Raw genomic sequence first — 64,152 nt, 5'->3', positions numbered from 1 at the left:
TAAAAAATATTTAAAAAGTATTAATAAAATATATGTGAAAAAAATTAAAAAAAATATAAATAAAATGTACTAGCGGGAGCTCTCAGCGGTGGCTGACGACCCACCCTTAAAGTATATTATAGCATATAGATGAAATAGTAGTGATATTGATAGGGTACGATAGAACAAATAAGAAGCTACAAAGATGAGTGTGGCAAAAAGGATTTCCCCTGCTTGGATAATTGGACACCATGGGTAGTTGTTGTGATTAGGTTTGGTTGATAAAGTTGATAAGTACGAAATAATATGGCATAATTGCTTATACGTATAAGATTGCAAGTAATTTTTAACAGTATTATTAATTTCATATTAAAATAAAAAATAAATAAATTTTGGAACTAATTGTTTATATGCTGTCAGATGGAAAAGGTACTCGTGCTGTTCTTCTTTGAGGTGTCCAAATTTTCATCCCCTGAATTGATCCAATATCCATCAATGTTTTGAAGAGTACTTAATTTTTATTGAAAACATTCTCTTTAACGAAGGAATTTTGAGTATTCTTAAATTTGTTCTTTAAATATATTATATTTGTAAGTCCGTGGGTAAAACACACAATCCATACTATTGACATGATAAAACTTGATTTATAAAAAAAAATTAAATTTAAATTCCTTATAATCGTAGGGGTGCTACCTGCAGTATACGATACGGGATAGTCCCCTGCCATGCATGGGTAGGGGGGTGAGGTTTTCACCTCGCCCCCCACCCTGCATGCTGAGGGGCGGGGTGGACTCATAATCCGCTTTGTCTCGCACTTACTTTAATAATGGACTACAGTCTACTAGGCCTACAAATTATTTCTGATCCTAAAAGTGATAAAAAATATATTTTTAGATCCAAATTGTAAATTTAAATTTGTAAATATGATTATAATTTAAAATTATATAGTTTTTAAATTTTTTACTGTATATTTTGTGTAAATTATAATGTAGTAGAGTGACATTTTTAAAGATTATCTTTATAATACAAGTCTCACATTTAAGTAATATAAAACTCTCGTATTGCATTGGCAATCTATAAAATGATTGCCTTACTACATCACAATTTACATAAATATATTAAATAAAATTTTTACTTAATACATGTTACTATATTTACATATAATATAAATAATAAATATTTATAAATAAATATATATTATTTATATAATAAAATATATAAATACGGACGGAATTCACAGCCCTCGCATGGGTTGGGTAGGGCGGAAGGGGGCGGGGAGGCATCGTTGGGCTGCCTCCCCCTAAATTATATTGGGGTAAAAAGCATGCTCTTCACGCTAGTAGAATTACTATCTTTATTTTATTTTTCAATCTTTTAACCTTAAATTACCTAATTATTGGCAACGATTTTCGAGATAAAAAGCACTACAAAAGCAAATTTCTTGAAACTTTATTCTCAAATAAAACTTATTTTTATATTTCCAAATGGATCTATAACATTCACCCAGACAAATATATATATATATATATATATATCTCAATTAAGAAAAAAGATTATAATCCAAACATGGCTATTCTTCCTGATAGTGGCTTTAAAGAAAATTATGCTCTTCTTGTTGGAGCTTCTGTTGAGTTTTTTTATTTTTTTATTTTAATTTTTTTATTTAATAATTAAGGAATTATTTCTTAATGATCTTGTAACTTTTTTATTTTTTATTTAAATGTTAAAAAAATACATATAAAAAAAATAAAATAAAAAAATCTAAAATACACTAATGGAGGCTCCCAACGATGGCTGTGGAGCCGCCCCCTCCTCTAAAATACCTATTTTTTATTCCACAACCCACAATATCAATGTTTTGCAAAAGTTCTTTTTTTTTTTTTCCTAAATTTGCAAAAGATCGTTGAAAAGTAAGAAATGGTATGGCATTTTCCCCAAATGCCAAGCAAAGGACAAAAAGAGTATACTGAATCCTGATTGACCAATGAGGAACTAGTGAATTCCAACGCCCCTAGTGTATACGTTCGTGGAACAATCTGAACTCGCTGCGTTTGAAAAAATGGGTACTCGCCGAGTCATTCGGTGAGTTTTACTGACTTTTACACACATTTCAATACGGAAAAATGCCTTTGCTGCTTCTATTTTATATTTACTTTTTATTTTTTATTTTTTCTAACAAGACCATATATTTACTTGAATTGAGCTGAGCAAACTTCAAAAGTCACGTGATTACGCAAAAAACTTAGGCTTAGTTCGTTTTCAGAAAATTTCTCAACTTATTTTATCTCATTTTAATTAATTATTATAATTTTTTAAAATTTTTATATAAAATAAAATAAAAAATTTAATTTTTTCAAATCTCAAAATAAATATAATATTAAGAAAATATATTCTAACAAGATTTTATTCAATTTTTTAACTTTAATCTCAACTCATCTTATCTGTTAAAATAAACGTGACATTTTTCTCTCAAGTTTAATTTGCTTATATAAGGTGGATCATTTTCTAATTTCATGAAATTTTTCATCATTTTTACTAGAGATATTAAGGTCAGATTTGGATAGTTAGTTAGGATGAGATGAAAGTTGAATAAAATATTATTAAAATATTTTTTTAATATTATTATTGTTTTGAAATTTGAAAAAGTTGAATTATTTATTATATTTTGTGTGAAATTTTATGAAAGTTGTAATAATATAAACCGAACCTTTTGTTTTTTATAATTTTCTTGGTCTAAATATTTTTTATTTTTTGAAAAGAGATATACGCACTTTAAATACAATAAAATTTTATTATATGAAATATTGTATATAGATATTATTAGGGGTGTAAACCGGTGATGGACCGAATATTTTTGGTCCATCACCGGACCGGACCAAACACCCCATAGGGATTGGACCGAACCGGTAGTTATTAGTCCGGTCGGTTCATTCAGTCCGCCCTATTTTTTTTAAAATTAATTAATAAAAAAATATTTAAAATACTAAATTAAATTAAATAACTTATTAATGTGGATTATGTAACAAACTCAATAAAAAAATATTTTATATGGTCAATGATAATAAATTAAATGAAAATTATATTATTAATTTATATAATTACTATATAATTAACTAATTGATATTATATATTAGTTAATTCATAGAATATTAATAAGTGTTAATAATATATTTAAAATTTTTTATTGTTAATAGTGATAGGTTAGATGAAAATATATATAAAATATTGTTAATTTATAGAATATTAACAAGTATTAATAATATATTTAAAATTTTATATTGTTAATTGTATAATTATTATATAAATAATATATATAAATTTTTTTATTCGGTCGGTCAGAGAAATCTCCACCTCGGGACCGAACTGAAGACCAAAATTTATGTAGTGTTTGGATCGAAACCGACCATGCATTTGGTCGGTCCGATCGGTTTCTCCGATCCAGACTAACCGGTTTACACCCCTAGATATTATGAAGTTTGGAATTAAATACAATAAAATTCACCTTATATCTTTATATTTATTTCGTATTATAAAAATATTTTTAGAAAAATTATAGGAAATGTCTCTCGATTACTTATAGAGGGAACGTGACAGAGGATCCCAGCGAGTAGTCGTTGTTACTCTAGACGCGAGAGTACAGGACTCAGCCTTTATTCTAGAAATTAAAACGTCAACGGTCTTAAGAAAGGAAAAAAAAAAAAAAAAAAAAAACGAGAGAGAGAGAGAGAGAGAGAGAGAGGAATCGAGAATTCAAACGTTGCGTGCGGGTAGAGTCACTGGTCCACGGTCTGGGACAAAAAATTAAAACACAAAAAGTAAAAAGAAATTAAGAGAAAAACATTAGAAAAAGGGAGAAACTCTTTATAATAAAACCACATTTCACAGTAATGATTTTGTGGAAGCATAGAGACAAGTCGACAACACAGACCTCCATGACCAGCACCGATAAAAACAGGATATCCTTTTTTATTTTTGTTCTACAAATTCCATAACCAGGTAATACGCGCAAGTCCCGGAGCTCGTGGAACTGGTTTGTTTTTGTTGTTTTTTTTTTTCGTTCTAAAGTCTTGTTTTTGTTTTTTGTTTTCTTGTTCATGATTCGAGTGAAACCCATGAGTTTATGGATTTAATTTGATCGTTTTCGGAGACATTTGGCTTGGAAATCTCAATTGATTATTTGATTTTTTGTATATGTTGTGGGTTTGTTTTTTCTTTTGATCGGATGATGATTTTTCGATCGTTTAAATGGGTATTCTTTTGGCTTTTCTTCTCGTGCCAGATTTCACCGCATTCTTGATTTGGTTAAGTGGGAAAGATAGTTTTTGGCAAGACCCAGTTTTGCGTTTGATTGGAGTTGGTTGGATGGAATTTCGAGACAGGATTTTGCGTTGTTTTAGTATTCTTATAACTATTTTGATTTATTTTATTAATGACTTAAGTGGGAAAGTAATGATTGGCAAATAAGTTTTGAACTACGTGGAAAATTGTGTTTTGTTTTTAATTGGAATTTTTTCTGGTTTCATATCTTGACTGATTCGGTGCTTGATATAAGAGGAATTGCATTTGCCAGAATTTTGTTCGGCACTTATGCCATATTTTCTTTTTTTTGCAATTTTTGTTCTATTGGTTTGTACATAGATTTTGATTGCTTCACGGTTGATCTAAATGGAAATGGCTGTTTTCTGAAAACCCACTTCGAGTTTGTTCTGTTTATGTTGAATGTGCTCAAGTTCGTTGGAGATTTGTTTGACTGAGGTACGGTGGAGGAACTATGCGAAACTTTTTGGTCTGGGTTATATATTTGCGTTTAGCTTTGTTGTCTCCATTTTGTATAATGTTTTTAAAGCTGAATCACTCTTTATTTGGTGTTTGAAAATAATTTGTGTTTAGCTTTGTTGTTTCCATTTTGTACAATATTTTAGCCGAAACACTCTTCATGGGGTATTTTACGTTTGAAAACAAATATCGTGTGTTAATTTTCTCTTCTTGTTCTTGTTAAGGCAAATGCAATTTCCTATCAATTCTAATACTGGTGAACTGCAAAGTTAGAAATTTTTATTTATCTGCAAAGCACTGCTTCTCATTTCCTGACTACTTTCATTGTTTTTCATGGGAAGAGATTTATTAAAATTGTTTTACTGGGGAATTCAAATGAAAGGATGGGACCTACTGATGTTGTCAAAGCAAAGCTGTAGTATAGAACTTCTGAATGCCAGTTACAATCTTTAGTCATTAGAATAAACGGCTAGTTTTATGATTTGGGAAATGTTGTTAATAGACAAGTTTTATGATGTGGAAATTGTAGTAATAAACGATTAGTTTTATAATTTGGGAATTGTAGTATAGAAACACCCAGATAGCACAGAGGCCCGCTAGTTGTATAGTAGGAACCTGGCAAACTAAATTCTACAATTTATCAGTGTGATTTTTCTCCACTTTCAAAAGCCAGAAGAGTACTCTTGAAATGCAAGTTAAATAGGACTAATGTGCTGTAAGCATACATCTATGGATCTCTTGCAAGTTGGAAATATATTTGTTCTCACTTATCTGGTCCAAGATCTGTACATACTGGAAATCAACAATGGCTTGGAAATATATGGTTTTATTTAGTGTCTATGAGATTCTTTCGTAACTAAGATCCTTTATATTCCTGACGGAGCAATATCACCATAGGTGATTGAAGGAGGCACAATTAAGGAGGCAATTACAGTTCTGGATCTTAATCATTGAGCTACAAATATCATAGATATCTATCAGCCATGGCTCCTGGTAGCAGCGCTTGCAAAGAAGTTGTTGAGTCTTATTCTACAGTTTCAGATTATGAAATAGCAACAGCAGAGCTGGAGACTATTAGTAAACCTACAAGAGCTACCAATGGTTCTGGTGGACAGCAGGGGATTTATTCAACTAATGGTGTGCATGAACTGCTTGAGTGCCCCGTCTGCACATGTTTGATGTACCCTCCGATTTACCAGGCATGCTAATCCCATATGTTCCATTCCTGAACTTTTTTATGATCTGTTTCTGATAGGACTTCCATTTTTAGTTCTGGGATGTTCATATGGAACTGTAATTACTATGGTATCATTCATAGAACATCATTTGAAATTTATAGAATTTAAATTATTATGTTTAGCACGTTTGGTGATGGCTCCATTATATATGCATTCTTTCTATTTTATATTCTACTCCACTTTAAAGGTTGTATTGAAGTTTCAAATGCTGTTGTTAACCAAATTCTGGGTACAAATAACTTTCTGTCACATGTTCAAATATAACTATAATGTAGGATTGTTTCAGTTGAAATGAGACAAAAAGGCTGATATACTGAAGACACCGTTGGGTTGAAGAATAATGCTTAAATCATGGGCTCTCACATGCATAACCTTGGTATTTTTCTTGTAATCTAGCCTACAATGACGCTTGGGTTCTTACCGTTCCCCTTACATATGGAATCCAAGTTTGCAGGTACAATGGCAACTAATCGTTTAATGTAACTTGAATATATAAATAATTTATTATTATAGACCCAAAAGGAATTCACTTATGACCAAATCTTAATATAGCTATGAATTATAAAAGAATGTTTTAAGCACATGACAGTGACTGAACTATTAATTTTCTTGAACATTTTCTATTTTAATGAATCTGTGTGGTGGAAGAATATGTCGAAGGGAGGCATGTCTGTTCTGTTTATTAACACCTAATTCAGTTTTCGAAGCTGCTGGCCTCTTAGGGTAGGGTTTACTTTTAACTAATATTATCGTTCCAAATCTAATTTCGACCTATTGGATGCGGTATACACCATCTAAAAGGAAGGACACTTTTGGGTTATGAATTTATTACCTGGTGGGTAGCTTTGGAGACTTCTAGATAGCTGTATAGCTAATGCCTAAGAGATATATCTTGGCTGGTGTATGGAGTACTTTTTGTTGTAAGTGATTTAACTAACTTGTAATTTGATTGGGAAAGCTTCGCAGTGAGTTGTAACTGCTTCCTACGTTTGAGCTGGTTTGGTTATTACATTTTAAAATAGAATTAGAAAAGAGCTTATTGTCAGTTTTCTCTTAACATGCTGGTTGTGAAATTATTCTAACACATTCTAGATAAGAGTGTCCAAATTTTAAACACATTCTGAACTCCTTTCGTATTTGGATTCTCATTTTGTAGTGTCCAAATGGCCATACTCTGTGTTCAAACTGCAAGATAAGAGTGCACAATTGTTGCCCAACTTGCCGCTACGATCTTGGGAATATAAGGTGTTTGGCTCTGGAGAAGGTTGCTGAATCGTTGGAGCTCCCATGCACATACCAGACTTTAGGTTGCACTGATATTTTCCCATACTACAGCAAGCTTAAGCATGAGCAACATTGTCGATTCCGTCCATTCAGTTGCCCTTATGCTGGATCTGAGTGCTCTGTCACGGGTGACATCCCAACTCTTGTTGCACATCTCAAGGATGATCACAAGGTTGACATGCATGATGGGTGTACCTTCAACCATCGATATGTTAAATCAAACCCACATGAAGTTGAAAATGCCACATGGATGTTGACTGTAAGTATTTTATGCTATGGTCCTAATATCTAGCTAGCTGTGCTGACTTTTGTAATTTCTCTGGTCCCATTTCTATCTTCTGTGTCTCTTATTGGAACATGGAGGAGATGGCCTGAGCCCTGAGCTGTCCCTTATTCATAAATACATTACTCGTTCAAGTAAAAGAAAAATTTTGGACGGGCTGGAAGTATATTGGACTAGATATGATTATATCTTATGCCTTATTTCTTGTTAGGGCTTACAAAATCTTGCATCACTCATTATCATAAATTTTTTATGGTAGCAAGATTTGGTAATTCTTCTTGTGCCTAATTTGTTGGGATTGAGGCTTAGTTAAGTTGAGTTGAGTTTATGATTCGGTCATTTTTAGCACATAGTGGTAGTGCTGGCGAGTGGCTGTTGATCTAAATTTAGTTTTTAAATAAATGAAATGGGAAAAGTGTCTTGCACTGCTTGGGAACTGATAAATGATAATAATTTCTTAAGCGGGTTCACATGCTTTTTGTACAGGTTGTTTGTAAAACATATTTCATGGCCCTAAAGGAATTGGTCGAGTATTGTCATTTTAATCAAATTGCATTAGTTGCATTAGCAGCAATTAGTTGTATGCGAAGTGATCTTTTCCCTAGATTCACTCCCATATACCTGCTTCCTTATTCAGAAATAAAAACGTTTATATACCTACTTCATATCATGTACTTTTTCATTCTCTATGCAAACAAGTTTAATGCATTCCAATTTAATGTTTTGATCTGCCTTTTTGTGCAGGTGTTCAACTGTTTTGGAAGACAATTCTGTTTGCATTTTGAGGCTTTCCAGCTTGGCATGGCACCAGTATACATGGCCTTCTTGCGATTCATGGGCGATGACAATGAGGCAAAGAAATTCAGCTATAGTTTGGAAGTTGGTGCAAATGGTCGTAAGCTCATATGGCAAGGAATACCAAGAAGCATTCGCGACAGCCATAAGAAAGTTCGTGACAGTCAGGACGGACTCATTATTCAGAGGAATATGGCTCTATACTTTTCTGGTGGGGATAGGCAAGAGCTGAAGTTGAGGGTTACTGGCCGTATATGGAAAGAAGAATAACAGCTAGAAAGATTATGAATGTTTAGGTGAGTGTACAGTAAGACATTGGGGTTGCTTCATGTGGCAACTGGTGAAGCTTTAATTATTCTGATTAGGTTTCCCTTTGTGTTTACATGATGTCTCTGTGATTGGGGTGAAGGCTTGCTGCATTTGTTAGATTGCCTGCAGTCCACATACTCCGGTTGCAAAGTAGTGTAAAAGATCAAAGCATACCAAAAGATTCATTTGGTATTATGAATGTGTTTTATATTTTATTGATCTTCGATAATTTTGTTATTTCCATCCATCTGGAGGCTTTTAGCCCTTAAAATTAGCTTCTTCTGTAACTTCGTTCATTGTTTTCCATATCCTCGAACCTATCATCACGCGTCATTCTTACCTCTTGACTCTTGAGAATGCATGGACACAAAAATAAAGGTCCTGTAATTTTATTAACTTTAGTGCCTATACTTATGAATCATTCAAGGATCGCCAACGGGCCAAGCAAAATCAATAGATTCAATACTTTCTTCCTCCTTTTGAGTGTATTGTACGATGCTTGGGATTTTGGCCTCGACCCATATATTCATTCACTCGTTTGACCCTGCCATACAAACTGGTGTTAGATTTACAACGAATATATTTCATGTTCTCTGTCTTCTCTATGAAAAATACTTCTAATCTATAAATAGATTTTATAAAAGTAAACTTATAAATTGACATGACTTGACGTTGTATTAAAATGACTTTTACCGTAAAGAAATATGACATACCACATCAAACTACGTAAATTTGTGAATGAGTTAAGTGACGCGGCTTGCGATCTTGTGGTTAGTAAATTAGGAAGTGCAGAAGACGTGCATTATTCTTTGAGAGACATGAAATATCAAATATTCATTTGGTAAGATCAAATTTTGCACCATCAGACCATGTCTACGGCTTTAAACTTTGTTTTTGTATGGAGTTCGGACAATAAAGTTGTGGGTCAAACGGCGACAGTTGGGCCATGCATTTTTATAGCATAATCCATATCTAAACATCTGAGTTTTATTATCTGTGTTTTTATTAAACGAGGCATGAAATCTCCCCGTCTGTCTTTTTGTTTTTGGGGACGTGCATCGTGGGGGGCACTTAGACGTGTAGGGTGGGTTATTAACTTATTAGGTTTGTTTTAGCGGTTAAACCCTCCAACCGAGTTTCCCGCGGAACAGAAAAACGTCTGCCTTTGCCACGAAACAGAGACACATCCGAGGAAGTTAGAGAGGAACGACTTTCTGCTTCCCCTGTTTCCAGATATCTTCCCATTATTTCACAATTTCTTTTTCTCGGTCTCTGTCTGTATCGATTGTACTTTTGGTGTCTGTGCTCTTGTCGGATCGTTTGGATCCCAGGTACGACCCTCATTATTGTTATTCGAAAGTTCTTTCAAATGTTGTTAACATGGGAACATCTTTGAGTTTGCATGGGATACGTAAATGGGCAATTTTAACCTGTTATCAAATTTATCTTTTCTTTGTTGGATTAGGAGTGCTGCCTTGCTGTTATATTGAAATCTCGACAGTACTGGTGCTTTGAGATGATACAAAGTAGGAAGGAATCTTTGAAAATTAGAAAAAAGTTCAATTATTTTACAAGTGATGCTACAATCACACTCGCAAGTTTCTTTCATCCACTTTCTCGGGAACCAAAAGAATATTTATTAATTTGTTTGTGCGCTTTCTATATTTTCACCTGGCTTGTTTCCATCATTTCTTTTTTATTTAGTTTTGGAGGTAAAAGGGTGGGGTGGGCATTGAAGGTCACTTTCACTGTTGGCGCTCTTCATTCTTTGATTTTTATGAGTCATGGTTTGATGTATGGGTTTGGATTACTGTAATTGCAGGAGCTATTATGTTCTGAGGATTCTTCTTTCATTTGCTCTGCATGGGGTTTTGAGATCGCTGCAACCACGACTTGAACTATGTTCTGCTGTGGAGGTAAGGAGGAGGAAAACCACGGTCTCCCAGCTAACCACTATACTGCACCACCCAGAGGCGAAGATACATATGGTGGGGATAACAATCCTCAACTCCGTCTAATACTCTATTTGGTGTTATCTTGTTACACTTCACCTACTCTTTAATTATGAGAACATTTTTGAGTTAGAACAAGGAATATGTCTAAAAGTGTGATGGAGTGTGATTGCCTCTTGATTACAGGCATCGGGAGAGGAGAGCCAAGGAGTTCCAACATGGTCAAAAGTGGAGCTCCTCAGAAAGTATTACCCATTGAAACACCAGCTATATCATTGGATGAGTTGAGTAGGTTGACCGGCAACTTTGGCACAAAGGCTTTGATTGGAGAAGGTTCTTATGGCAGGGTATTCCATGCAAAGCTGAGTGATGGTCAGGCTGCTGCAATAAAGAAGTTGGATTCCAGTTCATCACAAGAGCCAGACTCAGATTTTGCAGCTCAGGTGAGGTCTTAGGTAGTCATTTTTCTGCTGAAGAAGGCAATGCGTTTGGGACTTGATTTTACTGTTTTCACGGTTGATGCAGTTATCAACAGTTTCAAGGCTTAAGCACGAGCATTTTGTTGAGTTAATCGGGTATTGTTTGGAAGCAAATAATCGAATCTTGGTACATCAGTTTGCGACTAAGGGTTCTTTACATGACATATTACACGGTATTCCAACTTATTTCACTCTTGAACTTTTTTTCTTTTTTCTTCCCCGTTCCTTGTGGAATTCATTTCATATTTTGTGCTCTAATGCAGGGAGGAAAGGTGTAGAAGGGGCTGCACCTGGTCCTGTTTTAAACTGGAACCAAAGGGTTAAGATTGCCTACGGGGCAGCCAAAGGCCTTGAGTTTCTGCATGAAAAGGTGCAGCCTTCGATAGTTCATCGTGATGTCAGATCTACCAATGTCCTACTTTTTGATGACTACCTGGCGAAAATTGCCGATTTTAACTTGTCAAATCAGTCTTCTGATACGGCAGCTCGGCTGCAATCAACTAGAGTCTTGGGAACATTTGGCTACCATGCTCCAGAGTAAGCCTTAGCTTTTCTCTATTTTTAGCTTCCATCCTTCATTTTGTTCAATCTCCTGTGGAACATGAACTATGAAGTGCCAGAGTTTCTGCAATTTCCTGAATGAACACAATTGAGCAGTTGATCCATAGACTGCAAATTACATTCCTGTCACGTCTTCAATTTTAGTATTATGATCTCTTCTTGGGGGTCTCTGATGAAAAACACTTTATTCTGCTCTCAAGATTATTGTTTCCTGATACGGAGTTTCCTTTTTCTAAACATTATTGCTTGCTGTTCAGGTATGCAATGACAGGGCAGATAACTCAGAAAAGTGATGTTTATAGTTTTGGAGTTGTTCTTCTGGAGCTCTTAACGGGAAGAAAGCCTGTAGACCATACAATGCCCAAAGGGCAGCAGAGTCTTGTTACTTGGGTATTGTTTTCTGCTGGTTTTGTCTGAGTTGCTTTGTTTTCTGCTACATTTGATTTCAGTTGCCTTGCCACCAATATATACACATCTGATCTGTATTCCAACAACCCCAGGCAACTCCAAGATTGAGCGAGGACAAAGTGAAGCAATGTGTTGATCCCAAGCTAAACAATGACTACCCACCAAAGGCGGTTGCTAAGGTATCCTTTGTTATCCTTTCCCTCAACTTTATTGTTTCACAACTTGCAGATTTTGAAGCTTTTATATGTTCTTTTGTACTAACGGAGAATACTAGTATATAAGAACAGAAAAAGAAAGAGCATGAATCTGTGTCTGATAACCTTCCTTCTAGGATATCTTGTCATGAAACCACTTGACTTTAAATTCTATAATTGCAATATCTACTATCTAGTTGATCTTGAAATGCATGCCTATAGCGTTCCATCCAGAATTGCTTTTCATGTTGCTAAATTCGTTGGAGGGGTGAGCATTATGAGGGCTTCACCACTTCACATTTGCTTTGTATTTGGACCAAATTATGTTAATGCGATATCAACTTTCCATTCCTGTCACACTCAGACTTGCATTCTTCAGTAATTGAACAATCTTTAATCGTCCATTACAGCTTTGCTAATGATATGATATATCCATTGCTTTCATGTTTCATATAAAGTTCAAACACAAACCCAACCCATGTACTTGAGGCATGTTTTAATCCAGGAGTTTGAGCAGATTTGTTTATCCCAGAAAAGCTTTCTAGTTCTTACCATGTTTTCATGTAATATTCTCAGTTGGGAGCAGTTGCAGCGCTGTGTGTTCAATATGAGGCAGACTTCCGGCCAAACATGACAATCGTTGTCAAGGCTCTCCAGCCACTTCTTAACTCAAAACCAGCAGGCCCTGATTCTCATGCCTAATATAATTACCTCAGAATCAGACAAACATGTGTTCTGCATTATGTAACTTTTTCCTTGTTCCTCGGGATCCTTTTTTTTTTTTTTTTTTTATGTTATTCTGAAATGGATGAAGAACAGTAACAACCATATATGTTCTGTCTGACCTCCTGTGAATTTCCAATCATATATCGTGTGGATGAGAATTGTAGTTCTATAGTCTTGAATTACTCAAATATTCAAGGGAGAAAGCAGGTTCCAGGGGCCTAAGTTTTTTGAAATTGTTTTATCACAAAAAATTATTTATATTTTCACTGTTTTTATAACAACAAGAGTAACGCTAGATATAGTCTTAAGATGTGCAAATCCCACGTACTCTATTTAAAAAAAATAGATAAATATAAAACCCACAAAATCAACTACAAATATCATTTCTCTAAATACAAAACAGTTATAAGGCAAAGGTCAAGACAGAATTGAGTTCCACATTTGTGAACATCATGCTTAGAGATATCTAATTATGGTTGACTAACACCCCCACAAGAAAACAAACACTCATGTTTTTACTCTATTTTCAAGTAATCATGATTTTCACCACGAAATTTGCTATAATCTCCAAAAATACATATTAACTTCAGGAAATTGTCTTTTTCTACTTTTGCCGTCGTGATTATCACATCAACTTGTCATTTTTTTTTTTGTGAAAAAAAAAAAGGGAAAAGACTATCACACCATTGAGAAGAACATAAAACTCAAGGCAGATTAAAGATATTAAATACCAAATATGAAGTATTTTGGACATTTAAATAGAGTTTCGTCCAATCCTTAGCACCTCATCTTTCAACAGCGTGACAGCACCACAAGCTCTTCCACCAAAGGACAAATTAAAAGGAAAACTTTATCACCACAATGGAAAAGGCTAATTGCATACATTGTATAATTCCGGATCAAGCTCAACATCTACTATTTTTATACCAAGTTTAGGACTACATGGAAATGAGAGAAATTCACGAGGTTTGGATTTTATAATATTTGTCGATGTTTCTATAAATATTTACCATGCCAAAAAATAGTTGAGAAGATCTTACAAAATAAGAATTTAGGCTTTATTTTTATTTTATTTTTTATGATGAGAACATTAGATGTTATTGGAAATTCTAATAGATAATTATCTAATATCTTGAGATGCCAAAAAAAAAAAAAAAAAAAAATTTCTAGAGTAACGTTACGGTCAACAATTGACTACCATCTCATGACATGTTATTTAATAATTAAAAATTATTTATTATATTTTACTTGTAAAATAATCATTTAATGTCATGTTAAGAGATACTAGATAATAATAATAAAAAACATGATAAATATAAGAGTGGCGCTACTCCTATCGAAAGTTCGGTACCAAATGGGTACCGAGCAATGTAAATATTTTTTTTTCTTTCAAATATTTTTTAAACCACTTGAAACATGTTAAAAAAATAAAATTTATAAACTTATTAAAAAATATTTCCTTAGCCATTAATTAAAAAAAAAAAACTAAAAATACAATTCGGTTAAAAAATTTGGTATCTAAATTCGGTGGGAGTAGTGCTTCTCTAAATATAAATATTATATAAATGAGTATCTAATTAGAGTCGAACATAGGATTTCGTATTTTGTTTTTGCCATTTATGGAAATAATGAGAATATCGGACCCAAATCAAATTTAACCCACACGTTAAATTGTAATGTAACAGTAATTTTAACCGAGCCCTCCCTACCAACGCCAGTCCACACTCTCTCCAAATATATTTACAGAGACAATACCAAATCTCCATTTTCTTTTCGACCAAAAACCCCTACCTCCTCCTCCATCACTCTATCTAAATCTCTTCCAGTTCACGCCAATCCAATCCGTAGATTCATCTCCAAGCAGCACCGTTTCGATCGGTGGACTCGTCGATTTGTAATTTACGAATTAATTTTTTTTTTCCTGATCAATTTGCGCATTCCGCAATCCGATTCGATTGAATTTTAGGTTAATCGATCGGATTCGGTCCTTACCGGGCCGGGAACGTGGGCGGTAATCAAGGGACAGGAATGGAAGCATCGGTGAACGAATTTACGCGCGCCTGAAAAAGAAAAAATGCCAGGTCTAGCGCACAGGAATGGCCAATTTATTAATGGTTCAACCGCGTCTTACACGCTCTCGGCCAACGGGTTTTGGTCCAAGCATGGCGACGATGTTAACTATAACCAGCTCCAGAAGGTACTAGATTATTTTTTTTTAAATTTTTTTCTTCTCTTTTTCGAAGTAATATAAAAATTGATTTAGATCATTGTTTGGTATTGGATTTTATGTGAATTTTGATGGCCGGGTTAAGATTGGATTGGATCTTGGAGTGCTAATTATTTAGACAATGTGTTTTTGTGGGGTTCAGATTGATGATTATTAGCTAGAGGCTTTGTTTTGATTGGATTATTCGTGTTTGGTTTATCGGGTCCATTCTAGATAGTTTAACTCATGGTTTATTTATTTACAAACGTTGCACTTGATATGTTATTTGTTTTCATAGCTTTAACTGGGAATCAGGTTTGTATTTCCAATTGATGATAACACATTGGCGCCTATCCGGTGGCAAAGAATCCTGTGGCCAGAGAATAAGATATTATATTTCTTATTATTTGGTCTGTCATTGTCAAGAATTCTTAGAATTTGGAATAGAAAGTTGTTATTTGTGGCGGGATTTTACACGTGCTCTCTATTTTATCTGCTAAAAGGAAACCATAATACATAAACAGAAACATTTGCATGAAAACTGGCGATAGAAGAATTTTCTGTTTCATCTTGGAGTATGTGCCATTTTTCAAATCATTGATGAAAGGAGTTTTTGGGTTTTCTTGATTTTATCAATGATTGCAGTTAAGCTAGCAAGTTTCTGGTAACAATTATAAATTGTGATAAACTATATATGGTGTTGCATGGGAATGTGGTTGCTAAGTTTGCATGAACTTACGAGATGTTGTGATCAGTCATTATAAAGTGCCTTTTACTTTTGACTTAGTTCTGGAGTGAGTTGTCACTGCAAGCTCAGCAGGAGCTTCTGAGGATCGACAAGCAAACCTTCTTTGAGCAAGCTCGTAAAAATATGTACTGCTCTAGATGCAATGGGTTACTGCTTGAAGGTTTTTTGCAGATTGTCATGTATGGAAAGTCTTTGCAGCAGGAAGGATCAGTTGGGCACCTTCCCTACAACAGACAGGGGGACTCAAAAACTCAAAATGAGAGTATTGATAACGGTTGCCAAGATGAGATTCAAGATCCATCTGTACATCCTTGGGGAGGTCTAACCACAACACGTGATGGATCACTGACACTTATGGATTGCTATCTGTATGCAAAGTCTCTCAAGGGTCTCCAAAATGTAATTTCCAATGAAACTTATTGTTCAATTAGAATTTATAGCTATTCTTTAATGACTTAGCAGTTGACTTTTTGCTTGAACTAGGTATTTGACAATGCACGTGCGAGGGAACGGGAACGCGAGTTGCTTTATCCCGATGCCTGTGGTGGGAGTGGTCGTGGTTGGATAAGTCAAGGAATTGCGAATTATGGCAGAGGGCATGGAACAAGGGAAACATGTGCACTGCACACTGCCAGGCTTTCTTGTGATACTTTGGTGGATTTCTGGTCAGCTCTTGGAGAAGAAACCCGGCAGTCTCTTCTAAGGATGAAGGAAGAGGATTTTATTGAGAGGCTTATGTACAGGTGTTTTACCTATATGCTTATTCCTGATATGTAACATTCAGTTTATATTGTAGAGAAAATGCATGATAATTAATGGTAATAATGAGTTGCTATTATGGGAATGACAAGATGAATGTTCATTTTAGAGGTGGTTATTCCTAGGAAAATTGATGCAGAAGAAAAGAAAAGCTTATTTGGAAGCATATACGAGGTTCAATTTCCACACTTGGTTGGTTTGGAGGGTTTGAATAGTCCTAAACTGTTTTTTTTTCAAGGCTTTTCTTTGGTTCACATGCCTTTGAAGTCCATCAAGTTATTGAACATTTGATACTTCTAGCACAAATCTGCAGGTTGATTCAAACAAAACACCAATCTGTCATTCTGGCAACATTACAAATGATTATCCGATAGGGCATGCACTATGCAGTTAGGATGTTGATTAGGGCAGGCTTCAACAGTGATTGGGAATCATGTCCTGTAAGTGACAAAGTGTGTGAAATATTGTTTGTATATCCCCTTGTAAAAGCAGAAATGCTGTTTGATCAACAATATGTTTGAAGGACCATGAATGTTGTTCAAGATAAGAAACTACACAAGCTGCATTAAGGGAATACCACATGTTTGTTTGTGCGGGCAAGCAATGTTCCAATTCCATCTCTACTGAATTTTGAAGGTTCGATGAGATAAAGGCACTATCTGAAGTATGTGGGTCTTTCACTCTGTTTGGCTTCAAATAGAGGAGTAAAAAAATAGAGAAGGAAAGGGTAAGGAAGAGAGAAAAGGTAAGGTAATTAAGATGTCTGGTTTGACTGAAATGCTAGGGAAGGAAATCTATGGCTTTACAATTAATTATCCGTACAGTAATTCTACCATTATAGTCTTATGCAAAAAATGTATGGGCTCTTAATAATTTGCTGAATAAAACAGTAGAAATGTTGAAAAATGCTTCACACAAGCCATTTCCTCAGCAGTTACTCTGGTTGAGCTGGGGATTCAAATGGGAGGAATCTCAGAAATATTTCTTACCATTTCATTCCCGTCTTTATTTCTTAGTAAAGGCAACATTACTTGTCCCTTTTACTTATCATCTTCTTTCCTCACCCAAACTGAATGAGGGGTTAAGAGCTGAATGACTTGGCACTGTTATATGCATCAGTTAGGAGACTGTAATAGGAGGGTTCTGAAAGCCATTAGGGGATAATAGGAGGGTTCTGAAAGGCATATCATTCGTGTTTTGAAGGATATTGTAAGCTAATTCTATACCTTCTTTCTGGATTGAACGTCCTTGGCAATATCCATGATTAAGGTTAGACATGAAAGCCATTAGGAAAATAAATAATCACCACTAGGAGTGTAAATTGATACTTTGAATGAGGATTTGGTGACATTGTTGATAGAAGAGGTACAAAAGGCTTTGAAGGGTGAGAGTTAGCAAGAGAGCAAAGAAAGTAAGAGTTAACCACCTGTTTCTTCATTGCGAAATGGTGACTGCTTTATGGAATGAGTTATTTGCAAGGGTAGGCATTGCTTGGGTGAAGCCTTTTCAAGTGGTGGATTTCTTGGCTAGTTGGCAAGGCGCTGCGGGATGTGGAGGCAATAAAGCTGAATGGAGGATGATTCCTTTGTGTTTGTTCTGGTGTCTATGGCTGGAGAGAAATGGGAAGTGCTTCGAAGATTGTGAACACACAATGGGGGAATTTAGGGATTTTTTCTTTAGCACTTTAAATTTTTGGGTGAACAATCTAGTGAAGGACATGAATAATTGTAATGCTTTATTTTAATTCTATTTTGCTTTAGTTTGTATTTAGGTGTATTCTCATGTATACTCCCTGTGTACTTGGGCTATGCCTATTTACTTGGAATAAAATCTCTTATTACCTATAAAAAAAAAAAAAAGAAAAAAAAAAGAAAGTAAGAATTGAAGTCACGCTCTTTTAACCGGAGACATGGCATCTAAATGATTAGAGTTGCGGGAGGATATTCCCTGCTATTAATAACTGTTTTATAGGAATTTTTTTTTCAATATCGAGTCATTCAGAACAAGTTTTTGCACTGGTGGATCTGGTTTTTCTGTAGAAAGACAGATGCCTTCGAACATCCTATGAACTATTTGCATTATTCAGAAACTGAAAACTTAATTATTGTATATTGCATGCAGTTATTTGCTTGTTTTGTCCTACGTGTTGCACATCAATTACTTGAATACCTAGCAATTTATCCAATGTCCATGCCCATTTAACAATTATTATGCTACCTATTTTTTCATTAGGATTTCTTGTAAGGTCTTTCTGTTTTCCATATTCTTGTCACAGATTCGACAGCAAGAGATTTTGCAGAGATTGCAGAAGGAATGTCATTCGTGAGTTCAAGGAACTGAAGGAGTTAAAGCGCTTGAGGAGAGAACCCCGCTGCACTAGTTGGTTTTGTGTTGCAGATACAGCCTTTCAATACGAGGTGTTGCTTTTGTCCATTCCTTCAAGTTTCTTTGTCTCCCCCTTTCTGTGAATCCAGTTAGGAATTCTTGTAAATCTCATTTTAGTAGTTCAGAGAAAATTTTCCGATATAATGTTTTTGATAACTTGTCACGTGCTTTGGGGCTTTCGGTGAGGACTCAATAGAGATGTTGTGCTATTATGACAAACTTCTCAGGTATCTGATGACACAATTCAAGCCGACTGGCGCCAAACTTTTGCTGACACTGTGGGAACATACCATCACTTTGAGTGGGCAGTTGGAACAGGAGAGGGAAAATCTGATATTCTGGAATTTGAAAATGTTGGAATGGTTGGAAATGTCCAAGTCAGTGGCCTAGATCTTGGTGGTTTAAGTGCATGTTTTGTCACTCTGAAAGCTTGGAAATTAGATGGCCGCTGCACTGAGCTTTCGGTAAAAGCTCATGCATTAAAAGGTCAACAATGTGTACATGGCAGGCTTGTTGTTGGGGATGGTTTCGTGACAATCACCAGAGGGGAAAGTATCAGAAGTTTTTTTGAGCATGCTGAAGAGGCTGAGGAAGAAGAGGTAGCTCTATCTCTGTAGGGCTAATTAACTCTTTGCATGCATTTAGAATTTGTTACTTTTGTTCACATATTTATCTCAGTAATCCCTTGAAAGATGTAGATTTTTCTTCTATGTTGTGTAATACTTTTAGGATGATGATTCCATGGACAAGGATGGAAATGAGCTTGATGGAGAATGCTCCCGTCCCCAAAAACATGCGAAGAGTCCTGAACTTGCTCGAGAGTTTCTTCTAGATGCTGCAACTGTAATTTTTAAGGAACAGGTATTTTCAGTTTGCCAAGCCTTTTTGGTTCCTTTTTCTTTTTCTAAATAAGAATGGTGTTAAGAAAGCGGGACTACAAACATTGACTAGTCTGGTAGTAGGTCTAAGTTTATGTTTGGTTTTTCACATAGACCATCGAAGAGTATATTTCTCGTAGGATTTTTGCAAGTTTTTCCCCAAAATAAAAGAAGAAAGAGTTAAAGCAAGAATATAGGGGTGGAAGAATGGAACCGGCTTGTTGTTTGATCTAAAAATCCTAAATCGTTGACATAGATTTCCATTTAGGTAAAGATCCAGCCAATCCACATTTTGATTACACAGGTTAGCTAATCAAACATCCCCCCCCCCCCCCCCCCCCCCCCCCCCCCCCCCCCCCCCCCCCCCCCCCCCCCCCTAACAAAAAAAAAAAAAAGCACCCACAACACACACACGGGATGAGTTGGGCCGAATGAAGATATCTAGATGATGAGCGGTAACACTTGTATCCGGAGAGCAATAGGTGTAGAGTGGTTACATGGACGATAATAATGTTACATGGACGATAATAATTAAAAAAAACACAGAAATCTCTCATTCATTGGAAGAATTTCTTCCCAACCTTAAGAACTTGGAATCTAAGACTTTGTTGGCTTGGTTCGGTTTCTATGGTCTAGGTAATTATTCTACCTCATACACCTGAAGGCTGAATAACTGCACAATTCTCTTGTTACTGCTATGGTTTGTAAACATTAATAGAGGCTCCCAAGTACACTTGAATTCCAGTCCGATGATTCAGTTAGCAATGCTGCATTCTATCGGGCTTGCAAGGAGCAATATTGTTGTGTGCTTGAAGTAATGGCAAGTAGACTATAATTCACCCCTTTGGTTTTTTTTTTTTTTTAGCAATTTTTGGTAATTTTTATTTTCTGGTCCAAGACATTTTTTAGCACTTTAAAGTAGAAAGGACTAGAAGAGATGGCTAGCACGATGCTGTAGATCTTCTCCACCTGATTCTGTGAATGCTATTGTTTCAGGTTGAAAAGGCTTTTAGAGAAGGAACAGCGCGCCAAAATGCACACAGCATCTTTGTTTGCCTTGCACTGAAACTGCTGGAAGACCGTGTTCATGTTGCATGCAAAGAAATCATCACATTAGAAAAGCAGGTCTTGATATTTGTGGTATTTAGGGATAAGACTTTGGCGACAAAAGATTAGGGGAGCCATTTCTTGGGAGAAATTCGTCTCACAAATGTTTTTTCCTACAGATGAAACTTCTTGAAGAAGAAGAAAACGAGAAGCGTGAAGAAGAAGCACGCAAAGAGAGAAGAAGAACAAAAGAAAGAGAGAAAAAACTTCGAAGAAAGGAAAGGTTGAAAGAGAAAGAAAAGGATAAAGATAAAAAATGTCCGGAGTCAAATCAAACTCCTCTTCATCCTAACGTCACAAGGGAAGAATCGCATGAGGGTCCAAATAATCTCCTCAGCTGCCGGGATTCAGTTAGTGAAGGTGATACTATTCAATTTAGGCCTGGATATCCTGATATTCAAGATGATTTTTCAAATGGGTATATTAGTTCAAGAATGCAAGATCGCTCTTATGATAGTCCTGATGGGGAAATTGCATATGGGAAAGATTGGAATGATTCTTTTACAGATGAGCAATCAAGTTTTTCTTGTCGGAGACTAAAATTTCGGAAAGAAATTCAACTAGATCCATCTTTGAAGTGGTCTGACAGACACCGATATGTAACAGCAGAATTTGGGACTGCGGTTCAGAGATCTGAGTCAAGATACTATGGTGATAATTGTGAGACTCCTTCCAGGGGCATGAATGGATCTAATAGGCAGTCAAGGATGAATAATGCTCCAAAGTCCAATGGTCGACATTGTGGCCCTAAGTTTTGCAGCAACAGATTGAGTGATAGATTTGACCTCCATTCTTGCAGCTGTAACCAGAATAATGAATATAGAGCGAGGATTGATCCACATATTTCTACAATCAGAGTAAGTCGGGATACCAGATCTGCAAGCAAGTTAGAGTCTGCATTGGATGTGTCCAAGCAATTTTATCGTGGTAACAAGTATAATCAAATAGAATACTTGCGAGCTGGTTGTGAGAGACCCAAAAACAAAGCCATCTCAGGGAACAATCCTCCTAGCAAAGAGGTGCTTCACTCCAAGAAAGTTTGGGAACCCATGGAATCACATCAAAAGTATCCACGAAGTAACTCAGACTTCGACTTTACCTTGAGGTCATCTACTTTCAAGGTTGAAGGGGCAAAGCCTGATAATAACTTTGTCAAGTCATCTGGTAGCGATAGTCATTGTGAACACAGTGAAGATTCAGCTGTTATTGATCGGGAGGATAGTAATTCAAAGGAATCAGAACTTCATGGCTTTGAAACTGATGGGCCCTCTGAGAATGAATTTAATGTGGGAGCAAAGGGCCAATGCAACTCAATTGAAGCGGCTTCTGAGGAAATTGGATCATGTCCAATCAGTTCTGCAGTGAATTCTGATAAATCAGCATCTAATGGGACCTCAGATCCCATCATGAGTAGCAGCACATTGAGTTCTGATAGCTTCTCATCATGCCTGAGTGAGGGTGACAGCAATACGGCCTCTTCAAACCATGGAAATCCAGAATCCTCTTCCACATCAGATTCAGAAGATTCCAGCCAGCAATCAGAAGGAAGAGAATTATGCGCCCATAATGGCTTCTCTAAGTGTCAGGAAGTTGCAGTGGAGAAAAATGAGAATTCAAATGGCGGGAAGGTCATGGGAAGCAGCACATCTGTTGGTCTTTCATTGGATGGATGGGGAAGTGTTGGTCTGGGGAAACCAGCAACAGGAGTCTTGCAAGTTTTTGATAATGGATCGTCTGCTGTTAGCATTGGTTCTCAACCTCAAGGCATGCTTCCGCCAATGCATAACCAAAACATACACTTTCCGGTGTTTCAAGCTCCTTCAACGTTGGGTTTTTACCATCAAAACCCAGTTTCATGGCCAGCAGCTCATGCTAATGGATTAATGCCCTTCCCCCATACCAACCACTATTTATATGCTAGCCCTCTTGGGTTTGGTATAAATGAAAACTCACGTTTCTGTATGCAATATGGTCCATTGCAGCATCTAGGTGCGGCTGCCCCGGTATTTAATCACAACCCTGTCCCAGTTTATCAACCTGTTGCCAAAGCCAGTGGTGTAAATGCTGATGAGCAAACTCGGATCTCTAAGCCAGGTGCAGGACAAGAAGTTTTTAATAAAGCTAATGCAGAGAAGGCGGTCAGAGCCGGACCGCATCCAAAAGAAGCACCAGGAAATGAAGTGGGGCAAAACGATAATCCTTCCAAATTGCATACGGGTAACTCAGGGTTTTCCTTGTTCCATTTTGGTGGGCCTGTTGCTCTTTCAAATGGGTGTAAACCAGATCAGATTGCTCAGAAAGAAGGGGTTATTGGGGATTTCTCTCAAGAATATCCAACCGATCATGTCGAGAGTGATCGTTCTTCGAATTCGAATAAGAAAGAGAGTATGGTGGAAGAATACAACTTGTTTGCAGCAAGAAACGGTACAAGGTTTTCATTTTTCTAATATAGTAATGAGAAGGTGTGAGGTGGCTGTCGAGTATTTCAGTACCCATCTTCTTATTTGGAAATGGTTTGAGTACTTTGTAATTCGGTGAACAATAATCTTCAGAAATTCCAATTTTTTACTTGCAGTATCCTTAATTGTGTTATCCCATTTCTCTCATTATATTTCCTAATGTAGAGGAGAGGAAAAGAGAAAAAAGGATTCTAAGAGTGCATAATATTTGAAGAGTTTTCTATATGAAGTCAGTTCTTTTCCCCATTAATGACGGATTTGTTGGCATTAATCATTTTCATTTGATTCTGGTGCAAGTTGTTTGGATTAGTTGCGTAAAATATTTTCACTGCACCTTCATAAGGATTTATGCAGGAAATGACCCAGAAGTAGAGATGACAGAAATGAAGCCTTGAACTGGGCCTAGGCCCACTTGGATAGTGGCTTTCTTCCGGCCCACTCTTCGGATTAAATTATTAATTATTTAATATTCTCTAAAATAAATAACAAAAACCACTTCCAAGCTCCCATCGGAACTCCCGTGAGAAAACAGTACTTTCTCGTCCCTAACACTCGCAAGTCGCACCTACAACTCCAATGGCCACACCCCAGCTCTTCTCCTCCTTCAAATACTCCGACAGCCTCACCTTGGTGGCCATTTCATTGTGCACTGCCGTAGTTTGCGAGGCCATCTCCTGGCTCCTCATCTACCGCACCAACTCCTACAAGTCCCTCCGTTCTTCCATCGACAAGGCTTCCAAGAAGCTCGAGACGATGAAGACCGAGTCTTCTGCCAAGATGGCCAAGAAATCCAAGACCAAAAAGATGGACCGCGTCGAGACCAGTCTCAAGGAGTCGAGCCGCGACCTCTCCCTCTTCAAGTTCAAGTCCGGTGCCGTCGTCGCCCTCGTCCTCTTTGTTGTCTTCGGTCTCCTCAATTCGCTCTTCGAAGGCAAGGTCGTCGCCAAATTACCCTTCGCACCCTTCAGGATCGTTATGAAGATGAGCCACAGAGGTCTACATGGCGACGATGCCACCGATTGTTCCATGGCCTTCTTATACTTCCTCTGCTCGATTAGCATCCGCACCAACCTGCAAAAGTTCTTAGGGTTTTCACCGCCACGTGGTGCCAGCGCCGGCCTCTTCCCCATGCCAGATCCCAAAACCAATTGATCCGGTCCAACGCTACACCTCCTCTCTTTTCTTGTTTCTCAAATTAGGACTTTGTCTTTTTTCTTGTTGTTCTCAAATTAGGACTTTTGTCTTTTAGATGCTATCGAATTGACTTGTGTTCTAATTTCAAGCTTCCCGAAGATATAATTGTATGATTCTATAATGAGAATAATGAGAAGTAGGATCGAATATGAATAGTGATTGAGATGTATTTTAATCGGTTGAGCTCGTGTAAAATGATTGCTGATTCAGATGCAGAAAATGTCGTGTTTTAATCTGTACCGTTTCATAAATATGATGAAGCGGCTAGTGTGGTGAACTTTTGGAAGGTATATTTAGGACTTTACACTCATTGATTGTGAAATATTTCTTAAAGTTGACATTGTATCAACCAGAAACCACTTCCATCTAACATGTCATCTTTGATTTAATATTCTGCCCGCACTATTTTAATTTTTGTAGTCGTTTAGAATTGTCATGTATATATTTTGTTGTTTGTCTTTGCCCATGGATGCTGTTATCGGTGATTTCTGCACACATTATTCATGTATTCAGGAAATGATGTTATCGAATGTGTATATAGACTTTTGCTGCTAGATGCTTTACTTTGAAATTCCTTCCCCAAATTAGTAATGTTTAGAAGAACTTTAAAGCATTGACAATGGTGGTTGTAATGATTTATACACACCATGCTCTGTGAGATGTGTCTCAGGCATTTGTGAGGTTGCTCAAAGAGCCACGGAATGTTAATGTAGTCAGTTTAGGATTTACTGTGAAAGCAAAGATGTGAACAAAGTAATGTTTAATTTCCCCTCACTATAAAGAAACCATACCTTGTCATCTGAAACAGAAGGCATATACAGTATATTGGCAGACTCTGCTTTGATTGTTAGCGGTGTATGCATATATAGATTGTCGTTCATGCTCGTATAATACCAGTTTGGTTTGCTTTATGAAGATAGATGGGAGTGGAAATGTAGTTTCCTAATGAATAGATAACAACTTGTAGTAACTTATCTTGATGCTTAGAACTCATATACTCTCTTTTCATTTTCAGTTAATATTTTTTTATATTTCTCCTTGGTATTTTTTTTATTTCTCTCTTCTTTTTGTTTGTGCACCAAGAGGGTTTGCTTGTTGATGATCATACCATTGATCTATGAGAATGCAGCCGGCTGTGTGGTTTCGTGACGATATTAATAGACCTTTGCATATAGATGTTGTGACAGAGATCTTGATTGTGATTTTTTGCTGCCTAACTTCTCTCGGACTCGTACATGATGTCTTTAGAAGGTTGAATTCTACACAGCATAATTCTTCATTTGTTGCTTATAATTTGTAACAATTCAAGAAAATCTAAAGACACTGGTGAAATTTATACTTCAGTATGTCAATATTATAATGGAGTTCTTTATAATCATTATTAGACGATAAACTACACCTTAAATCCTCGTCGAATAATCTGGTGAGGTCACATTTTACTGTTGAATATCATAGTGCAATTAACAACAAACAGAAGAGGTCGTTAATTGATGTGCAGTGCTGCTTTTATAAATGTCACCTATACAAAATCAAGATGGGCAAGTGTTTACACATTTCACATCAGCATTTCACACCATTGGCACGGAAGAACTTGATTTATAAGAAAATTATAAAATTAAACTATCGACAAATAAAATCTTTTCATGCAGTAGTGTAAAGAATGTAGAAAAATAATATTAATTTCTTTTGCACCACGCATGGATTTTGCTGCCAGTGAGAGTAATATTAGATTAGTAGAACTTCACTTTAGAAATCACAAATTAACATATCAAACTCGCCCCATGCCACAAGTGGATAAACTGTAATTTACACGAAAGAAAAAAAAAATACAAAAAACTTTGTATACAATGTAAGAGTGGAAATCGACGAGGAAGGAGCTTTCATTTGTTATATACACAAACAGGATCGCCTACCATGCACACCAATCCCTAAGCAGTAAGCACACCTCTCTCTCTCTCTCTCTCTCTCTCTCTCTCTCAAAACCAGTACCAACCTGAAGGCCGAGGATCATAATGGGGTCATCTTTCTAAATCCTACAGCCGTTTCCATTAGTGTTACCTGTTACCGTTGGTTCAAATCAAATTCCAAAACCTTCAACACGCGGAGTCTGTCTTGTGGATTCAGAAGCCTCAGTTTCGGCACCATGGGAGTTTTTCAACTTTGCCACAAGAACCCACATGTTGGCTAGTTCGTTTTCGAGATAAGCTTCTCTTTGCTTGGATTCCTCAACCGTTCTTTGAAGCTGAGCCTCTCTCTGATCCTTCTCTAATAGAGCAGCTTCGTATGAAAGCTCTCTCTCCCGACTCGCAGCCAGTTCTCTCTTGATATCAGAGACTGGCCCCCCTTGATCGTTGCGCTTAACATGACTATCTCTCCGGCCATTTCTAACTGCAGGACTTGTTCTACGCTGACTGGGAGAGTTTTTAGATGCGGCCAGCTCGGCAGCCAGTCTCTCATTATGGTTCATAAGCTTGGCAACTTCTTCTGATAATGCCTTGAGCTCAACAGCAGCTGCTGAGGCTAACCCTTTGGCATATGAACTCTCCTCCGCCAGTTTCTGGTTTCGAAGTTCTAGCTGTTCTTTTGATTCTGTAAGTTCTCCCACTTTCTGCTTCAGTTCTTCAATAGCCGTCGCCTAATCGACAAAACAAGTAAGGATTTAGTACAAATATTGACCTACTTTTTCTTTTTCCTTTTTTTTTTTTTTCTATATGAGGAGGAACCTAAAGGCCGTGTAAACGCAACATCATGTCCTTTTACTTGGTTATAAATACTGGCTTTTAGTAGTTTCATTACCACGATTAAAACTACTAAAATCCATCAAACTATGATAGACAGATTCGCTTTTATCACTACCATATTTTTTTTTCTTTGGTTTTCTATCTTGATTTTTTTTTCCTTTTGTTTTTGCCTTCTGTTTTGCTTCTTTTTTATTTTATTTTTTATTTTTTATAGCATTTATTGCTTAATAAAAAATTAAAAAAAAAAAATCATTTTTGAGATGGCTAGCAATCCTTAGCTAGAACTATAGAGAATATGGAAGGTAGAAACCTGTGCTCCTAAAAGCAATCCTTTGCCTGAGCCATCTTCTCCGTGCGAGCTCTCTGTTTCTGTAAATCGTTGCGAATAAGTGATTGCAGTATTTAAATTGCTCGACTCCAGTGCATCAGAGAGCTGCTGCTTCAAGGAGGCAATTGTGTCCTGCAATCCTCCACATTCACTGATCTGAAAGAAGGTAACATCAGGTCATAACCGGGACTCGAGTAATAACATGACTGATAAAACAAAATATAAAAATCAAATAATTCTGTTCAAGTGGCTCTGTACCTTCTGGTTCAGCTGCTCTTGAATTACACGATTATCTGCAGCTTTAACCTAGAAAAAATAATGATACAGTGCTCATGATATCAGAAAATGACGTTGGTTTATACATTTCATAATTCTCGTCAATGAGTTAATTTAGTTGTAACACTCAGATTTGATAATGACCCTGAAACTAAAATATGAATATTAATGTAACAACAGATTAAAGATAATTACTGGACCAAGATGTACAAAATTAATCACCTCAAGTTCAAATGACTTCTCGTTCAGTTGCGCCATCAATTCAGAAACAGACTGCAGCATGAAACAACATGCCGCATAAGTTTAGACTTGCGAGAAAATAGAAAGCTACAATAAGAAGGGAAGCTAAGACTTACGTGTGATAATTCAAAATTATCAATCTTCTTGTGTGAAGCTACGACAATGGAATCAGTAATTTGCTTTTCCAGCAAAGCTATTTGTTCATTCTTTCCCATGATTTCATCTTTCAAGTTTTTCATCTCCACCTACATTGAAATATATCTACTAGATTTGAGTTCCTAGGCACAATATGCACAGTTGAAGAAACAGAGCATAAGGTAACAAGATATTACATGAATAAGATCCTTCTGGGGGTTCCTTTTAGCCACCTCAGACAAGCGCTTCAAAGCACTTGAATGGAGTGCCACCTCTCCCGACAATATCTTTTTCTGCTCCCTTAAAAGCTCAATCTGATCGATTGATTTTATGCTAGCCTGGGATTTTTTAAAATAAAAAAAGAAAAACTATTAATACATGGAGTTTTCAACCTGTGTTCATTTCCAAAGAATCCTTGAAAGGACTTTTAACGTCTCAGAGCTTCTAAAGTTGGAACTTCAACGTTTCAAATCCTGATCTGGGAGGAAAATACACACCCCAAAAAGTTGCCCAAAAGAGTCTAAACTGGCGTTTACAAGCTAGAACAAAGTAAATATTTGTCAAACTCAAAACAACATGGGACCTAGGTTTTTTACTGGGGATGAAAAGGAAGTCGTGATGGAAATTGAGTGTGAAACTTGACTCTGAGAATTAAAAACCACAAACCAGCAATTTTGACTCTTTACAATCAGTAATTTGTTTGTAATAAAAAAACAAGCATCAATACTGGAAGGATAAAGAAACCAATAGCTTCCAATTTTGTACCCCGCAATTTCTAGATACAAACATAGTTCTTAATTGAAAACCACATTTGTCCATTGACATGCACTTCAAAGGTGATATAAAGAAAATTAGCGGTAAGGAGGAATTCTTGGGGTAGAGACCTAGAGCTGGTTATAACAACGGACTTAAAAAAACGGGAAGGCATGGAAGTTTTTTTAAATTATCCAACAGAGCCTGAAGAAAGAAGAAAAGAAATCAATCACATACCAGAGGTGTCTCATGTCCCCGGAAATTATCCCCATGAACTTCTCTATCCTCTCTAGCCTCGGATAAAAGTTCTGCAGATGGAGAGCTTTCTGTAAGTAGAGAATGGGAAAGTCTGGCTTCTGTATGGAGGTTGCTACTTTCTCCTTGTGGTGTTGAGGGTGTACTCATGGACTTTATTTCACTTGACTTATCACTGGTGCTTGTCAAGGTCCCCAAGCCACTTTCTCGTTTCTGGCAAAGCAAAAAAGAAAAGAAAAGTTAACTTGCAGAGGCTCGAGATTTTGAATATAAATCGTAGAAGGAATAGAGCCAAAGAACAATAAAAGTTTCTATTATTTAAATACAAGCATACTTGAGTTTCAACCACTTTTTTATTGTACCTTGATAACGTGTACCTTAAAGCACGCATAAACACAAACAACTACTTAGATTATGTGTTCAAGCATGCATAAACACAAAAAACTATTTGGATTATCTGTTCAGGCATGCATAAACATAAGCTCAAACATAAAGTACTTTACCCGTGGCATCAACCAGTTTAGGAGTCCATGCTTCCGGGTCTTTTTCTCCTTCAACGTAGCATTAGTGGTTTCAGCATTCCCCTCATGCAATTCAATGTTGCCATTATCTAAAATCAAGTCCTGCCTCTTGTGTGGTAGGCATGCAAGCTGTATGTTTTACATAAGCAACTGCGATTAGCTCATATAGATTGCTTTTTCTTTAAAAAAAATAAAAACACAAAAAAACTACTATCTGGTAGAATTGAGGATTGAGAAAGAAGAAAAAGCAGCGAACACAAAAAGAGTCTAGTCATCTGGCAGAGTGCTATATTACAAGATTGCTTAAGGTTATCGAAGTTTAGGTACCAGAAGAAAAACATAAGGGGAAAATAACTTTTGGTACAACTCAGTCGCACCTCCTCTTCACCAAAGGAATATCTTCTTCTATGACCAGGTCTATGAGGAAGTACTCTTGATGATTGCGATGCTTTTGAGGAGACCAAAATTAGTTTTGTCAAGCGTTGAATTCTGGCTAATAAAGCAGCTTTAGCTTCTTCTTCTTGTTCCAATCGTGATTGCAGTTTGACTTGACCATCCTCTAGCTTTATACACCAAATCACACCAAAAAAAAAGTTTGTCATTTCACATTTCTGTTTAGGTATGTAAATGTTCTTGTAGCAATTTAGAGGAAATTGTTCACGGTAATGTTTTTATTTATTGTAGCTCAAGTAGGTGAAAGGGAGTAGCTTCTTTAAATTCTGGTACAGCTAAAAATCTATAACAAATTAATACACACACCACCAAGAGGAGGATCAGATAAAATTAAGATTGTAATCATAATATATGCAAGGAAATCTAACTGTAGTAGAATGTGGACTTAGGCAAAACTTGAGGTCAAACACCAAAGCTAAAGACTAAATTTACAATCTTCATAAAAAAGAAGAAAAAAAAAGAATCCCCAGGAATACCATTAAAATTAATCATAGTGGTGTAATTATACCTTTTGTTTTAAGAGCACAAGGTCTTCTTCTGCAGTAGCTTTCAGCTGTGGAACTCTAACAATCCCCCTCCTCAACTGCTCTAACTCTTCCTTTAAAGAACGAATCTCGTTTTGGTACTTTTTGATAAGTGATTTCTCATCAATAATCTGCAGGTTCAGAATTTCTTCCTGTAAGTGCCAAAGATAATACAATGAAAAATAGGGACAGCTCAGAAAATAAGTAAATAAATGGACCTTGTTTTGTGCTGCTTGGATTTCAATGTGTTTGGCACGGTGTGCAAATTTGAGCGTATTATGTGTCTCTTCGGAACTGCTTGATGAAGGAGTGACAGTGCAAATAAGCTGTAATTTCAGAGAAGAAAAGATAAAGGAAGAAATATTGAAACTCAAGTCAGCAAATAGTATTTATTTATTAAAAAGTAAACTGCCACATTTATATTTTAAAATTATCATCTCATCCACCCAGATATATTTCATGTCTGTTTCTGCAAAATATATACGAGAATCCTTACAGATACACGTCCATGGCCACTCAATGAAGACTGAAGAAGTCTGGTCAATTTAGAGTCCCTGTATGGTATATGAGCAGCCCTCCCATCTGTTAACTTGGATATAACCTATGACAACCACAAATTGTTACAATGACACAAGTATATTTTGTATGATATCACAATTTTAAGAGAGAGCACACGAAGAACCAACAGATGAGAGGAAAAAAAAACTGCATAACCATGTGCCAAGGCTATATTTGCATAGAATCGAATTATAAGGGACAATGTTGTGTGTGCGCAGTGTGTGAGAGAGAGAGGAGAAGAGATCGGTTCCATGATAAATTCTTATAAACAATTTCACAATATTTAGAAGCATATTAATTGACAGAAAAATACCATTTTTCAAGAAATTTTATATGCAAATTCAATTACGAATATCCACAAACAAGAACCCCCATGATATAGAAACTATAGTTCTATAATTCACTGAAGTCCTGACCCGAACAAAAGTTGCAACTATTCACTACAAATCATGCAATCTCACTGATGATTCTGTGTGTTCAGTCTTTTGATGAGAACGACCATCTTCAATATCCATCAAAACTGTAAAATTAGGAGCCACGAATAATATACTGGTTCTCTATCTCACACAAACATGATATAGTCATAAAAAAGCAAACAATTATGAGATCACTTTGAAAGTAATCAAATCCAGAAAAATTAAAATCAATATAAATGACAATGTTGACAAAATGATAAGCAAACAAATAGCACTCCGAACTAAAAATGCTTGACCAACACAATGTTTGAGGCCTCACAGTTCCAAGCGTTAGGAGGCTCTTATTAATATAGGATCCTTCTTTCCGTCTCACACCTGTAGTTTCTGCTTTTGAGCTCTCAGAACCTGCCAGATCGATGAGGTTCTGCAGGTATAAGTAAAATATAAAATAGTTATATGCATTTGAAAAACACAACAGAATCATTTTTTAGAGAAATATGGAACCAGAGGTTAAATACATTCCCACTGAAACAATAGTTTATCAATGTCAATCAATTACCAGTTGTGACAGGCTTACTGCTTCCCCTTGACTATTCTCACCGCATGGACTGCTCTCTATAGTCTGTTAATATGTTAATAAGGTAGTAAAACGAAATAGATAAAATGTCCAAATATAATGGCAATACATCATTCAAAATGAAGGAGCAATTTCATTTCTTATGATAATTTTTTTTTTTTTTTGGGGGGGGGGTGGTTGTTGAAAGAGGTTCGAGCCCCTCATAAGGTTTTAAAAGCTCAACCACACAAGATATGCTAGTGCTGCAAAATGTAAGTAGGGAAGAGAGCTCTGAACTAATAGTTAATCAAGAGTTACGTGGTAGAATCTCAAGGGCGAGTAACTAATATGACGAGACAATTCTACTAAGAAATTATATCAGATAGCAGAAGAATTAAAATTATGTGCCTGATCGTGCCATATAATGTGGAGAAACAGTTTTAAGTAATTTAAGTAAACGGGTAGATGATGTGTTCCAGGAAATCAAGAATAGAATAGACAAGCTAGTTGTTGACCCTGATAGCAAGGCCTTTCAGCTAGGCATAAGCATACTGTACAGTTCACTACACAATGTAATATATAGCTACATCATCAAAGCCTAAGGGCCAGTAAGGTGGTAGACCATATACATGACAGAGAATTTACGTTTACAAGTCTAACCATAAACTGTAGCTTTCCTAATGTAAAAAGGCACGTGGGTCTTTGTCTGTCTTAATGTTTGTGTTTATTTCAAGAAAATTATAAAAAGAAATATAATGTAAGAAACATTTACTGAAAATCCAAAAATCAATTAAAGATGGGAACAAATACCAGCGTAAATATCGTATGGCTCCTGCTGCTGAGTAAATTAAAATTTGTGGACCCCACATGTCTATGCTCTGTCATCAGTTTTATCAATGCAAGAAGTCAAAAAAATGAGTTCACATGTGACAATTAGATCATTAGTAAGTGTTCCAGCTCAAATTTTTTATGAACCCTATTTTTTTATTTAGGATTTCATTGCATGACAAAACATAACAACACCTTCTCCAGCAGCTATAAGGGAAAGGGCATGAGCAGGGGATAGCACAACTTCCTCCTTTATTCCTTCAACAAAGATGCCCTACAGCCATCAATCAAATTAGAAATTTAGAAAAAGTAATGAACCATGCAACCCAAAGAAGAGTGTTAAAAAAGTGTTAAACAGATGGCCTAAATACAAATCAGTAACTTTCAAGCAGCAAATGTGACATTTGGCGCCCACCCCCCCCCCCCCCCCCCCCAACCGGCCGCGGGCCTTATCGTGACAGCCAAAGCTTTGGACAACTTACAGAATTATCTTGACCTAAACTAAAATGTATAATTAATTCCAGATCAACTTATCCCCAATTATCTGCCAAAGGATTGTTTTGCAGGGTCACACACGACATCGTACAACTAATAGAGTTTGCCTGAGACCAAGGCTCACACAAACAGTGCCACAAACCAAGAATAGGAGTAAGAAATTCCCACCTCAAGGCTAATGGAGGCATCTCAACTAAGCTTATTATAATTCATAATGTAATTCTTTCACTTTCAATGTTCCTTTTAACTCAAATAGCAAACTTCCACTCCCAAGACATCCTGATGAACTTCAACCATCTTGGCTACACAGCTGAGTTCATTCAATCCACCCAAGCCATGACCTTCTGCCACTTTCGAAACACCCAATGCACATTGAGCCACGTGCTCTAGATGCCTGTTATGTCCTTGAAACCTCCAGTCCCAAGTCTGTGCCAACTTTAGCTAGTCCTCAACTGCCTCTGCTTGTAGGATTGAGATGCCTAGGAAGCCAATTAATGGCTTTGATTTCATTCTTATCAGAAAGGTTTAACACTGAAAGAGAATAGAGAAAGGATGTCTATAGAAAGTTTTCTCGATGTACTACTATCTCAAGACCTGTGCAAGTGTTATGGGTCCATGTTGAAGCATGAAAGAGTAGAATACTTTTTATAGACACCTTTGTCTATAGTAGTTTATTTTGGCACCTAAAGCTAAAATTGAGCAATACCATGTGATTTCCATCTTATTTCAATATGATTCATGTCTTTTTATCCTTATGCATTGAATCCCAGCATTAATTTTGCGTAGAAGCAATAAAAAACCAATGACCATGTTTACTCATTGACTATTATCAACAAGGAAGTTAGAATTGTGAAAAAAGACTGGCATGTAACTAACAACTACCTGAGAATCCTCTCTAATTCTTAAATTCTGTCCTGCTGGGTTCAACAAGTCATTCATAACCTGAAATGAAAGAAACCTTGAAGGTTATTGAAGTCATTGGAAAAATAATTCAGCATCAAAGCTAGAGTATATCCAACATATGCATCTTACAAAACTATAACTCAGGATAGGTTTATGAAAAACAGTGAGCATTTTAATCGAAGCCATCACAAACCAAGAATAAATAATAGAGAATAGCAAGAAGCTCACCTCATTGTAGATTTCCAAGTATGACACACGAAGAAGAAACTCTCTGTTTGGAGTCTAGGGAATATATACATGTCAGACTCTGTAGATTCTGTAATTTAAAACAAAAATTATGGATTGAAGGTACAGAGAGGATAATATCCCTCATGCCTTACCTCTTGGATAATGCTGAAAGCATCTTTCACCGCCAGTGGTATAATACCAGGGGACCTCTGATCACCCTGCAATTGTCATATGTACTATATAAGCATGTTTCTAAGATTTTCACGTCCAAACCCTTGGCTTCATTAGTCCTCTCAATATTTTATCCTAAAATAAAACACAATTCTTGTTACGGTGCAGCATATTTAAATTGCAAGTTTTAACAAAAGGATGGGATCTTCCAGAAACTGAATTAAGTAAATCATGCCTTCTAAAATTCCTAAATGCATGTGCAACATGGACATGTGTACCTATGGGGTTTAGAAAGTATTTAGGCGTATATGAGATGAGATCCTACCAGCTAACCTATGCATACGACAACCTAGAATGATATATATTACCCTTTAGAAACCTTATGGAATTTGGAGTGTATTTGGACGTAGGTGAAACAAAATTAGACAAGCTAACGTATGCACATGAAAACCTAGCATGGAAATTTTGAAAATGATAATACAAATTTATAGTGGCCAAGAGGGTAAAAAAAATGAGGCATGAGCATAAGCACCTGCTTAACGCACATTAAATACATAAACAGAGGAAGTATACTCAAGTCCAATGCCTAAAAGTCAATTAATTAGCAAAGAGAACATCAGTTTGCCGGTGTTGCTTTCCTCCACTTTCAACGTTATTTACTAGCAGATTGGAATCATTTAATCCCAGCACACAAATGAACAAAATTATTGATGCAGTAACAGAAAATGACGTTATAGAAAAACCAAATATCGAGAAAGTCTCATCATTAAACATTTTTACAAGTGATTCTTCCAAACAAACAGCTAATATATGCCGTATGAAAATGAGAGCAACCTTCCATAAAAAATTCATTTCAATAACTTTAGGTTGGCCTTGAATTGGTTTAATGGGAAAAATAAAACTGATATGAAAATGTCATTCACTTGTCATAACCAGAGGTGAAGATGCTCCCAGCTCATTAATGCTAGAATCTCATCATTTTATTGTTGTTTTTCTTAAATAACGTCATCCATTTTCCAGAAGATAAAGCAAACCAATGGCTCTGGACAAGCAATGTATGGTTATGTTGGAAGCATCAAGATGATGGCCATGATAGCACTAACAAAAGGTAATGACTCTAGGTAAGTTCCACAGTGAAGATAAACGTCCAGAAGTAATTTCTTGTCACCTATATCATGTGTCATATCATGAAAAATTAGAACTTTGAGGTGACAGTGAAGATGCAGTGCACATATATGTTGGATTCCCACACACTTATCAAAAAAAATTTTGGATTCCCACACAAACGCCACCAATACAAACATTGATCAACTACAGGGGTTTCAATAAAACATGATGAAAGCATTGAATCATCAAATTTCACTCCCATTACACAAAAAAAGGTCATGAATCAGTTCTACCGATAAAAATGACGATGACAGCAAATCAAGTCATCATTTTCTAACCACGCAGTATATCATGGAATAGCATGGATATGGTGTTTAAGGAATGTGCATTATCAATGTAACTCAAATACAAGTCAAGGAAAGGAGGGGCATAAAGATATCATCTCACATGCATAGTGTGGGTCTTCCCACTGCTTGTCACCCCGTATGCAAAAATTGTACCTGTGATAAACATAACACAGAATAGATAATTAAACAGTGCTGCATGAAATTAGCAACTTAGATAACGATACATATGGCAGTAAAAACAGTATCAGTCTACTTGTTGCCCCGCCTAACAGACCACCCAACAACCACCTCAAACACTTTACAGGTAGTACTGGTAGACCAGTATAGACGAGGAAATGGCCTTGGGTGCCTAAGCAACTACATCAAGTACCCAGAACTGAACAACGTATTGTTCAAGGCAAATGGATTTTTCAGTGCCAAAAAAAAAAATTCACCGGTCAAAGATCCAACATCCCAGCTTTCCCCTTGTAACAAACTGCTACCTCCTATAATCTACTTCCAAAAATCAATATGTGGTAAACACTTGTGACTTACAGAAACTGATCATTCGTTTGGATTCGAAGATGACTTGAGATGAGTTGTGAATAGTAGTGAGATGGGTTGTGAATAGTAATGAGATTTGTGAGTTAAAGTTGATGAATAGTAGTGAATAGTAGTTAGATGAGTTGAGATGGGTTGTGAATCCAAACCAGGGAGATTGTCATGCTGCAGAAGGCCATCCAAAGCATTTTTCAAATTTTGTAGAAGAATACAAAAAAGTGTGAGCAACTAACAACGTTTCATGAGCTTAACTCATAATGGATATAGTAATGCTTTTGGTTTCTAGTATTAGTTTTAAAGAAGAAGAAGAAGAAGAAGAAGAAGAAGGGTATTTCCGATGGCTACCCTATATAATTGGGGGAAATGCCGAAATCCATATGAGACCACAGGGGCAAATGCAAAAGGGGCCGGTGGGAGGCCTCCAACAGCTCAAAGAAAAAAGAACAAAATTGATAAATAAATTAGAAATTGGAAATAAATCAAGCTGGAGAAAATAAAACAAAATTATAAACTTTATTTGAAAAATGAAAGATTTTACAGGCTTGACCTCCCCCCAAAAAAAAAAATTAACAACTCCAGTTGCCCTCCTCTAGAGTAAGTTCTTTGCCTTGTCCATAAATAATAGTGATGAGTAGATAAAAGAAAATCTGAAAGCTGAAAATAAGGAAGAAAACATTGCATTGAATTTTAGATAATTACCACTAATGCCTTCCATAGCGCCACTAACAACATGCTGGGCGGCAACATCATATACATTCCGGGTTGTGGTTGTAGGGCCAAATACTCGATCTGCAAGCATGGAATTGAAAATCAAAGAAGTCAGATTCAGAATGTTCATACATTGGATGAAAATCTTTCCCTAAAAGAAAACGAGAAAGATAACAAGTCTGCAATAAATAATTAATAGAAAGAGGATGAACAAACAAGCATATAATTATTTATTTGACTTGCTTCAATGAACCATGTTTTGATTTCACACAAACTTGAAGCAAGATCAGCTTAAAAAGTGGTGTTCTTATACAAGCCCCAAGCTTCACCCCACTGCAACACGTTGTTTAGCCTTTCACCACTATAACCAAAAATATTCGGCAATATTTCTGAGAATTTCACGACAGAAGATTAAGCTTGTGTTTCAATTGTCTCTGCAGGCTTTGCAGCACTGCAAAATTTTCCTAGGTATTTTCTTGTCTCTTCAAAACTTCTTGCAAAGTGAGATGCCTCTGAAATTAAATATGATACAGACTTAAAAATCATCTAGCATCTTCAAGGTTGCTTCAACTATCAACACAATGACTGCTGACCGCATTGAATTTTTAAGGACTCGTTTGGATAGTGAGATGAGATGAGATGGTTTTAAATGAGTTGAATAAAATATTGTTTGAATATTATTTTTTAATATTATTATTGTTTTAAAATTTGAAAAAGTTGAATTGTTTATTATATTTTATATGGAAATTTGAAAAAATTGTAATGATGAGATGAGATGATATGAGATGGGTTGAGAGTCATTTTGTATCCAAACGGGGCCTTATTATTAATTTCATACTGTAAAGATAAATTTTTTGGACAAGTGTTAATTTCACATGGTATCAGGTGTTGGGCTCGTTCATTAAAGGAGAATATGATCCAATTCATGAGGGAGAGTGTCATGATAAAATATAAATGATTAAATCTATATCTTCCTATCAGTTTATATTTTTTGAATAAATAGAGATTTCACACGTTTGAAATACTAAGTTAATAGACGATAAGAACATTGTGATACTAAAAATTTATTAGGGGTTTTTATAGTTTACCGTATGCATAAGCTATTGAAGGGTTATGCTCGTTCCGCACGATAGTTTCACCATCTGCATACCATGCAATCTCCTCTCCTTGACGGATTTCCCTCGGACTACTCCAAACACAGACCAGAACCAATTTAAAGTACTCATCAATAGAAATTTCAAAACGAAATATCGTTTGGAAATGGAAAATGCACCTTAGCGGACGAAACCGAACTGTAACTGTGACATTTTCTTTGGATCTCTCAGCACCCAAAGGTAGAGTCTGTGAGTAAAAGTGAGGCTTACTTCGAACCGATGAAGATGCAGGAGAGCTCTGACCATCAATAGATGTGTCCAGATACTGTTTGGAAGACGATGTGGTTGAATACGAAAGAGAATTAGCTGCTTTAGACTTAGTCGAACCGAACTTCTTCGATTTTGATTTTTGTTTGGACGCCATTACGACTTCAAGTCAATCTTTCAACACGAAGAAATAAAAATGAACTCCAATTCGATCCGAAACAAGAGTTCTCAGAAATAGTTCTCTATTCTAAGCCTCCAATCAATTAACCAAGAAAAAAACCTTTTAATGGGAAGTGAGTATATTCTTTCTCCAATTTGTGTCAGACGTTTTTCTCCAGTAGTCTGCGGTACGGTGACAACTAAAAACGATTTCATAATTAGTCAGAACCATCTTTAAGATTTGAGCCTGTATATAGCGTCATCTACAGCGGTGTATGCTTGGCAAGAAAATGCAGGTAAAAATAGTAAAGAATAAATCAAAACCTTTTTACTCAAAATTTTATTTACTTAAAAGGTCAAGAAAAGAGAACAACTCATATTAACTCCGATGATTAGTTGAATTGAAGTTTTCCAATTCTTGTATAACATCATGAATATCATCCGAAAAAATAGAGCTGCAAATTATGCACCTCCATTTTCTCAGCAGCCTACTAGAAAGTAAGGAGAACAATTCTCGACTCAAGCAGGAAAACAAAAGGAGTGGGATGCAAAAAAGGTTCAAGAATTGAAACATAGACAGGAAATAAAAAGCAACTGACAAGAAAGTTAAAGGACGTCATTGCCGCAACGTTTAGGGATAGTACATGCATTCAACGGGGCTTGACAAATTCCTTAGTCAAAGCAAAAGATATAGAAACTCGGAATTATCTTTTTTCCCTCTCTTTCCTTCATTTTCTAGGGTGCCAAACAGGGCAAGATTTGACGGTTACCTGAAATAGAGCAGACGAGGATAGCAGGCAGACCGAATCGGGTAACGCACAGAGAAAGTGATTTTTATGAGAGAGATCTTCTTCGAGCTGAGAGTCAGATCTAAGAGTGAGAAAGGGAGAGAGAGAGAGTGAGCTAATTAGTCAGATTACGAAGAAAACAAATGAAAAGAAGAGAGACTAGAGGCAAATTTCTATTTCAGTAGAGCTTTTCACGCTTGCCTTGGAAGCGATGCCCTCCATTAAAGGGCAAAAGCCTCGCCACATTTTCAATCCCACCTTTTCTAGACAGAGAAAACTATACTCCATTATTCCTCAGAGTATATAGATATATAGAGAGAAGAAGAAAGAGCAGGAGAGGAGAAATTTTCCGTACAAATAAATTTGAGAGTCCAAAAATGGCGGAGTTGTTTCTCCACATTTCTCTTTTTTCTTTCTCCTCTGTTTTCGACCAAAACAGTGTGAGTTACATATGGAACAGGGTCACAAGAAGTGCGTGCGACATGTGGCAAATAGAAGTTTGCCACGTATTGGAAAGACGACGATTTCTTACCCAACAGCACGAACATTTGCGTACTTGTAAAAAGTAACCGATGGCTGTGGCGCTCCTAGTATTGTTGCATATCCTCTACATCCACCCTGTAATGCTACGTGGGAATAGAAAAATATATTTAAAGTCTGCGATTAAATATGAAATTTATATAATAAATTAATTTTTAATAATAAATTTCACTCCATTATTAAAAAAGATACATAATATTTATAACTATATTTAATATTATTTATATTAATAATAGACTGTTGAGAAGGACTTTAGAAAATAAGATCTTAAATATGAATATCTTATTATATTGACATATGTAGTTAAAATTTACTTTTAGCCTTGAGTTTTTTTTTTTAATTTTATAAAAAGTGAAATACTTTCAATCGTACGTTTGAAAACTGATACAACAAATATACTTTCAACACGATGATTTGTACGAATTTTTAATAGATAAATTTATTTATAAAAGATTATAAAAGAAAGTTACACAGTTCATTGTGTCTCATTAACGTTGCACCATTACGTGATATCACGTAATTTATTAAAAAAATTAAATATATAAATATATAAAATTTTAGTCTTTATTTTTTTATATTTTTAGATGCCATTTTTTGGAATATATTTTTCCTTTTCTAACAGATTACGGATAATGAAATAAAATAAGCTATATAATTGAGTCTATACAGTAACAATTCTCATACAAACAAATTTATTCTTTTTTATTAGAATTATTTAAAAAAAAAAACATATGCAAGGCTTGCATTTGAAAATGAGCAAATGATAGCCATACCGATCATTTACAATTTTTTAAAATTTTTTAATAAAATAATATTTTTTAAAATTTTAAACAATCAAATCAAAATTAAAATTAAAAAATATATATTTTTAAAAAATATTTTTTTAATTAGAAATTTGTAGAAAAATTATAGGAAATAATAAGGATATCATTTCCAACAAATATATTCATTATCATTTTTTTCATCATCCTCTCATCATCTCATTATGTGGTATTAGATGATTAGTTCACAAGTGAATTATAATAAATAGTCTTTAATCATTTAATACCATATGATGAGATGATGAGAATTTAAATGATAAGTAGCATTACTCTATCATTTTCTATACTTGCATTACTAAGCATATAATGTGTAATTCAATAAAAATGAAAAGAAAAAACTAAGACTTCGTTTGTTTTTGTAGATGAGATGAGTTAAGATTAAAGTTAAAAATTAAATAAATATTATTTTTATTCTGAGATTTAAAAAATTTTAATTATTTATTTTATTTTGTATAAAAATTTAAATATATATATATAATAATTAAATGAAATCAGTTGATAAGTTCTCTAAAATCAAAATAGAAAATAATAAGGTTACTATACTCCTACTATTTATTTTATATTTGATTTTTTTTTTAATTTTTAATTTATTTAATAATTAAAGAAGTAACTATTAATAAAATTATATATTTTTTTAATTTTTTCTTAATAGTTAAGAATAATAAAAAAATACTTAAAAAAATAAAAAATTTAAAATGATAAAAAAAAAAATAGAATAGTAACACTACCCAGTCAAAATAGGCATAGATAATTCCTTTTACGCGACTCCAAAAAGCTTAGACATTTGCCATCACGTCAATCAAACACTATTGAGCGAATCTTGACGTGATGTATGATGATTGAAGTTTTTTCGATCATCAACTACAAAATGACCCAAGCATATTCATGACTGTAGTTCCTATCGTAAGAATTTTAAAATAATAATAATAATAATTATAGTCAACTCGGCTTAATAATAAGCGGAGAAGATAATTCAAGATACCGTGATTGGTTGACTTTTCAGAAATTTCTTTCCATTAATTAAAGCAACTACCACTAAGCTATCGTTTACGTTTAAAATCTACTTTAATTTATTTTAATTCATTTTATATCATTATTATAATTTTTTTAAATTTTTATATAAAATATAATAAATAATTCAACATTTTCAAATTTCAAAATAACTTTCTAAAATTTTCACACAAAATATAATAAATCATTTAACTTTTATTCTACTATTCACAAACCATCTCAACTCATTTTTAAATTCAAATCACTCTTAAAATATGTTAGCGACATAATTATTAAAGATAATTTTATTTTATTTTTATTAGATTAAGAGTGTGTTTGGATGTTGAAGTGAGTTGAGTTGAAATGATAGAATATTGTTATAATATTTTTTTAATATTATTATTATTTTATAATTTGAAAAAATTGAATTGTTTATTATATTTTGTATTGAAATTTGAAAAAATTGTAATGATGAGTTGAGATGAGTTAATGAACCAAACGAAGCCTAAATGAATTCTTCTTCTTTTTAATATCTATACATTATATATTTAATAAAATAAATAAATAAATTATGCATAATATGTGATGTAAAGACGATGAGTATAATTTTTCATATTTGTATTGCATAGATTTTCTATTAAAAGGTGGATCTATTAATAAAAATTATTAAAAAAATTATATTTTTACAAAAGAATTATGCAAGACACATACCTAAAAATTGTATTCGACATTACTCGTTATCAAACTCATCACTATAATAAATATATCCACATATATATTTATATATTTATATATGTATAAATGGGAAATGTCACTCTCACTCATAGTGGCTACCGACAATTTTCACCGATTGTTGTTTTAATGGTTACTGATTAATAAAATATTTTTTTAAGGAGTTTGTAATTTTTATTTTTATTTTTAAATGTTTAAATAATTTAAAAAAAACAAAAAAAAAGTTACCGGCGAGGATTCTTGATGGCTGTAGCAGCCCTTATATAAATATAAATATATATAGATTCTATATCCTCTGCCACGTTAATAACACGATAGGACTCAAGTTTAGTCCCTTTTAATTATTTTTGCTTTTCAGTACCAATTCTTAATATGGCAATATTCCCAAACTACGTATAAATGTTAACTTTGAAATATAACTTTTACACCTTGGCTCATATGATAGAGGGGAGCTGGCAGTCCGTGTTTAGTGGTAGCAGTCACTAGTACCCACCGTATCATCACAATATGGTGTCGGGAATTTACTTTTATTATCGAGTAACGTTAAGTATAATTTTAAAGTGTGTATATGCTGCATATTTTTTAAAAAGAAAAATAAATTTTATTATTAAAAAAAATTATTTTTTATAAGCGAGTCATGTCTTTATTTTATTTTTTTTAACAAAATTACACGTACAGCGTTTGTGTAATCTATCATTTCTCTTTATTATTATTATTATGACCAAAGTTTTTTTTTTTTAAAGAAATAAATTCATTTTATTAATGAATTGAAATTATAATTATGACTTATCAATACATGGAAACAGACACACTAGCAAACGACACCGAATAACAATACTTTCTGAGTTCTTTATCGTATCAGAGGAGAAAATTAAAGGCTGTTTGTTAGACGACCACCCATTGTAACTAAAGGATTCCTTTTGTCTTGGATATTCTAATCTTTGTTCTTGTCATTCCATACGACTCCAGGCCAGCTACTTCGATAGCGCATACACAAAACCGTACATAGAATACAAATAAAGAATTACAAGACCGCATATCGAAAAGGTTGGAATCCAAGGAGAAAGGTTTGAGAAAAGGCAGTAGGCGTAGATATTTTCTTATCGGATTTTTAATCTGTGCAATTGTCTGTTCGGTTGCTATTCATGTCGATCTATATACGCTGTTTTTTATATTGTCGGAATTTAATAAGAGCGCCCGTTTCAAAAATTGTCTATTTATAAGGGTAGGGGGAATACGATATTTCTTTCGTACTAACTTACTAGCAAAAGCAAAATTAGACTTAGGGGCATTCAATTGGGATGGGGTCAATTTTGTTGTCACCAAAGCATGAGGCAGTACGGGATTTCTTTAAAATTGTTTATTTTTAATAAGTTTTTTTATTAAAATTATTATTTTTTATTAAAATATGTATATTTTTATTATAAATAATTATTATTATCATAAATAATTTATAATAAATACTCATTTTTTTATATTAATTTTTTGTCCGCAAAATCCACTATCCAAATGTTTTATGCAATAATGCATTTAGGTTTTTCTCCAGTTGAAATTGAGACTTGTGAGGGAGGGGCTCATCCTGGAAGAGCCAGGTCCGAGGAGGGCCAAGCCCAAGAACTCAAGGCCAAAGGAAAAAAACCGTTCCGCCAGTTAAGAGCTCAGGCCGGAGAATCACGTGCTGAGCCCATGGCTATAAACTTATCCAGTAAGACCTTTTAGCACCCATATACGAAGGACGGCTCGCTCACATCTTGACATCCAACTCTGGTAGGAAGTAGCAGGACAGGCTTTGCACAACTAACATCTAACACCCCACGACCTCTCAGCAGCAAGACAGGCCTAGCACGGCTGACATACCACGATCTCCTCCGGCCGCTAGAGCTGCGAGCTGATACACTGTGGTAGCAATGAATGAATGATAGCAGGTCTGACACCTGACACACCACGACCTCCATCGACAATAGGACCCATATCAGGTATAAATAACGAGCATCCTTTTTATGGGAGTTCTTCCTTAACTTTTGATTGTTCTAATTATTCATCGAAGTATTTCCTAAATAATCGTCAATTGACTTTAGCATCGGAGTGACCTCAGATGTCACCAGAGCCATTTCTCCTTGTTTTTAGGTGACACGAGCTTGGTTATTGTGAAAGTGCTCAGGCTGCGAAACACGAAATCAACAACACTGATTTTCAAATCTTTGTTAATTGGCTAATCAAGGGTGATTGTAATATCTTATATTTATAAGATTTCTATGATGAATTACATATTTATTTGAATTGCAATGAGTATAGAATAAGACGTGGTTTATGGGAATGTAATGTAGTAGCTGACTTTTTTGTCAAGTGGGGAGCTGATGGTTCTAATTTTGACTGGTCTGGAGATTACTTGCTACCTAGTAGTCTCAGAGGTTTTCTTCGCTTGGACAGAATTGATCTCCCTTATTTGCAAATTTCGTAAGGAGTTTCCTGGTATGTAATTTTCTGATTTATTTGCTCCCCTAATCGTTACTTGTATGTGTTTTGTTTGCAGGTTTAAATATTTTGTCTAGGGTTGGCATTAAAAATATAGTTTTAGACTATTGTATTTTTATTAAACCTTCGTTTTGTAATCTGGATGTTTTAGCCGTTTTGATGTTTAGGTTTGATTCTTTCTTTATTTATTAAAATATATTTTCAGGTATCTCATTGTAATCACGGTTTTCCTCCATCATAAGTGATGTGTATTAATAAAATTGAATATCGTCATTTTCTTAAAAAAAAAAAAAATTATGCAATAATGATTAGTTGGTCTATTATTCTCGCTATCAAGAAAATCGACATTAATTAAATATAACAACAAAAATATCGATTTTTCAAGATCTTGGGAATATAACAAAATAAATTATTCAATTTGAGAATTAAATAATGACGTTAAAGTTTAAGGAATAAATTGGTTGAGTTTTTTATATTCTTGTTTATTTTTTAAATGTATAAAACAATGATAGTTAATTTATTTATTGAGCCATAAAGAAAACAATAAATAATTGACTACTTAAAATATAAAAACGTGGTTTTTTTGGGGCAAGGTGAACAAATTTAATTCGGTTTCGTGTCATAGTCTAGGTGGAGTCAGTAGTAGGGTGGCATCAAGTGAGATCTGTCACCTATATATAATGCATAATAAATATTAACTAGAATATCGTGGGAAATCAAATGTCGACGGCTGCAAAGCAGATTTGGTCGTTGATGGAGATGGATGTTAGGCCATTGATTAAGAAAAAACTTCTCTCGATCTCTCCGTCTATTAGTTGGAATTTATGTGGTGGGATGGCTTTGAGTCTTGACCATGACATCAAGGACAAAAGATATTTATAATTATAAATTATATAATCGTTGTGTAGTCATTTTAAAATAATAAATAAAATATAAGATTTATGTAAAAAAAAATTAATTTTTTTTATAATAAACTTTATTTTTTTTAAAACGATTACGTAATATTTACACATTTTACGATTATATATAGAATTACTCAATAATAATAATAATGTTGCTTAAAAATTAGTATTACAGAAGGTGATCATGTGGAGGAGTTGTTGGAGCATGCAGAAACCATAATTCCTAATGATATGAGAAAGAGAGGTTGGTTGGAGGGGGTCCCTAGCTATAATCTCTTTTAAGTTACAAAGGCAGTGATGTTACAACAACACATGAAGAACCATGGACCAACAAAAGGCTATATATATATATATATATATATTCAGATGATCAGAAACAATTAATACATGAAGTTTTAATTAATATGTTTGTTTATATATTTATTTTCACGTGCTACAATGAAGAGTCATGAGCATTCAAAACCAATTCAATGGTCAAATTAATTAAGACAGTTCATCTCTTTGTTATGAATAATGCTAGTTATACTTTTAGGGTGAGTAGGTTTTGCGTATTTTCAAAATGAGATTTATTATTAAAAATAAATAAATTTTATAATATTTATCAATTATTTTCAAATGAAGTGCATAAGGCTTGTGCATCTTAAGATTATAAATATCATTTATCCTTTATTAAATGCCAGCGAGTTAGCCTGCCTCTTCGATCAAAGTTTAAGTGATTTTATTTGTCTACTATTTGAATGGACAGATACTAAAAATAAACTATATCAACGAATATGATTAGACACGATAAATTAAGCTTATTTATAGAGGAATAATGATATGTACAAGTCTAAAATATACACGATTTTTATAAGATGTAGGTCTCACAAGAAAAATGAATTTTTCACACTTTTTCATGATAAAATCTAATTTTTTATAAAAAAATTACGTGAGATTTGTGCATTTGAGGTTTTGTATATATAATTTCTCTTTATAGAAATGATATTTTGGACCTTGGGCCGTCTTGGCTGCTGAGCTGGTAGTGAAAACCAAACTTGGGCCAAACAGAAAAGGCCCCACTAGAATGGATCATTCCGTTGTAAGAAATTACGAGCAATGGACCGGAATCTGTCGAAGCAAAATGGGCCCACGCACTAAGAGCGAGAATGGTAGTTCGTCCAGCTCGAGCCATTTGAGCGCCTGCGGCTAGCAAGAAGACTGTTAGGTACCTCTTCCCAGGAAAGAAAGAGAGGATAAAAAATATAATATATAAAAAGGAAAAAAAAAAAGAAAAAAGAAAGGAAGGTCGTGAGCAAAGCGGTGATTACGCTCGGTTTGTGAGCTGCGTGTCCGCACCGACTCCGGAAATCCCAATGTCAATTCACGAGGTATTTTTCTGCCTTTCACAAATCATACTCGAAATAATTTCTGGTCGACGATCACTTCCATAGCAGGGCAAAGCATAGGAAATTTTGTTTAGATTAATCTTTTAGTTAGTGTTTTATTACTATGTTTAGCGATTTCCGTTTAAGATTTCTGCCAACTGTTGTTGAGATTCAAGAAGTACTCTAAAATGTCTAACGAGATAATTTCACATGCAAATGCCATTGGTAGTCCGTCCCTGAAAAATAATTTGTTTACGAAGCATGATTAGTGCATTTTGAGCATTCCTTGCTTCTTTATTCAGGTTTATATAAGATAAAGATCCCGCAGAGACGACATTTAATGTTTGTGTAGAAAATATATCGTAGCAAATGTGGTACAAGTAGAATGAATGTCGCATTCTCACATAAGCTGCCATGTCGAAATTTTTTATGTATACGCTATTATGACAAACAGATGATGCGAGATGGCGTAAACGATTAGTATTTCCCTGCATGAAAAAGGAATATCAGTAAAATCTTTGTTAAACTAACATGTAAAAAGGTTCACAGCATGTTTTCTATAATTAATGCATTTTATTGAAGAGCTTAAAGGGATATAACCCAACTACTATGGAAGTATACAAAAGGAAACATCCAACTATCAAGAAGAAAAAGAGCAAAAGTCTTTAAAGTCTAGAGAACTAGTAGGAAAAAAAAGGCAATGCATGTTACGTCCAACTAATAGTTTCTGTGCTTATTTTTTGTTTTTTAAATTTCAGAAACACTATAAACTATTTACCTAGAGCTGCTTTATGTAAGTGTCTGGAATCTGCTTGAGGTATTAGTGCAAGATATTTCCTATTGATAGACTAAAGACTATGGAAGCTGTGCTGTGGCTAAGGTGCCAGAAGTTGAGCGAGATGTGTTTGAAAGAATCTCTTACACTAAAGAGTCACATTCAGAAAACGAAATTGTATTGGTGCCATTTGGATAGTGAGTTGAGATGAGATGAGTTGAGATGAAAGTTGAATAAAATATTATTAGAATATTATTTTTTAATATTATTTTTGTTTTGAGATTTGAAAAAGTTTAATTGTTTATTATATTTTGTGTGTGAATTTAAAAAAGTTGTAATGATGAGATGAGATGAAACACTTATTGCATCCAAATGGGAAATGTTGAAAGAAAGAAAAAAATTGTAACATGAGTAAAAAGGGCCTTCCTGCGCTTTTCTTGTAGAAAAATTGACTTTTCCTTTTTCCCTACTTGAATAGCTGCAGGGAAAGGTTTAACTGTGTAATCTGTTCTCGTCACTATATTGCGATGTATATTGAATGCCGCCAGCACCATGTGTAAACATTGGAGGCAGTGGTTGGAAGCATGCAGAAAGGAAGTGTTTCATTCATCAACTACAAAATAGAATGTATTATTGTTTTCTCTAAGGCGTTATGCTCCTTCTCATCCCTTATTATGATGTTCCATTGATGTGGTTTTTTCTATTCCTTACAGTGTACTTTGAGAGTATAAATTTAGTTAGTTAAAGATTGTTCGCTCCAGTACTTGCCATAATTTGCCATCTTCTCAAGGTCAAAAGGTGGCCAGGGGAGATGTCTGGGAAAGCATCAAGTTCACAGTCTAGTGTTGGTTTGAGTGGACCTGGTGGCCTGTCACATGTTTATATCCAATATCCACCCCTACAATGCAACATTTCTGGATCAAGGGGGTTATTCTATGATGATGGAAATAAGTTACTACTCTCCCCAACTCTCGATCAGGTAATAAGAAGAACTCAAATGAAGTGCTCCTGTACTTGCATCTGAAAGATTTGGCCTTTTTTGAATCACATTCAAATAATTCCAACAGATTTTAATTTTGTGCTCCTATTCAAAGGATATGGGTCTTATTTGATTTTTCTCACCATTTCTCTTTTTATAATAGGTCTTCTCATGGAAAACTATGCCATTTTCTCCTCTTGTTGCCCCTACCTCTGATACGATAAGTGAGGGGCCCATCTTATCTATCCGGTATTCTTTAGACGCGAAGTTTATTGCAATCCAACGGTCTAATCGCGAGATACAGTTTTGGCATAGAGAAACTGGGGAAACTTTTAGCCAGAGGTGCAGATCAGAGTCAGAGAGTATTCTGGGTTTTTTTTGGACAGATTGTCCATTATGTGATATTGTATTTGTAAAGACCAGGTAAGGGAAGTTTTGATATGCTTTGTGTGAATGGTGAAGAATGAAGGCATTACCTTGAACTGATTAACTATCATTGTTATCATTATGAATTTGATACTGATTGACATCACTGCATGGTTTCTCTCCATCTCCACCTTGCCCACCCTCTGTTTATATTCCGGCATTTTTATTTTCATTTGTTTTTTCCCCCGTGGGGGGGCCGGGGGAGCTATATTTTTCAACTAAATTTGGATTTTTTTTCTCTTTTGTCTTACTGAGTGGAGTAATATTACAGTGGGCTGGACTTGTTTGCATACAATTCTGAATCAAAATCGCTTCATTTGGTGGAGACAAGGAAATTGAATGTCTGCTGGTATGTTTACACCCATGAAAGTCGCTTGGTTCTTCTTGCTTCTGGAATGCAGTGCAAGACCTTCAACGGATTTCAGGTATGTGTTACCTTTGCCAATTTTAGCTTACAATGCCTTTGGTCCTTGCCAATGTATGTTTTATTTGATAGGCTGGATTGGTGTATTGGAAAAATGGACTAGGAAACTGGTTTCAAAAACCTCCAGTCGCGCTGATATATGCAGTTTAGATATGGTTCTGAAACCGACTTTATGATTTTGTTTAGAAGCAGAAGTTGAAGAAGAACTCTTCATTATTTCATTTCCATAGGATCTTAAACCGTCCATCCAAAATGTCTTACTCTTATTCTGCTCCAAAACTGAGATTAGTTGGGGAATCCTTGAATCATCCTCTATAGACGTGTCTCCTTCAAAGCAATGCATATGATCATTTCAATGTGCAACATTTAGGTTATCATTCTCATCTGGTATTGTGATGTTAGTTTAGGGCTTGGTATTTCATCTTCTTTCACTACCTTAAGATGGATACTTGCATGGGCAGCTCTTTTTTTTTTCCAAGTAGCTGTGTTATACTTGTAAATCATACTTCTATAAAGCAAAATACGATAATGGTAAGACCGCTTGCACATTTAAATAAAAATGGTGCAACCATGTGCATGCAAATCTTAATCAATGAACACTTGGTCGACCAACTTCTTTTACCTGAATCTTCTATCATCTGACATGGTTAACATTTCTTCTACTTAGCTTTCATCTGCGGGGATTATTCGTTTGCCAAGATTCGAGATGGCAATGGCTAAACCTGAGGCTAACAGCAAGCCTGTCCTAGCTGCTGAAGATATCTATATTATTACGGTGTAGGTGCCAGTTGTTTTGTTTCTCTTGCAAATATATCTAATTTGTTAGTCATTAAGGTGCATCCTAGTGGTCTTTGGGCGGGCTTGAGATGAACTGTAGACTCAGACATCCTGGGCTCAATTCCGCACTAGGATTTTCCACGGATTACTTGATACACTGTTTTCATGGGTGAGGTCATGTGTCCAGGGTTTACTCTCCAAGGGTTGGTCTAAAGGGCCCTGCCTTGGTGAGGTTCCACAGTGTGTGTGTGTGTGTGTGTATATATATATATATATATATATATATATATATATATATTTCTAGTGTTCCCAAGCATTTAATTTTTTTTGGCACTGTTCACAGCTATGGTAGAATATACTGCTTGCAAGTTGATAGGGTTGCAATGCTCCTCCACTCATATAGGTTTTACCGTGATGCTGTTGTACAACAGGTAAGTTTTTGCATCAAATTCTTTCTTTTCCAATGCATTGATTCACTTAAAAAATATGCTGGTGGCAGAGATACAGAAAAGCTTTTTTCCAGTTCCTGAAGGATAGAGGTGGATATACAGGAGTGTATTGTGTATTGTATAACAGGAATAGACATGTGGTTGGAATCTCAAGAATAACTTCCAACCTGCTCTCAATAAAGTGAAATTAAATGGACAATAACTGCTTCCACTTTTGAGGAAATTACCTCTACTTAAATATATGTTGAAAGTTCTTTATTTTTAATCATTTTTTCGTCCCAGAATATGCTGCCTGCCCATTAAGTCTCTAGCTTGAAGGACAAATTGTTATTTCCTGTTATTTTGGATTACACATTTATCTGTCTTCTGGACCACAAATGATTTTGTAACTTGACATCAGTCTTACTGTTGACTATTTACAAATTGATGTTGATTATCTACAGGGTTCTTTGCCTATTTATTCAAGCCGGATTGCTGTGAGTGTGGTCGATAATGTGCTGCTTGTTCACCAAGTTGATGCAAAGGTCATTATACTGTATGACATATTTGCAGATTCTCGGGCACCCATATCTGCCCCACTTCCTCTATTGTTGAGGGGTCTCCGCAGATTTAATTCTTCTGCTTCTCGATCTGGTAGGGAAGATAGCGAGAGTTCAGAGGCTAATGTTGTAAGTGGAAATGAAACTGTCACCTATGGAGATGAATGGATTTTTCTTGTTCCCGACCTTATATGTGATGTTGCTAGCAAGTGTCTGTGGAAGATTCATTTAGATTTGGAGGCAAGTTCTCTATTATTATTATTTTTATCATTTATCAATATTAAGATATTCTTCTTGCAATGAATGTCTATTCTTCTTTTTCCTTGCAGGCAATTTCTGCTAGTAGCTCAGAAGTGCCATCAGTACTAGAATTTTTGCAGCGCCGAAAGTTGGAAGCCAATAAGGTAGTATTCTTTATGCTGTTTAGGTATGCTCAGCATTTACCTGGTTGTTTATGGGGACTACGTACAGCAAGTTACAAGTAGTCCATTCCTTCTTCCATAACTAAGAACACATATCTATCATCAGAAATAAAGCCAATTGCCCAACTAAAATGTAGTGATCATCTATGAAGTAATGAAATATGAAATATCTCATTGTCTTGAGTTATAAAAATATCTCAATGCTTTTCAACCCTTGCTCTTCTTTATGTGAAATTACTTAATGAATTAGCAAATGGTCATTCTAGTTCACTTCTGCTGCTTCAGGCTAAACAATTGTGCTTGGCAATGGTATGCACAGTTATTCTAGAACACAGACCTGTGCCCATGGTTGCCAGGGCAATGGATATTTTGGTTACCAATTATTCTCACTCTATCAAAACAGGCAGCTATCTCAAGGGAATAAAATCTGAGAAGACATCACCTTCTACTGTCCCACATGTGAGTAGTCCTATTGCTGTGGCTGAGGCAACTGCAAGTAGAGTAGGTGCACTTGAGAAGTCTGTTAAACATGAATTTGCTGCTGGTGTGGACAGTGAGCTCTTTAATAGATCTTCAACTTTGTTGAGTTCAGACTCTGAGGAGAATGCCAGCGCTGAACCACAAAGGACCAATTCAAGTGATATTCACTTTTTTTATGGTAAAGTGGATGGAGAAAATTTAATGGGTGCCGAAACTTCTAGTACTGATGTTCAGCCGACATCTTTACAACATCAACTTCTTGGACCGAGTAACAATGCATTGAATGCTAATGTGCCTGAGCAGCAGGAGGCTCAACTTACTTCGCCAGCAATTTCACCTGATGAGATGTACAGCTTTGTCTTTGCTCCAATTGAGGAGGAGATGGTGGGAGACCCTTCCTACTTGGTTGCCATCATTATTGAGTTCCTTCACAGGTATGCTGTATTACTGAACTTGGAAGTTGATTCAAGGCTGTAAAAGTAAAGCACGATGGTTCTAGTTTTTCAGTCTAAGCTCTTTATTTTTACTTAAAAACTATAGATTATTCTCCAGTCATCAATCTGGTCAATATGTGCTTGAGGAGCTCATCTTTTACATGGAATTAGTTGATCATTACAAAAGGGCTGATGCTGCTCTGTGATAGCTAGTTGTGAGAGCCACTCCCTGCGTTATGATGGCCTCATCCATGCCCAAATTGTACAAATGTGTGTAATAAGCATGATTAGAACTCCCATCAATGGTCTAGTTTGTGACTCAGATGGTACAAAAGTGCAGAATTTATTGCAAAAAGGCTCGTGATTCTTTTCTGGACCAGGCTGAAAATAAAATCAAGCCTAAAAGTGATAATATGGCGGCGATATCACTAAACATTTAAACACGTGCATACAATTGTTATAATGTAGTCATGCTTTATTTTTCTATTCTTGTCCCATGTCCATGAATTCTTATCTGTATCTACTTTTGCAGTGCTAATTCAGAAAAGGTTAAAGTGCATCCAAATCTTTATGTTTTAACCATACAACTGCTAGCCCGCAACGAGCGATATGCAGAACTTGGACTGTATGTCATAAACAAGGTCTCGGCATTGCTTCTATCTATGAGTGTGTGGTTGAAAGATTGTCTATGCCTTGTTTATGTGGGATTTGATGTTAACAGAGAGAGTTGTTTTGTCACAGATTGTTGAACCTTCTAAAGAAGTTGCATTGCAACTCCTGGAGTCTGGTCGTCAGAATATCCAAACAAGGAAGTTGGGTCTGGATATGCTAAGGCAGCTTTCTTTACATCATGATTATGTATTGTTTTTAGTGCAAGATGGTTATTATCTTGAAGCTTTACGTTATTCACGGAAGTATAAGGTATTACCTATTTTGTCAATCTCATTATAAAATAATGGGAAAACAAAGTACTATTTCACGTTTCTTTTTTCTTACATGACATAAATGTTTCTCAATAGCTGGTTTTGTCTTCTGTTATTTTTATCAAGCTCTTGCTGTGAATCTGTTTAGAATCTTTTGATAGATAGTATGTGTATGGTAACATGGAGTTAATTACATAGAACTCTCCCTATTTGGAAGCATTAGAAAAGCTAAAAAAGAGTGAGAATATATGGCTTTATTTCCCAATCCCTTTCCCCGACTGTGTTTAAGGTTGATAGAAAGTGCATCTTGCTGTCTTTTCCTGGGATGTGCTATTTGCTGAGTAGATGGTTTTGGTTTTTCTTTTTGAAGTTTTAAGATCAGCAGGACACGTCATCCAAAGGAGGATGGTTGTTGTTATTATAATTTTTTCTGCCAAATCCTTTTCCTGATCGTACTTTCGGTGTATGTCAGTGGAGTTGCTTGTACTTTACAATTTGCTCATTTTTTTTCCATTGTAAACTGTTTATAGTTGGTTGTTTGTCTTCGTGAAGCTTTGGACTTACAAAATTGAGTACAATTTTCAGGTTAATACCGTCCGGCCTTCGTTGTTTCTGGAAGCAGCGTTTGCTTCCAACGACTCACAGCATCTAGCTGCTGTTCTGAGGTTCTTTTCGGATTTTATTCCTGGCTTCCAAAGCACTTCCGATCACAATACCTATTATCGCATTCTCAACAAGATGAACTCGTCCATTGCTGCTTGAAGTCTCTGCCAAACGGTTTAATGTTGGAATTGCTGGTCATTGTTACTCATGAAGTGATTATGTTATCTGCGGATCCCAACACAGGACGAAAGGTAAGTCCTCGTATCAAGTTATTTTTCCATGGACATGACTCGCAGTAAATAAGAGTAATTCCTTGAGAAAGTGACGTAATATGTGGTTGGATTAAGGCAAGTATTTATTTCAACTTCACCACCCTCCAAAGGTCTAAAAAGAGAACATGAAACAGGTTTACTGTGTTTGTCTACACTTTGTAAAGTTGGACATGATGGTCATCGATTATGAATTATAATATTTCCACTGCTTTAGCAATGAATTATAGTATGTAATACAAAAAAAATTAAATAAAAACATGTTGCCTTTACATGACTCCAAATTTTTCGTCGTAAAAAGTAGAGGGGCCAACAATATCTCATATGAACTGTCTCATTTAGTTATGCAGTTCAAATGAGATGAAATGTTTTGTTAAAAGTTGAATAAAATATTGTTATATTATAATTTTTTAATATTATTTTGATTTTGAAATTTGAAAAAGTTGAATTATTTACTATATTTTATGTGGGAGTTTATGAAAATTATAATGATTATATGATAAGAGATAATTTAGTTTTATGTAACCAAACCAGTTTAACTCACATCAAGCCCGTATACAGCCCACTTCATATTCAGGCAAAGCTTATAATTGGACCAACTTCTGTAGGTTCCGGCTGAGTTTTGAGCCGGTCTCAAGCCCACTACAAATAATTTCTTTAGCCGATAGGACCATAAACAACCAAAACCTGAGGTCCTTCGTGATCATGGAACGTACCAAGTCGAATTTGTGTGGCAAATTATCAGCGACTTTAATAGAACATTAATGGCCTATGTTGTAGAAAGTTCCATCCCTTAAATATTTCAAGATATATAATAAATAAATAAAAAATCAGCACGCTGGTTTTGTAATTTACTCCAACTTGAAATCATAACCTTAATATATTATATGTTTCTTGGTTTGAATCCTTAAAAAATTGCGTGAATAACTCATGCGCCTAAAAAAGAGAGCTTAGGAAATTTAGCAACTCTTATTGCGATTGGAATACAGTGGACTCAAGAACCAAAAGTAAAACGTACGGGACTAGATCATCTAAGTAGATAATAAAGCCATAACTTTTTAGACGATAAAATGGGCAACTAAAACTTGACCCAAACAAGACGTATGTGACTATGCGATGAACCAGTCGTTATCACTACCAGTTCACTCTTCGCCTCGAAATCGTCCTTTCCGAAGACAATTTTTCAGTAACTTTTCTTTGGACCTATTCAGGGTACTTGTCGTGGGGCAGTGACAGCATGAGCCTATGTTCATGCCTTGGTTAGAATTTCAAATCAAAGTACAACATGTGGGCTATTTTACGAAACTCCGAGAAGCCTACAATTAACCATTATATATTATGGAATTGCATGCCCAACATCAGTATCAAGGACCCCAACAGCAACAGGTAAAAAAAAAAAAAAGGGGGGGACTTCAATGGTTATTAACTGGAGTAGTTTTCTTTTAGGTAACGATCAGACAGCGTGACAATAATGACACGAGGGCAATTGAGGTAATGCAAGTTGACAGTTTGCCCGCAGAGAGGTAGTGCTCTACCTTGTCCTTTCCTAAGGGAAAATACTATTCTCACAAAAGATTTCTATAGAATTTTTTTTGTTTTTAATTTTTTAATTTATTGATTAAGTAAGTATTTTTAAACGAATGTGTGATTTTTTTTTAATTTTAAAAAAATATCTAAATAGTTTAAAAAATGGTGAAAGAAAAAGTAAAAAAAAAAGTATTTGAGTGTTCGGTATTCTATGTGGACGTGGCAACGTCCTTTCCTAAGACAACGAGGATATCTAGGAAATAGTCCTCAAACATGTACAAGGTCTCATGAGAAACAAAATTATTATGATTATGCTGGGTTTCTTTAACTACTCACGATCTTGTACTTGATTAGGTTGGCGATTTGATTCTTTGGGTGTCTGTCGTCCATTGGGCTTTGCAAGGGGTTTCCATCACCCAGTGCCCACCGATGCATGGCAGTAGTACCATGTAGTATGTTAGTCTTAGGTTTCATTTCTAAACATAATTTATCTCAATTTATTATTATAAATTTTTTAAATTTTAATATAAAATATAATAAATAATTTAATTTTTTTAAATTTTAAAATAATAATAATAATAAATAATATTTTAATAATATTTTATCAACTCAATTCATTTTAATATTTAAATATATTCTTAAATATTAAAAAAAGAGAGCGAAAGAAAGAAAAAAAAAAAAGGACAAAGAAAGTCATGTGTGAAGAAAGCAGTCAGTACAGAAGATGATAAAAACACAGGAGATGGAAAGAGTACTTGCATGTTTAGGACCACTGCATGATCAAGAGTATGCCAGACAGCATCGGTCATCAATTTAAGGCAAGTACTATGGCCCTACCAAACTAACCCTAAGCGCATAAATTCAAACCCCACTCTCTGTCTCTCATCTTCATCATGTGCTGTTTCCCAAACAAGTACGCACCACAACAGCTAGATGCATGCGAACATGAAAGAAATGACAAGGTGCAGATGTTCCATCACCCAAGCACACAGAGAGAGAGAGAGAGAGAGAGTGTGTGTATAAGGTAAAATGGCTCGGAACGAAAGGAGACAGCATCCTTTAATAAAGGGAGAAGTTGAAATTAATGGACAACCGTTATCTAATCTAGTCGTCCAAGAAAAGGTTCTCTTGCCGATGGCATACTTTTTATCTAACCTATGTGATATTAAAGGGTGATATCAGTTATAAGTCTCAAATAAATTAATTTTATGTAAATTTTTTATAAAAACAAATAGGTCCTAATAAAAAATAAGAAACTTTTTATATATTTTTTAAAGTGGGATATTTTTTTTTATAAAAATATTACACAAAATTTATCTATTTAAAAATGATACAGATCATTTTTCTTAACTAAGTTAACAAGGTTATTTTTCTTGCATGTAGCTAGGAAGAAAGTTAACTAGCGGCCGCTTCTTGATTTTTCCATATCATAAACACGAAAGCTTCTTAATATCACTGAAAGAAAAAAGTTTATTTATTGTCGATTATTTATTATGAAAATAATTATTTTTTATTAAAATGAATCATTTTTTATCGTAAATATATTGTTTTTCTTATAATATTTATAATGAAATTCATTCTACTACGAATAACATGATTATTTTTTTTTTAATGATGAACGAGCTATTAAAACTTAGTCAAATAATTACAAGAGTATTTGGATTAGCTTTTGGATTTATTATGAACGCCATTTTTTAATGCCTGGATTAGCTTTTTGGATCATGATTTCATCAAGATATATGGTATTTCATATATGCTATATGGTACTACTGCAACTAGAATTTGCTCCAAAGTTCTTCTTGAATGAATTTTTTTTTTTTTCTTTTTCTTTTGGGTAATTAATACTTAGTCTGCAAGCTGTTGATGGCTATAACTAAAACCCATGAGATTATTCATAATGCAGGGTACCTTTCATGTCAACGTCTTGATATAAAGATATGGACCAAAGCCCAGTGATTGAGGTAAATGTGGGAAACATTATTATTCATGCGTACATCGCTAAGATACAACTACCAAATTCAGATGCTCTGTCTGTGAAGCACTTTTATTGTCATTCTCAATAAACATCTAAAAGTGACGCTCTCTCTCTCTCTCTCTCTCTCTCTCTCTCTGCATTTAGCGTCACAGCTAGGGAGAATCAAACACCGATCAACAGAAATTGCACAGTTAATTAATGCATATGAAAGCATAAATACTACAAGAAAACTATTTATTTGTAGCTAATTAATTCCAGCAAAATAACTATTTACAGCTAAAATGAGTCTGTTTTGATCACAAATAATCTTTTCGTCGCAATTAAATGGCCAAAAAAATCCGTTTTTCTTGTAGTGAAAGAACATAAAAGTCACGGCAAGAAAACTTGGGAGTTTAAGGGCTTATCTGCATTTATCGTAAATGATCATTTTCATCGTAAATAATTTTGTACAAATATTCATTTTTCGTAATGAGTAAGTAATGATCCATTCTGATCAACTAGGTTCAGAGGTTCAATAATTTTTTTTTTTATAAAAGTACAAGTAGTACTCTTTGGTGAAGCGTTTATCTCAATATATAGCTTATTATCACCTGCATGTTTTTTTCCCTTCATAAATAAATATATATATATATATATTTATCTAAATTCTTAATATTTTCTCTCACATGTGAATAAGAGTCTTTTTCAATGAGCTTAATACGTAAAATATGTAAATGAGGTGAAATGTAGTGTTAAGATTTGAAATCAATACCTCTGCTGATATGATACTATATATAATTAACAATAATGCATGATCAGCTTCCCATGTGATTAGTCAGCTTGTTACAGTCTTTATTCTTAAATTTCATGTTAGTATTCCACATTTTGCTGTCTAACCACTAAGATATGCGGAGATTGTAGTACTTCTACTGCATTCTCATCAGCATTGACTCAGAAAGTTTAATCCTTAGCTAGGTAGGACCTCGAGCCCACTAAATTATCATGGCCATTTCATCAATACATAAAAAACAGAAAAATAAAAAAGAAAAGGAAATTAGTAAAGGGACGAAGGATATGACATAAATAAAAGATGCCCCCACCTCCTTAATTCAACATCTGAAAAGGAGCCCTTCTTGTGGTCCAGAAACTCTCTAGTCTCAGACAACAATGATATCGTACGTACCCATATTGCATCAAGAGCTTTTAATTTTAAGGAGTTCAAAGAGCTACCGGCCTTTATATTAATTAGACAGCTCAGGTCTATTATCATTTACATGTAGAATAAAAAAAAAAAAAGAAAAAGCTCATGATCACCATCCATGCATCCATCATGCTCATGATCATTAATTAAGGGTTCTATATCATGTATGGAATTTTTTGAGGGTGCGGGTCTACTTTTTTATCCTTCAAAGTGATGCATGCATGCAGGTACGGTGCATGGGCTCTCTTCTTGATATCTCATTACGGCCACTTGCTGTATTAATTTTCTTTCATCGGCCACATGCTAATTTTCCCTTTCTCTTCGTTTCTGCATCGCATGTGAAAGGGCCAAAAATTAAAGAATGTTTGAAAACCTATTTCCCTACTTGGTCTGCAGTCTCCTCTTAGGTCAAGACTTCAAGTACTCTCTCTCTCTCTCTCTCTCTCTCTCTCTCTCTCTCTATATATATATATATATATATATATATATTCACTGCATGCCTGCTCTTTATCATGAACTTGATTACGAGATTTGGATGTCACAGAGTGATGAGATCGATCGATGCATGGGTTCTATAAACAAAAAGAAGAATTAACTAATTTCACGGCTTTCACTTCAAGTAAGAATTAAATCATGGTCTATAATAAGATCATGCAGGTGGTTTTCGCTTTAATTAGTTAAGGATATCAAAAAGTATTCTTCAGCTGGAAGAAATATAGGCCCTTAGATACACATGATTTCAGATTAAATGAGATGAGATATTTTAAATAGTAGTGAAATTTTTTGAGTTAAGATAAGATGAGATAGTTTGTAAAGAAATGTATGTTTAGATAGTGAGATGAGATGAGATAGTTTTTATTTTTTGAGATTTGATAAAAGAAAATACTAAAATCAAAACTAGGTATTCCCAACTAGGATCCTGGCTGTTTTTTTTTTTTTTTTTTTACTTAATAATTAAGTAAGTATTTTTTATTGATGTTGTAAATTTAAAAATAACTATATTTAAAATTAAAAAAAATGCATGAAAAAAAGCAAGAAAAAAAAAGAAACACATTGTAGGATTCTTTTTACTGTTTATGTCAGAAAGTAATGAGATATACGTGTTTGAAAAAGTTAGAGATGCAATAGAGATGTGAAATTAACCGTTTGGATAGACAAAATTATCTCATCCATACAGATCATATGAGATAGTTTCATCTGCAAACCAAACCTGGCAATAAACTTTTTGCTCAATTTTTTCCACATCTAAAAATTTATTTGAATTGTGCACTTTAAACTCATCAATATTAATATATGCTCTTCCATTTAAGTACTGCTAGCTTTAGGTGAATTATTTATATATCAACCTAATAATATAGAAATATTAAAGCTAACTAGCTAGGCGCTATCGATCGATCGATCGTAAGGATCGAATTTTCTTGTATGGTCCTGAGAAAAATTAGCTGCATTTAAATATATAGTTTGTCGTCCGGAACGACCTAAGACAAACAAGATCAATTAAATATAAAAGTCCCGACAAATACATGATCTGATCATACGTACATTAAAAACTTTTGTTTAATGGAAATAGTATCAACTTTTCACAAAGTAATTAACACTGACGTACAAAAATGAAAAGAATGTACGTCGCATGCATCCAAACAAGCTAGCTAGGTTTGGACCGTTTGGTTAGATCAGGGACATGACCACTCTATATATTTATCAATCGCATTAATTTGGTCCACGTACAGTACTACATGAGAAAACAGTTACAGGAGGAAGGATAAATGAGATCAGTTCGTATAAAAGAGAAAAATGTGAGAGAGGCCCTGAAGAGGATTTTTCGTGGGCAATGTCGCGTTCAAGCCACCTAATGGGGAAGAGAGATGAGGAACAATTAACACAGGACAGTGACTGATCTCCTTCAGCCAGCCATAAAAGACAATGAACGAAGCGGCTGGGAGAGAGAGAGAGAGTAGACACAAGAAACCTGCATGATGCATGAGCCATATTTCTTAATTATAATGAATTGAACCAGCTCATGTGCTAGCTAGCTAGCTACTTGGAAGCTGAGATCAATTAGATCATGGAAGAGAGATCATGAAGTACCTGCAGACTCTTGGACTAGTGCATGAATGGTAAATTCTTCTCGGATTTCCAACAAAATTATGCTTATATATGGGTCCATGCTCAAGAAAAGAATTACCAGCTAGCTAGCTAGCTCCATCAATATGCGAGCCGGACTCCCGCCAGATGCATGCATATATATATATGCTATCTCGATCCGGCCCCAGCTTATACGTTTACGACATCATGATGTATTTAATCAAGAAAAACATGATACATACATGTATATATATATATATATATACATATTGGTAAAGTAGTAATTAATTAATTCAACATGCATTGAGATAATTAGGTACGTAATTGCATAAACCTAACAAACAGGGATGAATTAATACAGAAGAAGTCGGCTAGCTAGCTCTGATGAGTCTGATTATGATCAGCTTAAACTTTTGGGCTGGCCTTCTGCTTATTATATATCAGTCATTGAAATGTACACAATTATAATTAGAAGTACTAATTAATCATATATATAAACTGCTTTTATATATATACAAATCGATCCCCGGCTACAAAATATTGGCCCAAACTTAAAAAGGGCGCCTAGGGTCGGATATATACTATCATTAGGGACATGAAATTACGTCGCGTGCGTGTGATGATGTTGATATATCATGTAGCCGTGTGATGAGCCAAAGCAAACGGCAAGTGCCATATCTGTTCACATCAGATAATTTCAAACTTTATGACGAGCAAGCTAACATTAATATATATATATATGCAAATAAGTGGGTGCAGTTGCATTGAACGTCCCCCAATTAATATGGTCCCCTCCCAAATTTAGTCACAACTCAATCTGCGACAAGGACTTCAATGGCAACTGGCGAGGAGAGGGTACTGTTTATTTGCAATTGCATGAATGAATTAGGGCCGGTACTGGTACTGGCCGGTGGTTGATGTGTGGTCCTCGTCCTCGTCGTTAGGGTTAAGAAATTGGGGGGTGCATGTTGGGTTTGGGTCCACTTTGAGATGGGAGTGCGTGATCTAGCCATCCATTGAAAGGAAATTCATCATGAGCTGCATATATGCTTCGGTCGTGTGTATAATATATATATATATATATATATATATATATATATTATCAGGGAATGATCGAAATCTAGAAACGTGCAAATGGGAGGCTCAGCCGACGTTCTAATTATAAGAAGAGTTCGTAACCTATAAGACAAATCACAATAAATTGTGTGTGAGAAATAGAGGTCAGAGAGTGACTTGTCTGCGATGGTAAAGAAAGCTAGCTAGAATTATGAAAAAAGTGAGGGACCGGGAATAATGGCAAAAAAGGAGCGAAGCATGCACGGATAAAGCAGACTGTTTTTGCAGAGAGACTCCAAATATATTATCAACTGATTCAACTTACTATTTCCAAATTCACATACATGACAATCTGAGATGCCTCAAATGCCCCTTCGAAAAATAATTAATAACGAGAACTAATTTTTGCGGCCGTGAAATATATAAATATTATATAATTATTTTGAAAAAAATAGATAAATACAATAATAAAAAAATTAATTTTTTAATAATAAATTTCAATTTTTTTTCAAAATAATTACTTAATATTTTACGTATTTCATAATTGTATGTACCCTTATTTGTTAATAATTAAAATATTTCTCCAAAAATATACAAGAACATGTCTTTGAAAACTAGATCGTTTTGCTGATGATCATCCTTTTCAAGATTTCTTAAAACTATACAGACGTACTTGTACTAGGTTTGGTTAGGATCGATGCACTAATTGATGGATCTATCTACTCGTAAAAAGAAAAAGTAAGTTCTAATTAAGCGTCAAAGATCATCAAGCAATGGGTGGGTTAATGCGTGGTTTTTGATACTAAGAGCTGGAGTAAGAGTAACGTTATATACAGTTATAAAATGCGTAAATATCGTATAATTATTTAAAAAAAAATAAAATTTATTATTATA

General features: G+C 35.0%; 6 protein-coding genes across 22 annotated transcripts; 5 read left to right on the top strand and 1 right to left on the bottom strand.

Moving 5' to 3' along the window:
- The first annotated feature begins 3,825 nt into the window (after positions 1 to 3,825).
- LOC121267830 (E3 ubiquitin-protein ligase SINAT2) lies at positions 3,826 to 8,888 on the top strand. 5 transcript variants are annotated; one of them, XM_041171914.1, is made up of 4 exons: positions 3,826 to 3,975; positions 5,637 to 5,954; positions 7,150 to 7,536; positions 8,305 to 8,888. In XM_041171914.1, exons 2-4 carry the CDS (start codon positions 5,739 to 5,741, stop codon positions 8,623 to 8,625), a joined length of 924 nt encoding a protein of 307 aa, XP_041027848.1. In that variant the 5' UTR covers positions 3,826 to 3,975; positions 5,637 to 5,738; the 3' UTR covers positions 8,626 to 8,888. The 5 variants fall into 5 exon arrangements, with proteins under 5 accessions (XP_041027848.1, XP_041027851.1, XP_041027852.1 ...); XM_041171917.1 differs by having other exon boundaries at positions 3,835 to 3,975; positions 4,618 to 5,954; XM_041171918.1 differs by having other exon boundaries at positions 3,873 to 4,009.
- An 812-nt stretch (positions 8,889 to 9,700) lies between these two features.
- On the top strand, positions 9,701 to 13,187 carry LOC121267320 (probable protein kinase At2g41970). The gene is made up of 8 exons (XM_041171169.1): positions 9,701 to 9,995; positions 10,487 to 10,652; positions 10,803 to 11,059; positions 11,142 to 11,268; positions 11,359 to 11,632; positions 11,914 to 12,046; positions 12,157 to 12,243; positions 12,835 to 13,187. The coding sequence occupies exons 2-8, from the start codon at positions 10,565 to 10,567 to the stop codon at positions 12,958 to 12,960; spliced, it is 1,092 nt and encodes a 363-aa protein (XP_041027103.1). The 5' UTR covers positions 9,701 to 9,995; positions 10,487 to 10,564; the 3' UTR covers positions 12,961 to 13,187.
- Positions 13,188 to 14,701: 1,514 nt separating this feature from the next.
- Positions 14,702 to 23,644, top strand: LOC121267464. The gene is made up of 8 exons (XM_041171328.1): positions 14,702 to 15,181; positions 15,978 to 16,337; positions 16,422 to 16,681; positions 18,973 to 19,114; positions 19,310 to 19,681; positions 19,812 to 19,943; positions 20,957 to 21,085; positions 21,187 to 23,644. Exons 1-8 carry the CDS (start codon positions 15,059 to 15,061, stop codon positions 23,512 to 23,514), a joined length of 3,846 nt encoding a protein of 1,281 aa, XP_041027262.1. The 5' UTR covers positions 14,702 to 15,058; the 3' UTR covers positions 23,515 to 23,644.
- A 369-nt stretch (positions 23,645 to 24,013) lies between these two features.
- LOC121267652 (calcium load-activated calcium channel-like) lies at positions 24,014 to 24,895 on the top strand. Its single transcript, XM_041171627.1, has one exon. The coding sequence runs from the start codon at positions 24,103 to 24,105 to the stop codon at positions 24,676 to 24,678; it is 576 nt and encodes a 191-aa protein (XP_041027561.1). The 5' UTR covers positions 24,014 to 24,102; the 3' UTR covers positions 24,679 to 24,895.
- Positions 24,896 to 26,422: 1,527 nt separating this feature from the next.
- On the bottom strand, positions 26,423 to 40,520 carry LOC121267651 (kinesin-like protein KIN-7K, chloroplastic). 10 transcript variants are annotated; one of them, XM_041171617.1, is made up of 25 exons: positions 40,094 to 40,520; positions 39,445 to 39,523; positions 39,077 to 39,338; positions 38,892 to 38,989; positions 37,795 to 37,884; positions 36,656 to 36,708; positions 35,083 to 35,148; positions 34,931 to 34,984; positions 34,682 to 34,741; positions 33,500 to 33,578; positions 33,287 to 33,354; positions 32,480 to 32,542; positions 32,240 to 32,344; positions 31,443 to 31,547; positions 31,165 to 31,272; positions 30,931 to 31,077; positions 30,347 to 30,532; positions 29,952 to 30,098; positions 29,431 to 29,661; positions 28,638 to 28,778; positions 28,422 to 28,550; positions 28,288 to 28,338; positions 28,048 to 28,095; positions 27,772 to 27,945; positions 26,423 to 27,355 (listed from the first exon to the last, which is right to left on the bottom strand). In XM_041171617.1, the coding sequence occupies exons 3-25, from the start codon at positions 39,319 to 39,321 to the stop codon at positions 26,798 to 26,800; spliced, it is 3,006 nt and encodes a 1,001-aa protein (XP_041027551.1). In that variant the 5' UTR covers positions 39,322 to 39,338; positions 39,445 to 39,523; positions 40,094 to 40,520; the 3' UTR covers positions 26,423 to 26,797. The 10 variants fall into 10 exon arrangements, with proteins under 10 accessions (XP_041027551.1, XP_041027550.1, XP_041027552.1 ...); XM_041171616.1 differs by lacking the exon at positions 39,445 to 39,523 and having other exon boundaries at positions 40,094 to 40,193; positions 40,313 to 40,520; XM_041171618.1 differs by lacking the exon at positions 39,445 to 39,523 and having other exon boundaries at positions 40,094 to 40,180; positions 40,313 to 40,520.
- Positions 40,521 to 47,770: 7,250 nt separating this feature from the next.
- On the top strand, positions 47,771 to 55,715 carry LOC121267986 (regulator of MON1-CCZ1 complex). 4 transcript variants are annotated; one of them, XM_041172078.1, is made up of 12 exons: positions 47,771 to 47,938; positions 49,501 to 49,689; positions 49,853 to 50,112; positions 50,387 to 50,540; positions 51,207 to 51,316; positions 51,660 to 51,747; positions 52,209 to 52,544; positions 52,634 to 52,708; positions 53,012 to 53,640; positions 54,173 to 54,281; positions 54,382 to 54,561; positions 55,149 to 55,715. In XM_041172078.1, exons 1-12 carry the CDS (start codon positions 47,924 to 47,926, stop codon positions 55,323 to 55,325), a joined length of 2,322 nt encoding a protein of 773 aa, XP_041028012.1. In that variant the 5' UTR covers positions 47,771 to 47,923; the 3' UTR covers positions 55,326 to 55,715. The 4 variants fall into 4 exon arrangements, with proteins under 4 accessions (XP_041028012.1, XP_041028013.1, XP_041028014.1 ...); XM_041172079.1 differs by having other exon boundaries at positions 47,776 to 47,938; positions 49,517 to 49,689; XM_041172080.1 differs by having other exon boundaries at positions 47,782 to 47,938; positions 49,424 to 49,689.
- Positions 55,716 to 64,152: the final 8,437 nt, after the last annotated feature.

Source organism: Juglans microcarpa x Juglans regia, chromosome 5S (genome assembly GCF_004785595.1).
Source record: "Juglans microcarpa x Juglans regia isolate MS1-56 chromosome 5S, Jm3101_v1.0, whole genome shotgun sequence".
Classification (NCBI taxonomy): domain Eukaryota; kingdom Viridiplantae; phylum Streptophyta; class Magnoliopsida; order Fagales; family Juglandaceae; genus Juglans; species Juglans microcarpa x Juglans regia.
The sequence above is the reverse complement of the archived record's forward strand: the minus strand, read 5'-3'. Positions and strand labels throughout refer to the sequence as shown.

Coding starts and splice junctions, on each gene's coding strand:
- LOC121267830 (XM_041171914.1), top strand. CDS start 5,739: ATGGCTCCTGGTAGCAGCGCTTGCAAAGAAGTTGTTGAGTCTTATTCT. Junction 5,955..7,149: donor TGTACCCTCCGATTTACCAG/GCATGCTAATCC, acceptor CTCATTTTGTAG/TGTCCAAATGGCCATACTCT. Junction 7,537..8,304: donor ATGCCACATGGATGTTGACT/GTAAGTATTTTA, acceptor CTTTTTGTGCAG/GTGTTCAACTGTTTTGGAAG.
- LOC121267320 (XM_041171169.1), top strand. CDS start 10,565: ATGTTCTGCTGTGGAGGTAAGGAGGAGGAAAACCACGGTCTCCCAGCT. Junction 10,653..10,802: donor CAGAGGCGAAGATACATATG/GTGGGGATAACA, acceptor TCTTGATTACAG/GCATCGGGAGAGGAGAGCCA. Junction 11,269..11,358: donor TTTACATGACATATTACACG/GTATTCCAACTT, acceptor GCTCTAATGCAG/GGAGGAAAGGTGTAGAAGGG.
- LOC121267464 (XM_041171328.1), top strand. CDS start 15,059: ATGCCAGGTCTAGCGCACAGGAATGGCCAATTTATTAATGGTTCAACC. Junction 15,182..15,977: donor ACTATAACCAGCTCCAGAAG/GTACTAGATTAT, acceptor CTTTTGACTTAG/TTCTGGAGTGAGTTGTCACT. Junction 19,682..19,811: donor AAGAGGCTGAGGAAGAAGAG/GTAGCTCTATCT, acceptor TAATACTTTTAG/GATGATGATTCCATGGACAA.
- LOC121267652 (XM_041171627.1), top strand. CDS start 24,103: ATGGCCACACCCCAGCTCTTCTCCTCCTTCAAATACTCCGACAGCCTC.
- LOC121267651 (XM_041171617.1), bottom strand. CDS start 39,321: ATGGCGTCCAAACAAAAATCAAAATCGAAGAAGTTCGGTTCGACTAAG. Junction 28,551..28,637: donor CCCAGAAGGATCTTATTCAT/GTAATATCTTGT, acceptor ATTTCAATGTAG/GTGGAGATGAAAAACTTGAA. Junction 27,946..28,047: donor AAGAGCAGCTGAACCAGAAG/GTACAGAGCCAC, acceptor ACCTTCTTTCAG/ATCAGTGAATGTGGAGGATT.
- LOC121267986 (XM_041172078.1), top strand. Junction 50,113..50,386: donor ATTGTATTTGTAAAGACCAG/GTAAGGGAAGTT, acceptor GTAATATTACAG/TGGGCTGGACTTGTTTGCAT. Junction 52,545..52,633: donor AGATTCATTTAGATTTGGAG/GCAAGTTCTCTA, acceptor TTTTCCTTGCAG/GCAATTTCTGCTAGTAGCTC.